Source organism: Odocoileus virginianus, chromosome 6 (assembly GCF_023699985.2).
Source record: "Odocoileus virginianus isolate 20LAN1187 ecotype Illinois chromosome 6, Ovbor_1.2, whole genome shotgun sequence".
NCBI lineage: Eukaryota > Metazoa > Chordata > Mammalia > Artiodactyla > Cervidae > Odocoileus > Odocoileus virginianus.
Window position 1 is genome coordinate 16,121,852 of NC_069679.1, and position 72,089 is coordinate 16,193,940.

The 72,089-nt window shown below is 37.5% G+C and overlaps 2 protein-coding genes and 1 non-coding gene across 12 annotated transcripts; 2 read left to right on the forward strand and 1 right to left on the reverse strand.

Annotated features, from left to right (window-relative positions):
* Nucleotides 1-4,986: 4,986 nt before the first annotated feature.
* Nucleotides 4,987-50,469, forward strand: HNRNPC (heterogeneous nuclear ribonucleoprotein C). 10 transcript variants are annotated; one of them, XM_070468896.1, is made up of 11 exons: nucleotides 4,987-5,136; nucleotides 5,740-5,784; nucleotides 9,191-9,353; nucleotides 9,684-9,709; nucleotides 29,507-29,784; nucleotides 31,988-32,102; nucleotides 32,895-32,942; nucleotides 48,368-48,528; nucleotides 49,097-49,210; nucleotides 49,453-49,619; nucleotides 49,719-50,469. In XM_070468896.1, exons 5-11 carry the CDS (start codon nucleotides 29,544-29,546, stop codon nucleotides 49,800-49,802), a joined length of 930 nt encoding a protein of 309 aa, XP_070324997.1. In that variant the 5' UTR covers nucleotides 4,987-5,136; nucleotides 5,740-5,784; nucleotides 9,191-9,353; nucleotides 9,684-9,709; nucleotides 29,507-29,543; the 3' UTR covers nucleotides 49,803-50,469. The 10 variants fall into 10 exon arrangements, with proteins under 10 accessions (XP_070324997.1, XP_070324995.1, XP_070324996.1 ...); XM_070468894.1 differs by lacking the exon at nucleotides 9,191-9,353; XM_070468895.1 differs by lacking the exon at nucleotides 5,740-5,784.
* On the forward strand, nucleotides 14,446-14,609 carry LOC139035806 (U1 spliceosomal RNA). The gene has a single exon (XR_011488516.1). It is a non-coding gene; the product is annotated as a U1 spliceosomal RNA (small nuclear RNA).
* Nucleotides 50,470-66,920: 16,451 nt separating the features above from the next.
* LOC110137130 (tumor protein D52) lies at nucleotides 66,921-68,021 on the reverse strand (the record flags this gene model as incomplete). Its single annotated transcript, XM_020893360.2, has 1 exon — nucleotides 66,921-68,021. A coding segment is annotated over one exon (534 nt), but the record flags the coding sequence as incomplete, so codon positions are not given.
* Nucleotides 68,022-72,089: the final 4,068 nt, after the last annotated feature.

A 72,089-nucleotide genomic window follows, 5' to 3' on the forward strand; every position in this document is an offset into this window, starting at 1 on the left:
TAGTTACTTCACCTTTAAACTGGGGATAATAAAACTGCCACATGAAAAGTACTTCACACACAGTTATAGAAAAGTTATGTTTTTTTCCTATTATTTTTTTTCCTATTATTAACATAATGGTGGCCAATAATACTTAAAATCAGCCACTACTTGACCTCAAAACCATTAGATGTCATGACTCTGAGTTGCTTTAATCTTTCTAACTTTTTCAAGCTTTATGGATACAGAATTTTTACTTATTTTTAAATTTTTGAGCTCAAGGTTCTGGTTATTAAGAAAAAGATTAAAAAGTTCTCTGATTACAGATATTCAGGTAAAAATAAATCCATATATACATCTTTAAAAACTCTGTAAAAATCTATACCAAATAGTTAAGAATGAATGTTTTTGGAGGACAGAGCACATAGATGCTTTCACTCTTTCTGTATTTTAATGTTTTATAGTAATCACAAATTATTAGGAAAAAACAATAGGATATTTCCATTTGGAAAGCTTTAAAATAAAAATAGAAAAAACCCCTAAAACACTAGAAACCTTGAGGATATATAATCCAATCAAAGTGACCAATAAACCAATAATATTATTAGCAGTGTATGACATCTTTTTTGGAGAATCTATGCCCTGTTGGAGGACAGCAGGGGCTGCCAGATGTAGGGCCTTGTGGAAGGGATAACTGATAGGTAATGAGGGGCCAGTCAGGAAAGAGCTGTGAATGAAACAATGAAAATGTAGGACTGGAACAGAGCGCTATTATAGGATTTTAGTATAGGAGTCACAATAAAAGTGAATGCTTTCAAATGATTATCATGAGAGCAGTTTGCAGGATCAGCTTGAGGGACAGACTCAATATAGTAAAACAGGATGCATTCAAAGTTTAAGGGTCTTGAAAGTGCTGTGTAATATCTTCACCATATCATTTTTCTGGTAGAATATGATTGCCTGTAGAAGATAGATTGTCAACAGTCAGAAAGGTCTCCCAATCAGTGTAAAAAAAGCATAAAGTAGTGTTGGGCGTTCAAAGAAAGCAATGGCACCTCACTCCAGTACTCTTGCCTGGAAATCCCCTGGACAGAGGAAACTGGTAGGCTGCAGTCCATGGGGTCACTAGGAATCGGACATGACTGAGCGACTTAACTTTCACTTTTCACTTTCATGCATTGGAGAAGGAAATAGCAACCCACTCCAGTGTTCTTGTCTGGAGAATCCCAGGGACGGGGGAGCCTGGTGGGTCGCACAGAGTCGGACAGACTGAAGTGATTTAGCAGCAGCAGCAGCAGAGGAAGAGAGGTAATGAGAATTGTATTGGTAGAGTCCTATTTGACTTGTTGAATAGAATAAGGTAGATAACTAGGTACACTGAGGGTATGTAGGGTGACAGATATTGAGGAAAATATTCAGCGAGTAAGTCAATTAAAAATCAAATCAGGCATTTCAAAGCTGTTGCAGCTTTTCCTTTCTTCCTCTTGACAGGTGGCTTAGAACTGGGAGGAAGAAAGGTTGCAGGGGCCACATTATTCTGGTAATACCTCTAAGCCACATAAAGCCTTCTTAAAAGAGAAATTACTTCTTGAATCAAAGACAAAAGTATAGTTTTGTTTTTTCTCTTTAGCCCAAGGTAAGGCATTTCACCCACCACTCTGTAAACCTAGGTTTCAGAGCCTTAAAACCAGATAGTTGTGAATGATTATGATCAACATGGTGCTTTGCATTCTGCCTTGTATTATGCTATTTTGCTCTTGAGAGTCCCTTGGACTGCAAGAAGATCAAACCAGTCCATCCTAAAGGAAATCAGTCCTGAATATTCATTGGAAGGACTGATGCTGAAGCTGAAATTCCAGTACTTTGGTCACCTGATGCAAAGAACTGACTCATTGAAAGGACCATGATGCTGGGAAAGAGTGAAGGCAGGAGAAGGGGATGACAGAGGATGAGATGGTAGGATGGCATCACCAACGTGATGGACATGAGTTTGAGTAAGCTCTGAGAGTTGGTGATGGACAGGGAAGCCTGGCAGTGCTGCAGTCCATAGCGTTGCAAGGAGTCGGACATGACTGAGCGACTGAACTGAACTGAAGGAGTTACTATTTCTGTTTCCTATCTCTTCTCCCACTGCCCCTCCATTACTGAAGTCTGGCTAATGGCCTTCTACAATGTATACAGAGTCACTTAATAAAAGCAGCCAACTTAAGAAGTTTAAGAGTGCTTAAGTAGAAGAGATAAAGGAAACTTCCTACTCTCCAATTCACCTGCCACTCTGTAAGAGTCTTAAAACTAGATAATTGTGAATGATTATGATCAACATGGTGCTTTGCATTCTGCCTTGTATTATGCTATTTTTGCACTTGTTTTTTCACCCTTAGTAAATTCAAGATACTTGATGGAGGGATTGGATGTTAATTCTTCTTGGATCCTCCATATCCACCCCATCAAGCAATGGGGAGAACTTGGAAGAAACATAAATGCTCTCTCTTAAGTACTCCCTTGCACCAAATACAGTGATAGTTAATAAGTGTGTGCATGCATGCTTAGTCTTGTCCAACTCTTTGCAACGCCATGGACTGTAGTCTGCCAGGCTTCTCTGTCCAGGAGATTTTCCAGGCAAGAGTAATGCAGTGGGTTACCATTTTTTCCTCCAGGGGATCTTCCCAACTCAGAGATCAAACCTGCATCTCCCATATCAGCAAGTGGATTCTTTACCACTGAGCCACCTGGGAAGCCCCAGTTAATAAGTAGGTCATGTCAAAGATCATGCAGTAAAATTGATTTCTGGTAAAATGAATTTAAATATTAACACTTTATAAATATTTTTATTATATGAGAACCATGAGCAATAAAACATGCTAGTATTTATTTTTGTTTCCTTAAGAAACACAAATAACATGTCAATCAAGCCTCATACTATCTGGGCTCCTCTGAGTAAGAACTGTATAAAATATTTAATAGAAAAAAGGATAGTCTACCTGTTTGTTAAGGGAAAATAACAATTTCTCCTGATAAATAAAAGCTAATAATTTAACACAAATTTCAGACACTCTCTGTTTAAGGTCCTAGGACATGTAGTAGGCAAAGGGAATACAGGGAGCAATAAGAATCAAACTCTGTAATCAAAAGACATACTATCCACCAGAGGAGAAGAGATGAATATAAAATTAACCACAGTGCAATGAGGTCATTTTAAATAAACTGCAATGTGGCAACTGAGCTGAGGCTTTAAGCACTTGGAGATGTTTCCTCTGTGATTACTTGTCAAACTTAACTAGGAAAATAAAGAAAAGCACAGGGAAGTTTAAGGGGAGGGAAAAAAGCACAAGTTCTCCCACCAGAGGGGAACCACTATTAACATTTTAGTTTATTTTTTCTTACATGCTTTTTGTTTTTGCTGTTTAGATTTGCTTAAAACAATACATGCATATGGCAAAAAGTTCAAATTGTAAAGAAAAGCATACCATTGAAAAATGTAAAAGGTTCGCTCCCCAAAGATATGTCCAAATAAATTTCTAGGCCCGAGATGGAGTAGCTGCAGCTGGGAGTGTCCTGTTAGCAAACTGAAACTTCAAGTTCCTGTAAAAGGTCAGCTTGACCAGAAACGCAGTACACCTAGTCAGTCAATCTTCTCAAACGCCATACTTTTTAGGCCGTATACTTATTTTCTTGTTCCTTAATCTTTCTAAATAAGGTCAGATACACAACCGCAGGCGATCAAACTCTTGATTGCCTTGCTGCTTTTAAGTATGTATTAAGCTCATTCTTGCCCAAACTCCCTGGGGCAGTGCTCCACTGCTTGTGAGTCACCATACTCTTCCAACCATGAATTGTTTACGTTTGAGTAAAGGACATTAAACTCGTTACTAAATTGTCATGATTTTTGCCATGTGACAGTGTTTCCTTGTGACTCTCTCTGAAATTAAGAATTAATTAGAAACTAATGCATAAAACTGTATTCACAAATGCATATATTCCTTAAAATGCATAGAGTATCACATTCTCTAGATAAGTGTTCTGCGTCTCGCTTTCCCCAACTACACAGAGAAATATCCTTTATTCCTATTCCTAGCACAGCTGGCCCTTATTGCATTGCGTGTTCGGCGGCTATAATATAACCAGAGGGACTGCAGTGCAGACGATGCCAGTAGGTGGGAGACAGGATCGTTTCAGGATGCGGAGAATTAAGGGACCCGACTGTGGGTTCGGGCTGGGGAGAGCTGGCCCGTTGAACCAATTTGGTTGGCATATAGGGTATCAGAAAGTGAGATGACTTGGGGCCAGAGGACGAATGCTGTAGTATTCCAGGCCAGTATTTTAGACTTTATTAACCTTTTGCTGTGGAGAGGTGAGTAAGTCAGTTGTTTTGCGTGAGATATGGGTTGTTTGAAGGGCTTGACAAGCTGAGAAATGTCCAGAAAGGAGCTCTAAGGTTGGAAAAACTGCAGGGCTGGTTTGTATTCTAGCTTTTAGTGCTCCCTCCCCAGTCAAAGAAAAAAACAATTTTTTTTTGTTCATACCGCGGGCTACAGCTTTTCCTTTTACCTAGGCCGGGAGCTAGGGCAGATCTTTCGGAAGTCTTCCAAACAAGACCCGGCAATCTTTACCCGCCCCCCGCGCCGCGGGAATTCCGAGATCCGGGTGGGCCTCCTTTTAGGCGCTCTGAAGAGCAGGGATGGGATACTGAGACCGCCAATCATATATCTCGGATACCCGGATGTGAAGCGGTGAGCCTTACAAAGGCAAGTTTCCACCCAGAGCTTCGTCAGGGTACAGTGGCCAATAAGCATGCCTCAGAAGATAAGTGACAGGAATTATGACCAGTTACAAACTAGTTTCTCCCACGCATGTGGAAATTCTCTAGATTAGTCTAACCCACTGCTGATTGTGATTGGATATAATTGTGAAGAGCGGTAGAACTGTCTAATGAGAAGCGGGAGCGAGAAAACTCGCAGCCAATAGGAGGATTCTCAGGAGTGGGGCGGGCCTAGACCTTCGCCTCGGCGGCAGAGGAGACTCGGGGGCCATTTTGTGAAGAGGCGAAGACTGAGCGATTGCGACCGCGTTGCCGACCTCGAGCAGCAATCGGCTTCTCCACGTAGAACCCAGGGGTAGGAGATTCAGAATCGAATCTCTTCTCCCTTCCCCCTCCTGGTAAGTGGAGGGAGCGTAAGGGGAAGCGCTAGGTTCTTTGAGGAGCGCGTGGTGGAATGGGAGAGAGGACGAGGGAACCCTCCCCTCGGTAGAGTAAGCAGGCTCCCATTTATTCTCTGGTTTGCAGGATTAGATCGTACGCGGAGTTTTCTAGGCCTCAGCCCTTGCGTAGATTTTTAACCCAGTGTCCTCTAGGCCACAATCGGCAGGGAAAATGCTGTTTTTCTTTTTCGCTCTCCTGTGTTAACGGCTGTTCTTTCATTTTCTGTGACCATGAGGACTCTGAGATTGTGAAAGGGCTGATCAAAAATGCTCATGAATGTAGTTCAGTTAATGTAGTGCCGATGCTTCCTGTTAAATTTTAAAATTAAGTGGGGGATGGGGAAGGGTTATCAAATTTTTTGACCGCAAGCCTCCAAATTCTGGAGCGTACCGCAGGGTATAGATATGAAAACAATAGGTTTAATATTTTATTGGTTACTTTTTAGTTTACGCCTCTCTGAACAAATGATGGACCTCGAAATATTTTCAATTTTATTTTAAAAAATTGTAATCTGATTTACATATTAACAGTAATAATTAAAGCTGGATTTTTATCTGCAGGTTACAAATCACTTGAAATAAATAAGTTAGTGGAACTTGCTTGAGGTAGGTATTACTATCTTTCTTAGACAGAAACCGAGGCATGAGTTTTGATTGCCTGGGTCATATTAATCAGCCGAACTAGTAAGGAACTTGGTCGCCAGGTTAAGTCAAGTGGCTTCAGGAGGTGAACCCCGGTGGATAGTGGATACTAAAAGTAATTACAGCAAGAACTAGCGGCAACTGGAAATGCCCAAACTGCTCTTGGGGAAAAGATTCTGAGTATTGCGTTTATTACTGTAACGTCCTAAGATTTTGTGCAGTTTAATTTTCGGGATATTCTGGCATTAATTTTCCGGACCATCCCAAAGTTGGCAAAAATGCCTAACTATATGCTTTTTGTTAAGCAGGTATTAACGGTGGTTACTATTTGCAAAAATTACTAAACAATTTTTGCCAAGTTTGTAAAAATTGCATGAGCTTCAAAGTATCACATTCACTTATCCAAGAAACCTCTTTTTTTTTAATCTTTGTGTAAGATTTAGGTGATTTTGTTTTTCATAATGTGTTAAACATTCACAAAAAGTGATGTTAAGCACAGTTTAAGCCCAGATTGGGTATATTTGTCCCTTAGGAACAGAAGCTAAAACTGTTACTCTAGGTAGCTATATAGTGATCCCTTACCATAAAGATTTTGTAATAGGAATCAAAAGCTTTGCCATTGAAAAAAATAAAAGCTTAAGCATTTATATTGTCACATGGACTAAGGAAATCATACACCTAATGTTGGCAAATAAAGAGAAATGTAAGAAATTAGTATTTAAGAATGGTTAAATCCTTAAATGGAAATTAAAATTATTTGAAGGGCACTTTTCTTGCCTTGAGGTGTTAGAAATGGGTTCCTTAGGATCAGCATGTACCAAGGTAACAGTTTAATATCACTCATCTGGAATGATTTGGCCACAAAATTGATATCTGAAATAATTCTAGATTTGATTTCAAATAGATAGGCATTAGTAACATTTTCATGTTGGCTGGAGAAGAGGGATTTAAGAAGGATGGCTTCTTAAACTTGGAGGACCTCTTTGTGTTTCCCATGCTTAATGCCTCCTGCTGTTTTCTTTGGTAGAGGATATAAACACCATATTTTTGATTAGGTCTCTAGAGGGTTTTGCATAGTGTGTGACCTTGTTTTGGATGGAGTTTCTGTTAGAAACAAGCAAGGAATAAGCTCCAAAATAGCTAGTTATTCTAATCTTAAAGATTAATTTATATTAACTGGTGGATGTGTGGGATGTTACATGGGGAGTGTGACAGTTGAAAGAACCCTGGTCTAGGAGTTAAGAGAACTGGACTTTTCCCCTCCTGCTGCTTATTACCTACCTGTTAGGCAAATCAGTTAAACTTTCTGAAATTCAGTTTTATAATTATAAGGGGTCTTAGACTTCTTACCTCTTAATTTCTATTTTCTGTAATTCATTTGTTGCCAGAAGGCTAAATAGTGTACAGAAATAGTTTTATTTGTTGACAGCAGTTTTTGTATGTTAGTAATTACTGTTAACTGTCTTAATAACAATATTTCAATCTTAAGGTCATTTTATTGTCTTTGGGGAGCATTATTTGCTCATACTTAATATATATACTCATTCATTCTCATTGGGATCAGGGAGGCTTAAAATTTTGTACATAATAGATTTACTAGATAGTTGACTATGGTGAAAACCAGAACTTTAAGATGTAGCATAGCTGCATGTGTTCTCTATTGGAAATCTGAGGTTTATAAAGGGAAAAGTGATTTCTGTACGGCTTTATGGTATGGCATTTAGTGTGGTAGGTTATAATCTTCGAGTTACTATGTTTTGATCCTAATTGGGGATAGAGATTCTTTATTAAACTCTATACAGTAGTTTTTAAACATGAGCAGACATTAGGACCAGCAAGAGGGCTAGTTAAAACAGATTGCTGGGCTCTCCATCACCACTTCCTAATAAATTCAGTCTGGGGTAGACCCTATTTGCATTTCTAGTATGTGCTATCTTGGTTGGCAGCCCTCACTTTGAGAATACCCGTTTAGAAGATGCAAATCTCCTAGAGGTTTGACAAAACTACAGGTGTACTATTAATTGCAAAAGTTACAATTAAGTTCAATTTGGTTAATCATTTTTATGAGGGGTAGCTCATCAATTAAACATAGCATCTTGGGAGACATCTTAAGTTCTTGAATTTGAAAGATGTAAATGTTTTCACATTATTTTTTAAGCTTATAACATGTTTGCCGAGGATTTGTTTGTAGATGAACCAGTTATTTAACATCCTGACATTATTGAGTACAAGTTCAGGCTGTGATTCCAAAGAAGAAAACTGAATGTCTCACCATAACTGAACATCCCTTACATTTAACACATTTAGAATGTATATTTGAATGTACATTCAAATAATTGTACCTTTTCTGTAACTTTTTTTTAATAGTTTGTACATTTGTAAAATTTAACACATCAGCTAAAATTTAACACAGTCTAAGCGTAAAAGTAGCTTCTGTGGTCTGCTACTTCTCAAAAATAGTTAATAGTACCTTTTCCATTGCCGTAGTCATTAATTTGTAATTGATTTAAGGAACACTTTTTAAAAGCTCAGCTTAAATTTTTTTAGTTCACTGACATTTGGATAGAATAAAATCTCATGGCTGAATATTAAAACGCAAGTACAGTCATTCTTATTTGTTCAAAGACCTACAATCTAATTGCAAATCTTAGCCAGTCTGTTGTGGTAGGTATCAGATTCTTAGAATTCCTGTCTTGGAATTCACCATGTGTACTATTTGTAAACAGTGGGACCACAAAGAAACATGTACTTTTTGCCTGTTTTTTTTTTTTTAACATTGTATAGTCAGTAGCCATAATAATCTTTTTTCCTTCATCTGACTTTTCATTCTGTTACTGAGTGGATTAATGTGCTCTTTATGTAAACTGTTTCCCTGACAGGTTCTGTCAGGTCTTACAGATTGACCACTCATTTGTTTTGAGACTAGATGTCATCTCTAGTATGTATCTTCAGAGTAGACCCTTCCCCTTCAGTTTGTATGGTAGGAAAAGCTACCTGGGCCTAAAATTTAAAACACGAATCTGCTTTCTGATGTTTGACATTTGCTCACTTCATCTCTGTTTACCTGGTTTTTCTAAGTTTTCTTTTGCCAAACTGATTATCAAGATGAGCATTTGAATGTGGATTTTTTTTGAGACCCTTAAGGGAATATAGGTGCATATGTAATTAAAATAGTCACCTACTGACATTGAAGAATTGTGAATCCAGTCACTGGTAGAGGTGATAATTCTATAGAGGCTCTCCCCATCCAGTGGGATGTTAATGCTTTACCAGAATGTTACATGAAATGGACAGATGTTTCTGTCTTGGGGGTTTAGGGCACAACATTTCTGAGGAACTCTGACTCAATCTGTCCCTTCTCCTTTCACAGGGCAGCAAGGCGAACCCCATCCCTACTCACTGGAGCTCAGCTTTGATTTTTAACCTCCCTTCCCCACCCTTCCAGAACACACACATTCCCATTCCAAAATTGATTTTATAAAGACATTTTAAACATAATGATGCAACTTGGTGTGCACTACGGCAAATTACAGGTGTTTTTTTTTTCAATTGTTTCCAAAAACGGGACTTGGATTTAAGATGTAATTTTTAAATTTCTATTTCTATTTTTTCTGCAGCAATTGGGTTAGAGGAGGAGGAGCCTTTTAGCCTCTCATAAACTGACCTCTCTACTTCCTCGTGTATTTTTAAGATTGATTGATGATGTGGAAAGGGCTTTGCTTGTCTGCTACTGAGAACTTTACCCTTGCGGTTTTTGTGGAAACTGCTTTTGGAAAGAGAAAAGAAATGAACTTTACTGACTTGACATTTTTGCACCTCCCGTTTTTCTAATCTGGGCTATTTTTATTTTTGTTTTTTTACAGTGAGATTTTTTTGATCTTCAGCTACAGTAAGTTATTCCAATTTTTTTTTTACATTTTTCCTGACTTTCCGCTGATTTCCTTTTTATTGTTGTTACTAGTTACTATTATTTATTATTATACTTAATGATGGTGATGATGATGATGATAATGACACTGATGATTTTTAACCGGATTAAAATCGAGTTTTTCTGAATGTTCATTAAGAATTTCTCCGGCCTCCTGATTGACTTTGGAGTTTTACATCTTGGGAGAGAAAGTGAAGGCATTAGCATTTTTAAGTGGATTGATCACATAAACCTTTTCTCTCCCAACCCTCCCCCCTTGCCCTTATCCCCTTCCCCACGCTCGAAAGAATTTTACTGGCTGTTAAGTCTGTGACCTTATTTTTCCTGATCTTTAACTTAACTGTTTTAGAGCATCTCTGGACGTCTGTATTTTTTATTTTTTTATTTTTGTTTTTTTTTATTTTTAATCTTTCATTTGTTAAATTTTTAAACTGTGCTGCAATAAAATGTGTGTGGTATTACTTAACACCTATGACGGTGATGGCATTTTCCCAGAAAGCCATCCCCCTCCTGTTTCCCTTGAAATCCCATCCTGCTTTTCCTGTACACTACCCGTCACAAACCACAAGCTGCAGCAACACGGATGCCCAGCCTGGAGCAGCAGCAGCCAGGATGACCTGGAGCCAGGGGGGCCTTCGGAACAGATGCACACCCTTCCTGGGTGATGGTAAGAGGTGTGAGGTCCACTTGGTTTCATTGGAAAGACTAGGAAATAACACCTGTTTAAGTTGATGTGGTGCAGGTGATAGCTTCTGGAAATGTTTGGATTAGGCTTTTGTGTGTGTATCTCAAGATGTTTCCTAAGGAAGGACCCTTCAGGATTTTGTAAACTAATGGAATTACAAGTGTCAAACTTGGGGTCCTGAGGGTTTTTACTAAATGAAAGAGCAGCTGAAGTTTACATATATTTTAGAGTGAAAATAGCATGTTTTAATTATCAGCAAGACAAAAACATTAGGTATTCTTTTTTTAGATTATTGCAAATTAGTAAAGATTTTCTGTCTTTAGAGTAATCTTCCTTGGGATTGTGACAATAATTTTGAATTGTATTCAGTTTAGACTTTTTTGTCATTAAAATTTAGCGTGAATCAACCCACAAGAAACACGCTTTGATATTGAAATGCTATCTGACTGGAAGGGTTTTTAAAAAGAAAAGGATAAATAGCCTTTTTAACCTCAGAAAGCAGGAAAATCTGTATAATCTCTGTATCCAAACCAGGAAAGATCAAGGATTGACCTCTTTTTCAGTGATTATTTGTGGCCCAGCTACATATTAGGGAATTGACTGTGTTCCAGAGGTTAGTAAGACTGAATATTCACATGAAAAATGCAGAGGTTAATAAGGATGTGGATAGTCAAAGTGATAAAAATAATAGCAACCTGTAGAAATCGCAGAGAGTAGGACACAACTGAGTGACTAACACACAGTAATATTTTACTGACAGCGGTGAAATGTTTTGATAATTCACTTGAGAGTTGCTTTAATGTTGAGCTGAGGTAAGGCCAGGGGAGAAGTGAGTTGTTTTTAAAGGTATACTTACTGCTGTTTGTGCTGGAGTACATCACATACTTGACCCCTCCCCTTACTCCTGTTGAAAGTAAAATCTAGTTAAAGTGAAAACTGAAGGCAGCCTAAAGGAAAACAAAATGGGAGAAAATTAAGTAAAATGTCGTGAGGTTACCTGAAAGAGGAATGGAAAATTTTCTTTTAGGTCCAGGTTTTATTGATATCCTTTTACAAATCCATTATTTTATGGGTCATGTTCTTCTGGTTTGCGGAATGCAAAAAGGTGTAATAGTTCTTCAGGGACTCATAGCCTTGTGAGGGAGACGGATGAGATAATGTCACTGTGGTTAAAGGTAGGCACAGAGCCTATGGAACTGTGCAATAGATGGGTGCCTAATTGACTCTTAAGAGGTCAGGAAAGGCTTTTAGAGAGTTAAGGCCAGATTATAAAAATTTTAATACCACGCCAAGGAATTTGTACTTTATCCAGAAACCGACGACTATTAAAAGATTCTGAACTGAGGAGTGACATCAGATTTTCATTTTTAGAAATGTCATTGTGATAGCCATGTGGAAATGGCGTAGAGGAGAATGAGATTGGAGTAGATGATAAACTGGAATAGAGGGAAGAATAATGAACTGGCTTTACTGGCCTGTTCACTGGGCAAATATCACTGCCAAAAGCCATGGTATTGGAATTAGGAACCAGTAAATTTAGGATTTGGTGGTGGCTGTGATATGAAGAGTGACAGATTTGGGAAGATTCCCAGCTTTCAAGTTAGAAATGTTGTTCATTAAACATTTGAATGCTTATTCTGAAAATCACCATTAGGCTTGGGCGTATACAGGTGAACAAACCATACTGTCTCCTGCCCTCTTGAGTATTATAGCCCATTGAGAGAAGAGAAAAGAACAGCATTTTCACAGTCTAAATCCATGAAGGAAAAGAGATGATAGTTAAGGGAGTGAGATACAGATATGGCAGTGAAAGGGTGCTGCCAGCAGAGACCTTAGGAGCTGATGTTGAAGTCAGAAGTTGGATTATTTTAGAAAGCCCAAATAGGTGGGGGTGGGTGGGAGGGAGTTGGCCTCATTTCAAGAAATCCTTCTAGAAGATAGTCACCAAGAATACACAGAACAAGATGTGAGGTTGGAAAAGTAGGCAAGAACCAAGCATAGTATATGGGCCCATGTTTAATATCTAGGTTACTTTGGACACAATAGGAATTTGTTTGAGGACTTTGGAGATTAGAGAGAGTTGGTTACTTTCTTGGAATTTCCTTTTGGCAGTTGTGTGGGGAATGTTGATGAAGACTAAGTGTAAGTAGGACTAAAGACCAGGTTAGAAGACCTGTTATAATAGGCCATTATATTCATCTCTTGAAGAAGGTAGTAATCCTAGGCCTGAGGGCACTTGGCCCTGGTTTTTCAAATGAGATTTCTTTGTGTGTCTTGATGAACAAGAGTTTGAAGAGGATATTTAGTTAGGCTTTAGGAAGTTAGTTATTTCTCTAACACCCCTGTTGAATCAGACCTGACATAATAGCTTTCCTATTTGAAAGGAAAAATGAAGTACAAAATCTTCAGTTTCTTGAAAGTGGTAAATGGGAAACTTACCGTGTGTTCATTGCTGTTAAAGTTCCTGTGTTAACTTAGTCATCATAACCTTATGTAAATATTACTGTCTTTCACATGTTGGAGATGAGACTATTTGTGTGCAGATTTGCATAATTTGCCATAAGTTAGACATACCCAATAAATGTCACATGAGGCATGGATTCAACGCAGGCAGTTAGCAAGTCTTAATCATACTAGATTGACTGTACTTGATATGTGAAGTATTCTAGAAAAACATCTTTAATTTGATTAAAGTGCCTAAACAAAAAACTGCTCTGGACTTCAGTTTTTAGCAAGTTGTAAGCAAGATATCATTGTTAAACTATTTTGTTCAGTTTTCAACAGTCTAAATAGCATGAAGTATCCAAGGTAATTATTTGGGTAGATACAGGTTTGTAGGATAATTTTGAAGACTCTTTGGTTGTAGCAACATTCTTCAGGGAAATAAGCATAATAAACATTTAAAAGTGAGTTTCACTTGGGAGAAAAGAAGTAATTGTATAATTTATGGTTTTAAAAAATATGTAACCCAGAGGGGTTTACTAAATCCAGTGGTCCTTTTCCAGTCCTTATCAGTCTTGTTGGTATGATTTAACCAGTTGAGCTGCCACTTTTTAAAAATATTTTCTACTTAGCTTCCAGGTTTTATTCTCTTTCTGGCTCTTCCTTCTCCCAAGTGTGTTCTTCTACTTCTCTTTTCTACTCACACTTCCCTGGGTCATTTCATTCAGTCACGTGATTTTCTATACTATCTATAAGCTGATGATGCCCAAACATGTATCACCAGCCTGGACTTCTCTTTATTGTCTCTATCCATTTACCCACCTGACAGCTCCCGTGAGTGTTAAGTATATATCAGTTTAAAAGTCCAAAACTGGACTCCTGCTCTACTCTCAAACCAGTTTCTTCTGCAGTGTTGCCCATTTCAGTTAATGAAACTGGTGTTTTCATGTCAGTTAGGTCAGACTTTGATTAGCTATCCTTGACTTTTTTTCCCTCTCATACCTCATCTTTGGCATTGTAGAAAACACTATCATTTCTGCCTTTAATTATAACAAGGATTCACTTCTGCTGTGACTTGATCCAGTTTCAAGCCATCATTTGTCTTTGGTACATTATTGCAATAGATTATATTTCTTTTATACCTCCACCCCAGTGTGTGGTAGCTAGATTGATCCTATTAAAATAATAATGTTTGAAAAATTATCACCTGGGTTTCCTGTTTGAAACTCACTTAATAACTGCCTATTTCAGCATTAAGTCAAAATTGTATTGTGATTTACAACATGTGCTATATCTGTTGTGTACCTCCTCTCCTTGTTAATTGTATACTACTCTGCTTCAGCCACACTGACCTGCTTAACTGAGATTTGAATACACTACGTATTCCTACCTCAAAAGCCTTTGGTAGGGGGCCGGGGACAGGGGTCTCTTCCCCAGACAGGTTGGATTCCTCAGTTCATTTTTGTTCTTATTCAAAAGCCATCACCTCAGTGTTGTTTTCTCTCACTTAGCCTTCTAATTGCTCTTTAGCACTTCTCATCAGCTCACATATTATAGAAGTTTATTTTCAATACTTACCTGGCAGAGGAGATACCATGATCAAGAAGGTGGTTCTCCCAGGGCGAGGCTCACCCATTGCAATCTGGGTGTGTTGACCTCTGCGATTTCCTCAAATAGGGGAAACTCGACTGTGTAATTTATGGTAGTGGGGGACTGCGTGCGTGCTTTCCCCTGGGGAGGGGGGGGTTATTTTCTACTGTGTAAGATACAGAGAAATATCTGGAAAGATGCACATGAAACACCATTGATGGATTACTTCTGGACGAGCAGGAAAGACTTAGGGTTAGAAGGAAACTTGCTTTGTGTGTTCAGGGACTGTTAATGAGCAACACAACAGTATTTTACTTCGAATTAAACCTAAAACTCCTTATTGTCGATATACTTCAGCTCTTTGATTTTATGTCTGGATATAAATAGCATAACTGTGGCTTATGTGGTAGGAGTTTAGTAAGTTTTAAGAGCAGTCTTAAATTAGGTTTAGTTGTAAGAGCAGCCTTAAATTAGGTTTGCCTGTGATGGAATGAGTCCCATTAGCATTTGAGGATATAGGCTGCTGTATTGCTGGTGATGGAGCATTAATAAAAATTTGGAAGAACTTTGTCATTTTTTTTTATTTTTTATTTTTTTATTTTTTTTGAACTTTGTCATTTTTAAGGATTTATTCTCCACTGAGAATACATAGCTAATTTTAAGCAGAAGCCATAGGGAAGGAAACAGCAACCCACTCCAGTATCCTTGCCTGGAAAATCTCATGGACAGAGGAGCCTGGTGGGCTGCAGTCCATGGGGTAGCTAAGAGTTGGACATGACTGAAGAGACTTAGCAGCAGCAGCAGGTGACTCAGTGGTCAAGAACTTGCCTGCAAATGCAGGAGACACAGGTTCCATCCTTGGGTTGGGGAGATCCCCTGAATTAGGAAATGACAATCCACTCCAGTATTCTTGCTTGGAAAATTCCGTGGACAGAGAAACTTGGTGGGCTTCACCTATGGGGTCACAAAAAGTTGGACATGACCGAGTGCACACATAGTAGATTAAAGGGCATCTGAGTTTTTCTTCCTATCTAATCTGATTCCAGTTTGACCTGTCTGAAATACTCTTCCTGTTTATTGTTTAGATTAACCTATAGCTTTTGAGTTGGTTTCAGAACTAATATAACTCCCTGGAAATTCATTGAACCAGTCTTAGGCTTTTCTAACTTGTCTGGAATAACGTTTAGGAATAGTTGAATACATGTTAAACGAAAAATTTTCCTTAGTGCTCTTACTAAATTCTGAATTCTGAAAATTCGGTAACGATAGTGTGCTATAATTCCTTAAATTTTTAAATATAGTCTTTGACTTAGTAGTTTTGTGATAACTTTTAAAAACTTTATGGCTAAAATTAAGGTAGTAAAGTGTGCTTTCCAAGGAAAAAATTTCCCTTGTTATCCTTGAAAGCTTGTTGGCTTCCTGTGTTGGAATTAATGGTTTGTGTTAAGATGTAGTTTTACTGAATTTAAAAAGGAAGACTAATCAAATGAATTAAGATTGACGTGGATTTTTAAAAGAAGTTACTCCCATCTTTATTTTAGCTTTAATCTGAATTAAGCAACGCATGCACATACAAAATTTAGAGAATGCAATGGAGACCCATCATAAAAGATACACTTTCTTACCCATTCAGAATAAAAGTTTTGATGTGTTCTTTCAGACTTTTTTTTTGGTGTATGTACGCTTTTGAAAAAGTAATATCCTACATATGACTCCTGTCTATGGAATTTCCCAGGCAAGAATACTGGAGTGGGTTGCCAGTTCCGCTTCCATGGGCTCTTCTTGACCCAGGGATTGAACCTGTCTCTCCTGTGTCTCCTGCATTGGCAGGCAGGTTATTTACCACCGAACCACCTGGAAGGCCCCTTACATATGCCACATACATTTAAGTAGACTTTTTTCCCCCAGCATGAACATAACATCAGTATGTTATTAGATACAGCTCTCCTAAAGATTTTAATAACTGCATAGTATTACATTGCATACTTAGACAATGTTTTTACTTAACCAGTACTCTTATTTCCTTTTAAAAGTAATTGAGCAGTCTCACAGCTAAGATTTTGTGAATAACCCTTAGTTATTTGCTTAGAATTAAGCCCTAGAAGTATAACTGTTCAAGAGCATTCATGTTTTAAAAGCTTCAATCTAGGTTGCTTTCTAAAAAAGGTAAAAACAGTTTACTTAATGTAAGTGACCACTAATATTTGACTTCTAATTTTGTTAATTTCTTGGGTCTTTTTCATTATGTTTCAGGATTTGGTCCTGAAATTTAAATGTTCTTCATGTTTGATAAGTCTATTAATTGAAGAGTAAGAATGTTTAAAGAGTTAATACATTTTCTGAGTAAAAGGCTGCTGCCAGGTTAAATGCTACGAACTTGTCCGTCTTTGGCAATTTTGGGCTAATCTTGTTTTTATCTATACCTGCATCCATTCCCTTCCCCTCATGTTATTTTGAAGTAAATAAATAATTGATATTATTTCATCTATAGTTATTTCAGTGTTTCTTTGAAAGATAAGGACTCTGTCACATAAAAACATGTAATAAAATATATTTGAAGACTAAGGTACTACTCTGAGGACTGAATAAGGCATTCTCTAGTTTTTTCTACGGAAATGGTAACTTGAATCACTTTTTTTTGCTTATGTTTTGCTTCTTCCTTCCTAGAATTTGGAAACTTCTGTTAATTCGAGATAAGTGTAAAATTTTGAGTGAGAAACTTGGTAATGATTATCCTCGTGTGTTATAAAATTGAGTTTTCACGCTAGCAAAAGATGGGATTTGCTGTATTTCAAATACATTTTGGCCTTCCCAAGTGGCACTAGTGGTAAAGAACCTGCCTGCCAATGCATGAGATGTAAGAAACTCTGGTTCGATCCCTGTGTTAGGAAGATCCCCTGGAGGAAGAAATGGCAACCCACTCCAGTATTCTTGCTTGGAGAATGCCATGGACAGAGCAGCCTGGCAGGCTGTGGTCCATAGGGTCACAAACAGACATGACTGAAGCAACTTAAGACACATAACATTTTACTACTAAATTCTGGGACTAAGAATAATCCTACGTTTTAGTTGCTTGGGTCTGAGAGATGGAGAATGATGTAGTAACTTTAAGTTGGGTTTCCTTACTAAAAATTATTTTGTTGTACCATCAGATCTTTTGTTCTCAATTCAGAAATCTGTGACAGTTTTTCATCAGTTTGATCACAGAACCTGACTTCAACTGATTCGAGATTATTTATAGTCTTTGTTATATATAGTGGCTATGCATATGTATTGTTGTAGAAATATTAATGTGTTATATCTGGTAGCTGGATGCTTGCCCAGATCCCACTCTGTTACATAGCAAAACTATAGTATTATCTTGGCAAAATCTGAAAAATCTTGATTTTTTTTTTTCCCCTAACATGTGTCTCCTGGTGAGACTTTTTTTCCCCCCATTTTATTTTTATTAGTTGGAGGCTAATTACTTTACAATATTGTAGTGGTTTTTGCCATACATTGACGTGAATCAGCCATGGATTTACATGTATTCCCCATCCCGATCCCCCCTCCCACCTCCTTCACCCGATCCCCTGGTGAGACTTTAAAAAGTTTATTTGGTTACTAAAGGCTCAGTTTGAGTTCACTGATAACATTGATGCTTTCTACAAGATAATAAATATAGTCCTACGTGTAAGTATTGTTGACCCTTGCTATTCAGACTATGATCTGTGCTACGGCAATAGCATATCATTATGATTATCTGGAAGCTAATACGGAATACCGTGTCCTACCCTTTCACTCCTTTTTATTACTTGGGAATTGAACATTTTAATAGATCTTCTGGAGTGCTTTTGCTCTTTGGGGAGCATAGTAGAGGATCATAAAGTAGCCACATTTTATGTAAATTTGAGATGATGCAGTATTAAAGATGACTCATGTACAAATTTTGAATAATGACTCTTCCTAATTACAAATAGAATTAAAAATGAAATAATTTCCATCAGGCAATCTGAATAAAATGGCTGAGCCCCATAAGCTAGTAATCAGATAATACATGCCATCCTGAAATGTGTGTATTTTGAATTATCTGAGCTCTTAGGCAAATCATATATCTTATATAGTGTGACCAATGTGTAATTATTTTTTTGTGATAAATGGTAGCTGAAACATTTGAAAAACAAAACTTTGCAGGTCAGGGTGGCTCTTAAGTTATGACCATTTTTTCTTTTTCCCGGCTTTTGACACATAACAAAACAGAATAATGCATTTCTTTCACCTAGATTGCTATGTTTGCTTTTTCTCAAATGTTTTTTGCTGAAAACAGTCAAGGTTTATTGACCTTACTAAAGTAATTCTTAATTCTTTTGCTATGAAACGCATTCTCTTACATATTGCTAATGCTTATAGATTCAGGAACGTTTTTTCAAATGGTTTAAAATATTCTGAGGAAACTGATGTAGATGGGGAGTTTTCCTATGTAGAAGTTGTTCTAGTTAAGAATTTTTTTCCCCTCCCCCTAAAGTGTGATGTAACACTCATAGAGGTGACTTAACATTTAATGATGGGTGAGGAGGACACATTAGGAGTATGGAATTAACGGATAGAAACTACTAAACATAAAATATAAGCAAGGATTTACTGTTTAGTAAATACAGGTGGTATTGTTGGTGAAGAACCTGCCTGCCAATGCAGGTTAGATGTAAGAGATGCAGGTTCATTCTTTGGGTCAGGAAGATTCCCTGGAGGAGGGCATAGCAACACACTTCAGTATTTTTGCCTGGAGAATCCCATGGACAGAGGAGCCTGGCAGGCTGCATTGCATACTGTTGCATGAATTGGACATGACTGAAGCAACTAAGCACATATACACAGGGAATTACACCCAGTATTTGTGTGTGTTGGGACTGCCAACAGACATAGAATGAGAAACACCAAATTATGGAATGCAACATCTAGTTAAAGTTTTGTTGTCCTAAAGATGCCCCTTTCCTTGATTTTATGTAGTTCTGAATTGCTTTAAGGAGGGGAGGCACTCAACTTTTCCAGCTTCGGTTAAGAAATTTATAGAAAAGCATTGACTATACCAAGCCATATAATTATTAAATTCCAGGGTAGCATGAAGCTATCTTTACAGAACGAAAAAATTAGGAAACTTACAGTATTAAAGAAAGATTGGGAGAAAAGAGTTTTCTAAAACGTCATGATCTTACCACATCCTGAGATGTCTGACACTTTAGTGTGTAATCTTCTAGATAATTTATGTATTGTGTATGCTGCTTAACATCTTGAAAATCTCTTGTTGTCAGGTTATTTTTTTATTATATATATTTTTGGCTGTGCCATGCAGCTTGTAGGGTCTTACTTCCCCACCCAGGGATGAGCTTGTGCCCCCTCCAGGGGAAGTGTGGGTTCTTAACCACTGGACTGACAAAATTCCCAATAAAAGAAATTTTTTTAAAAATAAAAGTTGTTGCTTGTTTCCAGTTAGACTGATGTACTGAAATTCATTTAGTCTCATATTATGTGTTTATTTTCAAATTTCTCACTGTACTATGTCCACATCCTTGATTCCTTCAGATAAGTTCTCAGAGGTAAGATTATTGAGTCACAGACTATGCATGAGGTTTTTTTTTAAAGAACGTGTACAATTTTAAGGCTTTGATAAAAAGTCCACTTCTGAATATACCGTTACCTGTTCATATTGTCAGAAATAATGTGTGAAATTTCAATTTAAAATATTTTTACTTGTTTGGTAGATACAGTGTTTGGTTTAATTTTTAATCATCTTTTGTGTCCTTGTGTCTATGTCCCATCTTATTGGTGTGCACCAATAATAGAAAATGGTGTAGCAGTAGGAGCAGCTGCAGTGGCTGCACTTGCTGCGTGCCAGGCACCACGTTCAGTGTTCTCTTTGTCTTCACTTACACCTCATACCTATCCTGCGAGAAAAGCGCTATCAACAATACTCATTTTATGATTGAAGAGTGGTGTTTGAAGGGATTGGTTTTCCAGAGGGAAGTCCACACCACTTATGTGGTTAAGTTTGAAATTGGAATGTGTTTATTTTTTAATATACAGTATTAAATGTTGTGGACAAATACGTATTGCACACACTGATCAGTTGTTTGCTTTTTAATTATGGTATATTTTAGTATGGGGATTCTCTTTTTGTATTTTCTTTTCAGGAAGTTCTCATGTCAAAGTTAGTACTTTAAATGTAGTTCAGTCACGATGGGCATGGCATGACTGTGGGGATAGATATCTTTGTATCTACCTTTTCAGTTAAGATATTTTTTGAAATAGGCTAGTCTAAACTTTCATAGTTACTAACTTGGGTCTTATTCAGAAATAAACCTGGTTAGAGCTTTTCCATATACAGAACATTCACAGAAAGGTTTTTCAGTTGGGATTGATCTTATTATCATTTCAAAACTAAAATACAGCATAAAGAAAACTTTTGAAAGAAAATTGTGTTAATCTTCGTTGTTCAGTTGCTGAGTCATGTCTGACTCTGCAGCCCCATGGACTTAGCACACCAGGCTTCCCGATCCTTCACTCTCTTCCACAGTGTGCTCAGACTTGTGTCCATTGAGTAGGTGATGCCATCTAGCCTTCTCATCCTCTGTTAGCTGTTCTCCTCCTGGCCTCAATCTTTCCACCATCACAGTCTTTTCCAGTGAGTTAGCTCTTCTTATCAGGTAGCCAGAGTAGTGGAGTCCAATGAATATTCAGGGTTGATTTCCTTTAGGATTGACTGGTTTGATCTCCTTGCACTCCAAGGGACTCTCAAGAGTCTTCTCCAACACCACAGTTCAAAAGCATCAATTTTTTCAGTGCTCAGCCGCCTTTATGGTCCAGTTCTCACATCCATACATGACTATTGAAAAAACCATATCTTTGATTATATGAATCTTTGTCAGCAAAGTGATGTCTCTGCTTTTTAATACGCTGTCTAGGTTTGTCATAGCCTTTCTTCCAACCAGGAGCAAGCGTCTTTAATTTTGTGGCTGCAGTCACCATCCACAGTGATTTTGGAGTCCAAGAAAGTAAAATCTGTCACTGTTTCCACTTTTTCCTCTTCTAGTTGCCTTGAAGTGATGGGACTAGATGCCGTGATCTTCAGTTTTTGAATGTTGAGTTTTAAGCCAGCTTTTTCACTGTCCTCTTCCACCCTCATCAAGAGACTCTTTAGTTCCTCTTCACTTTCTGCCACTAGGGTAGTATCGTCTGTATACCTGAAGTTGTTGATAATTTACCTGGCAATCTTGATTCCAGCTTGTGATGTTCAGCATTTCTCATAATGTACTCTGCACGGAAGTTAAATAAGCAGGGTGTCAGCATACAGCCTTGACATACTCCTTTCCCAATTTTGAATCAGTTTGTTGTTCTTGCCCACTTCTAACTGCTGCTTCTTGACTTACATACGGGTTTCTCAGGAGACAGGTCAGGTGATCTGGTATTCCCATCTCTTTAAGAATTTTCCAGTTGGTTGTGATCCACACAGTAGCTCAGCTGGTAAAGAATCTGCCTACAATGCAGGAGACCACAGTTCAATTCCTGGGTCGGGAAGATCCCCTGGAGAAGGGATAAGCTACCCACCCACTCCAATATTCTTGGGTTTCCCTGGTGGCTCAGATGGTAGAGAACCTACCTGCAATGCAGGAGGCCTGGATTGGGAAGATCCCCTGGAGAGGAAACAGCTACCCAATCTCATATTCTGGCCTGGAGAATTTCATGGACAGAGGAGCCTGATGGGCTACAGTCCATGGGGTTGCAGAATTGGACACGGCTGAGCAACTTTGATTTTCACACAATCAAAGACTTAACATGGTTTAGCTTTAGTGTGTTAATCTTACTAAACTTTAAAATGACAGTTGAGCCCGCTCATATTATGTTGAAAAAAATGTGGAGAATATATACTTGGGAGAGGTTGTTAAAACTTCACACAACAAAATCAAAGTTTGAAATTTTCTTTGGGTTGGAACCAAGGACTGTGAATTACATATAAGAGGATTAAATAGTATATGAAATGCAGAGCCTTGCACTTAACAGTGAATTCTACAGATATTGACAGTGCTAAAGATAGCAAACATGATAGCATCTGGGTAGCGTCTAGAATGTAGTTCAGAGCCTGTTAAGTTTTAGAATTGAGTATCTTTTTCAGGTCCCTTGACTTCAGTGGCAATTCAAGAAGTTTGATGATTAATCATCCTCTGAAGAATTTGGGACACTGATCTATGTGATTTAGTTTTTTTTTTTTTTTGTCATTGAGGTCTGTTGCACTATACTTTGACAGGAATAGTCCTTTTTTATTATTATGAAATACTTATTAAAACTTGGGAACATGCAGAGAAAGAAAATAAATCAGCGCTCGGAGATAACCATTACCAATATTTTGATGTTTTGATCCATTTTCCTGTCTCATTAGCTATAGATGTATCTAACCTGTCTATGTTTTATATTCTTTTAACATCTTTACCAGTATGTAAACTTTCTACAATATGTTTTTGTTAAAAGGCTAATCTTTTTTTTACTTTTTTGTCCAGGAATTTACAAAACATCTTTTGTTTCTCTTTCCATTCCAAAATATGATTACCTGAAATTTATTTAACGTCATCAGTTGCTTAATTAGTACAGATTTATTGACCTCCCCATTGCTTAGCACTTAGCTTTAACTTAGATTTTTCTGTTCTTGTTTTAAAGAGCTTTTTTAAAAATCAGTTTTTGCTGTAATAGCTTTACGAAGGATTTTCAAATGAGCTTACAGAAACGTATACTAGTTTTACGTAGTTACAGCAGTGTAAGCACCAGTTTCCTCCTCTACCCGGCTGGATGACCATTCTGCATATCTGGGAAGAAAAACGATTTTTTGGGTACTTGCTCAAGAGTGTGATGTGGTATATATTTCTTTCCCATTTGCTGTAATAGGTTCTTAAAAAAAAGAAAAAACTTGAACAGATAAGTGTACTTTCATAAAATAAGCCATTCTTGTCTCAGCCTCCTGTTCTTGATCTGGTAACAACTATCTAGATGTACCATGTTTGATCTATGTTTTTTCCCCTCCTGAATGATATTACAGGCGTGATACTTCAGATGGGAACTGCAACATGGCAAACATTAATTCAGTATTATCTCTTACACAATCTACAGTAAATTTCTCTTCTTTTCACAGAAAAGATTTCTTTCCCATGGTGTTGCTTTCTTAATCTAGAAATGTCTTCCTACCCTTGAGTCCTAACAAGTTGTGTTGTATAAAGTCCCCACAGACTTGAAATCTGATTGTTTCCCTGCAGTATCAATTCAGGCCAAATATTTTACTAAGAATATTGCTTAGGTGACATGTTTATTTCGTCAAATCAGGAAGCATATAATGTTAGATCACTTCATATAAGTGGTGACTCATATTTCTATAGTAGTAGAGGTAATTTTTTTTTTTTTTTTTTTTTTTTAGTTAATAGTAAGTCATACTTGGAATCTATGTAAAGCCTGTTTTTCTCTTGACAAGCTTTTCACCCAGGGCTTTTGGCATATATTGACAGTTGTCTGAATCAGTTCTTATATGGGTGTAATCGTCACTGATTTAACAGGTTGTGGTCTGAGTCTTTTTCAATATACTTTTCTTAAAACACTTCTTCATGTTAATGGTTTATTACTTTATTCCCCTTTTTTGTTGCTTATAACTTTTGGGGGGACCATTTTGTCTTCCTATTTTGATAATTATGATACTTCTGGTGTGTAGAGTGAGATTGCTCCCCAATATTTGTTTAGATGGCTGTGGGGTACCATTTTTACTTTTAATCTATTTTTGTTTTTCAGTGTTAATATTTTTATAATTGGTTCTGCAAGTATAGTTGATTTACAGTGTTGTATTAGTTTCAGGTGTACAATGAAGTGATTCAGTTCTATATAGTTTATCTTAAAATGGTCAATTTGGTATTCTTGTGGTCTGAAAATACCAGCATGTGCTGTTTTTTCATGTTAATAGTCTTTACATGATAGTCTACCTTGGGACTATGTCTGTGTTTTGATAAATAATTAGCTTTGGGAATGAGCAAATTACAGTCCCTTGGTATCCTAGGAAGACTGATCGTAGGACCCTGGCAGATAACCAGGCTCTGGGATGCTCAAGTCCATTGTATAAAATGGTGTAGTATTTGCATATAATCTATACATATCCTCTCATATACTTTAAATTGTTTCTAGATTACTTATACCAAATATTATAATTATTAATAATACCTTAATGTAGCATAAATAGTTGTAAAGAAAATACAATGTAAAAAAATGTATGTTAATGCATATATGTGGAATCTAGAAAAATAGTATAAATGATCTTGTCTTCAAAGAGGAAATGGATACACACAGAGAACAAACATGGATACTGTAGGGGAAGGGCAGGTGAATTGGTAGGTTGGGATTAACATACATACACTACTATGTATAAAATAGATAACTAATGAGAATTTACTGTGTAGCACAGGAAACCCTACTTGGTGCTCTGTGGTGACCTAAATGGGAAGGAAATCCAGAAAAGGGGCTCTTTGTACATGTTATAGATGATTGACTTTGCTACACAGCAGTGTAAAGCAACTATATTTCAAACAAAGGAAAATCAGTATGTGTAAGAAGCACCAAATACAGTGCTTAGTGGGGTATTGTACATTACAGTTAATTCATTTAAAGACAGTGGCTGACTGGCTGCTTGCATGAACAAAGCAGTACCTGCTCTGTGCCAATTCATATATTCTACTGTTGAAAATGTTCTGAAAGTAAAACATAGCTGAGTTTAAAAAGTAAATATAGTGTAAATGTTATATAAATGGTGTGCAGCAAATTCAAGTTTGGGGTTTTGGAACTTTACATAGTAAATTTCCTCTGATAGTATTTTTTGATCCATGATTATTTAGATCTACAGATGCAGAATCTGCAGATAGGGAGGGCCAACTGTATGATGGCCAACTTTTTGCAGACATGGACAGTTTGTTGTTGCCTGCCGAAGGAGGCCAAAGGGAAATAGTTGATGAATGCAATGAAGACACATAGGAAGCAGAGAATATGATGGGGATGGGGAAGAATAACAGGAAAGTAGTGTGAAAGGAACTTAAAAGGGGCAAAATAGGAGCTTAAGTGTGTTAAAGGAAAGCAGTTTAGATCAGGTGATGTTGCTGTAAGTAGGCAGAGAAATTTATAGTATCTAAGAGGTACTGAGAAACTCTTGATAAGAAATTGTAAAAGACAGTGTGAGATAGGAAGTCTTTGGATTCAAGAAGATGGCTATCATTTTAAAAATTTGTCAACTCATTGCTGCCATCTAGTGACACTTTGTCTTTAAACTGCTTCAGAGAAAGGAAATGGCATATTAGGCATATGGGAGTTGTACACCATAACTCAAATTTCAAGATGAACAGTTGAAAACAAAATTGACAGGTTAACTTGTATTCTAACTCCATTCCAAATCTACGTGGTGTAAATTTCATGATTTTTGGTTTAGGATATGACTGATGTGGTAGAATTGGTAATAGAAACACATTTCTGTATCGATGAATCTTGGGCAGTTCTTGTCCTTCATACAGCCACTCATTGCTTTTATTGCTTCAACATAAAACAAAATCAAATGGACACATACATCCTTTGGTGTAATAAGTAACTCAACATTGTTGGTTTTGACTTTTACTCACCAATCTTAGTAATTTTTTTATGATAAAAAATTGTGAAAATAACCTGGGATGAAAAGATAGCAAGCACACACATGAGTATGCTTCCATTAAATAGAGGTTTGAGTTCTACCACCCTGTAACCTCTAGGGAAATAATCTTTTTCCGTTTGTACTGTGATGGAATTCTGCTTTTCTGGAAACCATTTGATATCTGCTACTGAGTTAAACAGTTCACAGAGTAACCAGGGAGTCAGTCATTTCAGAAATATTTCCCTCTGTGGTTTTAATCTTTGAAACTAATTTTAGGAAAGAAATTGATTATGTGTGTTTTTTATTCTGTGTTCTTTTATTTACTTACTATTTTTAAAAAGCTAGGAGAAATGGACTTGTCCTATAAGGGTGACTCCAAAGTGTAAACTTCTGTGGCCTGTGAGGCACCCTCAAATACACTCATTTAGATCTATTTCATTTCTATTTGTCTTTAAAACCAAAAAAACCCATCTTAATGAATTATTATAAAGCAAAAACCCTGTAGTGTCTACTTGGGTTGAGAAAACAGAACTTTGCCAGCAAGGTTTATAGTTTGGAATGATTCTGTGGCAGTCCAGAAGTAAATGGAGTATATTTAAGGAAAGAAAATGTGATTAAGTGATTTTATACCCAGCGAAACTGACAGATACAGAGGACACAGGCAAACTAAGTTGCAGGAACTGATAAAACTATTTTCAAGCTCTTTGTAAGTAATAATACTAAGGATAAGCTTGAGTTACTATAATACCTAGAGAGATCTGGTAGAATTTTAGCATTAATAACATTACAAAAATAGTACTGCTTGAATATAACCTTGCAGAAGTGTTACACGTGAGTCTGATCAAGCCATTGGTCACAGCTTCCAATTTCTGAAAATACAAAGGACAGAAGAATATGTGGAATTATGCTGAGGTTATGAAATTTTGAAAAACTGCAGGACAAATAAATGCTCAAGATTAACGTCAGATAAATGTTAAGTTAAAGGGGAACTTATCTAAAAAGAGCACTAAAAGACATCAAATTTGTATCAGTGGGTAAGACTATACTACCCAGGGGTACACTTTAGGTAGTAGAATTATTTTAAAAGGAAGAAAGTGATTTTACTGTGAAGTTAGTTTTAGGAAGAGGAAAGAGATTGAGAACGGAATGCACATGGGGCTTCTGAGTGTTGAGATTCTGTAGAGACTTGAGCTGCTTTAGCACCTACGGACAGGTTTACTGCAGTACCTTGTACTCTCCCACTATTGCCTCAGGCAAGACCCTTCCTGTTGAAACTGCTTTTCCTAACATTTGTTCTTTTCCTTTCCAGTAAATACTGCCTGGATATTTTGATGTTCTTCAGCTTTCTGGCTCTTTTAGGCTCCTAGTTGCTTCTTTTGTTTCTCCCACAGTGATACATAACATGCATGCTAGCTTCTGACTTGCCCTTACCAGTGTGCATTATGGAGTTTTGTTTGGGATGCATTGACATAAAGTTGTATTCTGTATGTTGTCCATAGGTTTTTGCGTTACCCACAGTTAATTTCTTAAGCTCAAGGAGAGGGATTTACCTGGTGGTCCTGCAGTTGAGAATCTGCCTTCCAGTGCAGGGGCCCGAGTTTGTTCCCTGGTCTGGGCACTGGACCCCACATACTGCAACTAAGATTTTACAAACCACAACTAGAGATCCTATATGCTGAGGCAGAGATAGAAGATCCTGCCTACCACAAATAAATAAATACTAAGAAGAAACTCAGGGAACTTTTACCTGCATTTACCATTTATATATATATATATACACACACATATATATATATAGTTCGTGAAAAAAACATTTGCTGAAAACTGGCTTATGCCTCCACTTAAAATAATAGCAAACACACAGAGAACTATTATTATTTGAAACCAGTTAGGCCTTGTTAGTAGGCTTCTGTTTTGATTCCTCTTGGAGTTCTAAGCCTTTTTGGTGCTCCTGCTTAAGTTGAAAAGCTGTTAGTGGTTCTGAGTAGCCACTATTAGGTTAATTTTTACTGCTTAGTGTCAAAAAAAAAATTGTAAAGATACAATTTAGAAACTCAAAGGCAGGCTGTTTCCTGAATTTCAGAAGGATCAGAGCTTTAAAGCTTTAGACTCTGCGTATAAAAAGAACAGGCTATTTGAAGGGTCAAAATGGTAGTGGTCGTGTGTAAATGTTACACCATCTGGTTTTTTAAAATGTATATAAGACCTTTACATAATCCACAAGAACTAGTTTGTCATTATCTTCTTGAGGATTGGAAAGTGAAGAAATACTAGACACTGCCATTCAGTACCTTTCAAGGGGTTAAATGGGAAATAATCTTAAGAATGTTACTCTATATCTAGGGTGGATCCATCTTAAGCCCAGTTTAACTTTGGTGGTTGGAATGAGAAGGAGCAGTAGACAAAAAGCTGATAGAAAAGCTAAAGAATATCAAAACATCTTGTGCTTTAAAAGACCTAAAATGATTTCATGAATCTCCACATAGTTACAGATTATACCTCTGTAACATATATAAAGATAATTTTTGTTTTGAAATGGTCTGAGCAAAGTTGTGTTTTCTTAATGCTTCTGGTTCTTTTTTGATTAAGGCAGAGTTCTACCTTCTAGTTTTATCATCATCACCATCCACATTATTAAATGTCCTAGCTATATTTTGTATTGTTTTCACATAAAGAATCATTAACATTCTATTAAAAAATGGTATTGATATTTAAGGTATCTACTAGATGCTGTAAATCAATCAAAGTATCTGGAAATAGATTATTTCCAGAGTGAATGAGTTGGTTCTATTTGTTGCCTTCATATAATAAAGTTAATTAAACTAGAAGGGCAGAGTGTCTCTTGTCCACATTCATCTAGCTAAAGAATAGTTTGTGGGCAGAAACTGGAGTTCTTTATATCTATGTGTCAATGAGTGAGACTCGGTAAAAGCAACATGAAAAAAGGTGGAGTTATTGATAGATGGCAAGGGATGGTTCAATAAGCATGACTGGGACAGTGAAAAACAGAAATTTATGGTAGAGCGATTGGTGGGGTTTTGATTTGCTTTAGGACTTTTCAAACAGTGAAGTCACTTGGGATTAATAATTTCCAAGAGGATTGTGTCGCCAGTATTATGTGAAGAGGATTTCCCCCCCCCTTGAAGTGATGGTCTAGCAGGAGTATATTACAGAAAAGGAGGTTGAATATAAGGATATATATTCATGGGCTCAAGTCTGAATACTAATAAACTTGCTGCTGTGAGATCCATTTTGTTTAAGTTGACTGATAATTGTAGGTAGAATGGTTCAAGATGAGAGTAGAACAGGTTTTTATCAAGGATTATTTTGTTTTTAGCATCCTTTCACCTGAATGCATTTTTTCCCCTCTCAGTTTTTCAGCTTTGTGAGGCACCGTATCATCAAAGACAATGGCCAGCAATGTTACCAACAAGACGGATCCTCGCTCCATGAACTCTCGTGTATTCATTGGGAATCTCAATACCCTTGTGGTCAAGAAATCTGACGTGGAAGCAATCTTCTCAAAATACGGCAAAATCGTGGGTTGCTCTGTTCATAAGGGCTTTGCCTTCGTTCAGTATGTTAATGAGAGAAATGCCCGGGCTGCGGTGGCAGGAGAGGATGGCAGAATGATTGCTGGCCAGGTTTTAGGTAAGATCTGGGTTGAATTAATTTTTCATTGGTTATGTAATTCAGATCTGGGAATTCTTCTCTGCATGTTTTCTTTTTCTTTCCCTCCCTCTCCATAAAGCTGTTAGTCAGAGAGGTGTTCTGGATGTTATGTCTGACACTAGCCTAATAAAAAATTAAAATATTAGGTTTATAGGTCTAAAGAGAGTTTTACTTAGGCCATTTGGTGTAGTAGAGACTGGATAACCCTTAGCTGGCAGTCTTGAGTAAAGTAGGAGAGAGAGGGACAATATTTCATAAGGTACTTTTGCTGCCTAAAATGGCTGTGTCATTTTGAACACAGTCGACTGGGTGAAGACAACAGAGCTTTGTCATGTGCTCTAGAGTCAGATGTATGTTAGGGCCTCACAGCTATGTGTTGGGCAGCCTACATAGCTTTTCTTTGTTAAAATAACTGTGCGCGCGCGCATGCGCTACCTCGGTTTATTAACTGTTCTTACTGAAGGTAATACTGTGTGGTTGTCAAGAGAATTTAGATAATTTGGGAGGATTAATTGAGGTGATTCATAATAAAAGGTTGTCTTATATTAGTTCCCCAGTAGGGTTCGCCTCTGATGTTTAGATTTTTGAGAAATGAGATCTGAGCTCTATTCAGAAAATTTATATTCTAAACTTTAGATGTCATTACATACGTTTCAGTCATACGTTTCAGTCATATGTTTGCAAACTGTTGTTTGATACTCGAGATATCTTTGGCCAGTGGATCAGTCACCTTTAAGTTGGTTCCTGTGTCCTTGAGACCTTACTCTTATGATACTACATTTCTTCCTTGCTTGCTGCACCACAGGATATTCTGGGTCATCTGGGTATCTTATAAGAGTGTTGGCTCCTTTTAATGGGAGCTATTTAGAAACCCACTCCCTGTATACCAGGAGTGTTTACTGAATTTTAATTGCATCTTGTTAGTTTCAGTGGGCAGAATAGGGGACACTTAGTTTTTTAAGAAAACAAAACGTCAGATTTTTATGTGCACATTGTGCCACAGCCTCAAACAACCATATCTCTGTTTTTACCAAAATTACTCTATTTTGGATATTGACTTAATACAGTTTTCCCTTGATGGAATAATGTTGGAACTGCATGGATTCACTTCTACTTGGATTTTTTTTTTAATATGTATTACAGTACTGCAAGAGCATTGGTAGAATCCCAGTGCAAAACCACAGGTAATGGAGGGCCAACTGTTAATTTATATGCAGATTTTCCACTCTGCAGAGGGTCAGGGCCCCAACCCCCATGTTGTTCAAGTGTCAACTGTTCTATAGTTTAGAATATCATGAAATAATTCTTGTATGAGGTGGTAAAATCAGTTGGATACATTGTGTAGTTAATCCTGTTACTACATTTTTTTAAGCTTCTTTTAAAAAGTCTACCTTTAGTTTTGTAAAATCTTACGATTCCCAAAGTCAAAACTGTAAAAGCAGGGTTGTTATAAACATTAATTATAAAAATTAGAAATGAGTTTAGTGAACTAAGAACTCTGAAGATTATTCATAAATGTAATGGTGTTTAGCAGATAAGGCAGTGTACTTAAAAGTCTTTTTCCACTGGTCACTTGATGAACTGAGTTTTGGAGAGCTGGCTAGCTTTTATTTAATTGTTTTTTGAGAAATTGTCTCATCTGTTAGAATATTTGGGAGAACATGAATTCTTTGATAGGTAGTGGGTGGCATGGTGAGCAACTAGGCACTCTGACATAGGTGTTTTAGAAATTATGTTATATATGAAAACTAGAATTGTTTTCCTTTAATTCTTTCTCTTTTCTTGGAGTATGTGCATGCATATGAAGATTGTTTACTTATAAGCAGTTCAGTGCACAGTGTTTATTTTTTTATGCAACTTTTCAGTTTATCTTATTTGTAAGGAGAATAAAAGTCCCCAGTTTCTCACTGAGGTGTTAAGTCGAGGGTAAAAGATACTAAAGACAAACTTCGTATGTTTTGCATTTCTGTTTTGTTGGTACAGAACAGAGGACAAAGAAATGGAGGATTAAGTCCTAATCTTGTTAAAAAAAAAAATCTTGAGCCTATTTTATATAACAGGGAAAGATGAGATACATCATTTGACTTTTGTTTATTATATGGCCGTGTACACGTTAGAAAGGTGCAGTTTGAGACACCTCCATCCCAACAGAGTTGTCATTGAAGTTTTTTTCCCCCCTCAGATATTAATCTGGCTGCAGAGCCAAAAGTGAACCGAGGAAAAGCTGGTGTGAAACGATCTGCAGCGGAGATGTACGGGTCAGTACCAGAACACCCTTCTCCGTCCCCTCTACTCAGGTCCGGAACTTTATTATTTATAACTGCATTGTGTCCATCAGTGGGCATCTTCTCTATCTGTTTTCTGGATGTGGGGAGGGTTAACTGTACTATGTTTTATGTATGTGAAAGGACTGCTTTATTAATTTTGTGTTAATATACTTCATTTTACCCCATTTCCCAGAGAGTTGTGGGAATTCCTGAGATTTTTTACTATTAAAGAGTAGTTTGTTATTTAAAGTGTTAGTTGCTCAGTCGTGTCTGACTCTCTTGTGACCCCATGGACTGTAGCCTGTCAGGCTCCTTTGTCCGTGGGATTTCTCAGACAAGAATACTGGAGTGTGTTGCCATTGCCTTCTCCAGGGAATCTTCCTTACCCAGGGATCAAACCCGGGTCTCCTGCATTGCCGGCAGATTGCTTACCATCTGAGCCACCAGGGAAGCCCTACTAGTATAAATTAAATTCCTTCAAAAGGACTTACTTAGCTTCTAAGAAGCTGGGGAGGGAGTAAGAAAGGGAAAGAGGATGACATAAGAATGTTTAATCTACTATTGTGTTTTTCCATATTCTTATTTTAGCTCTTATGTGTTGGCGTTTTAGCAATCTTACGGCTAAATTTGCAGTTTGGCCACTGTATGTACAGTGGCCTAAAGTGGTTGGAATTTAGTGATCTGTTGCTTAATGATTGGGCATTAGTCCATAATAATCTGTTGATCTATTTGTTGGGTTGGTTTAGGGTGGGTTTTTTTTTTTTTTCCCATCTGCTGTTGTCGACAGCTCCAAAGTAATCCTCTTTGGTATTTGTTTTTCAGCTCTTCTTTTGACTTGGACTATGACTTTCAACGGGATTATTACGACAGGTATGTTTAAGATGTTTCCTCTTTCAATTAGAGGCTGGCTAGTGAGAGCCATTTATTTTTCTATTTTGTGGTAAATAAATGTTCTATTTTGTAGTAATGAATAACAAACATATTTTCAAATAAAGCCCCCTCTTTCTGTCAGAACATAATGAAAAAAAGTGTGTGTGTTGCTCAGTTGTGTTTGACTCTTTGCAATCCCATGGACTGTAGCCATCCAGGCTCCTCTGTCCATGGAATTCTCAAGTTAAGAATACTGACGAATGGAATGGGTTGCCATTCCCTTCTCCAGGGGAGCTTCCTGATCCAGGCATTGCAGGCTGATTCTTTACCATCTGAGCCACCAAGAAGTCCACTGAAAAAATTCCTTTCTGCTTAGAGACTAGATAAGGGTGATTTTTTTGTTGTTGATTTTATAGAATCAGTTTATATATATTGTCAGGGCATATGGAGACATGTCCAATATTTTCTGGACTAACACTTTCTTGACAAGTCAGTTTTTTAATTTGTGCCACATAAATGTAAGGACTGACTCGCCTAATGATAAATGGAATTTAATTAGCAGTCTCATGTTCTCTATTATTTTTTTTGCATATTAGCTGCTTAGATTTGCATTGTGGGAGATTACAGCAAAATTATAAAAAATGATTCCTTAAAATTTCAGTAGTCTCCTTTGAGCAAACCAACCAGTGCAAAATAGGATACAATAAGCATATGTAATGAATTTACAATGCAAATTGATTTAGGCATCAATGTTGAAGTGTTAAGATTTGTAGATTGGAGATGATGGTACAGTTCTAAAAAGCAGAGGGTTAGAATAATGGTTTCTTATGCTTCCAGAATAGCATTTGTATTTGAAAAATCATGAGAAAGTTGATATAGTTGCATCATCTTATTCTAAGTAAGTTTGGGAAAAGTTGTTTTAAGTGATGAATTTTGAAATTGAGTAAAACAGATAAAGACAGCAAGGAATAATGAAAGCACTGAGATGTTTACAGAAATATCTTCATATATCTTACCACTGCTATTTGGTCTTAAAAATTGGTGACAACACCACTGTTGGCCTCACTCTAGTTTTTCAAGAGCAAGAGAATAACTTTAGTTCTCTGTATTGCTTGATATTATAGAGTGACAGTGAAAAGTAATGTTTTTGACCTTCCATTCTAAACTTGGCCAGTAAAAAAGATTTCCGATGACTGAGTAACCAAACAGTGGCTTAATAAAGAGCTCATTGAATTATGTACTGAGGTCTAGTAGGGAAAGCAGATGTTTAGTTAAGGATGGAAAAACTTCTTAGGAAAATGGTAGTATCAGTTTTCTCAGAAGTCATCCTGAAGATACTTATTCACGAGGTTAAGATAATTATTATCCCTAATAACATCATAAATTAACTTTTAGATTCTTTACTAAAAGAAGATGGGAAATTGACTCTGAGATGTGCTGAAAGGTCTGTGTCCTGCTATGTAAATGGGGGTTAAATCAGTCTGCTTAGTCACACCCTTAAGAATATGAAGTTCACATGAATATTTTAAGACATACATTTGGCATTTCTACAGCCTATTGTTACATTAGGGTGGCAGCTGATAGAGAAATCCAAAGGCTTAGTCACTTAGCAGAAAGGATTATGACCAGAGTCATATATCACTTCAGTTTTCTTATCCCTAAAACGATCATGCCTACTAATAGAGTTGTTATGAAGACTAAGGAAACAAAGGTTGGACAAAGGTTGCATTATATGTAACCCTCAAATACTATTATGCTTTCAGTTAATCAAGAATTCATCTTGGGTTTCCCTGGTAGTTTGGTGGTACCTGCCAATGCAGGAAACACGGGTTCAGTGCCTGGTCTGGGAAGATCCCACATGCCACACTGTTAACACTGACATACATTATTGCTTCTGCATATATTGTTGGCTCCCTTCATATCAAAATGAAGGGAATCATGGACACCCCACCATTCCTCTCCACAAAACTAACTTAATCTCTAGCATGCAGTTCCCTATGTGACAGAAGTCTTCTAAACTAATGCATAGTGAAATGAAGACTGATGTTTATCTTGACATGTTTTTAGTAGTTATTTCAAGTTTTTTGTTTACTAATATAGAACATTTTAATTTATATAAGAAAGTAGTATATCAGTGTAAGATAAAGACTGCTTTTATAAGCATATTGACATTTTGTAAACATAATTATGATGCCACTTAAGATAGGAAGATTCCTTAATCATCCAAGTTTTCCAGACTTGATTTTGCAGGTTGTATTTTATGTTGTTTAGCATGTTAACCTGTCATTTGTATTTCCTCTGAACTAGTGGGGTAGATTTGGAGGCTAGTTCAGATTCAGGTTGTTTTCTTCTTTTTTTGACATGGGAGAGGTCAGAGAGGAGACCAGAGTATTTCATTAAAGATATTATGCAATTTAATCATCATTAGCCTGACTTTTGTCAGAAACTTTAGGAATATAAGCATTAGGTGTTTCTTAAGGAGATACATTTTAGATATCAGGGAGTAGGTGATTAATGATGTTTTGTTAGAGTGATTTTTATTTTTGCTTGGGTTTTCATATGTTTTGATGCACAAGTTCCAAAGATTGTAAATACTTTTCATACTGGAGGATAATCAAACATTAAAATTTGAGCCACTTATATATTAACATCTGCTATCTCTGAGGAGGCAACAGAGGAGTGGATTTTATGGTCTTAATGCAAATTAATTTATAAATTATGTAAATTAGGCCTGTCATTTTATTTGTTCGTAAGGCCATTTCTGATCCAATATGTGTTGGAAGTTCTTAGGTGAATTTAACATAAATTACCAACGTGTGTGAAACTACCATTTTAGAGACTTGTTAATGTTACTCAGGTAACACTGTCATCTCTTTCAGATGTGCTGTAAACTGTCATACATAGTTTATAATTACTCAAAAATTGGTTAACACATTTTTTTCTGGTAGGAAGACAAGCCCCAAAGTAGCTTTCTTATTTAGAGTGACTTTTCATGGTAGGGGCTGGTGGGCATGCTCAGTCCTGTCCAACTTTTTACCCCATAGACTAGCCTGTCAGTCACCTCTCTCCATGGGATTTCCCACTCGAAGAATACTGGAGCGGGTTGCCATTTCTTCCTCCAGGGGATCTTCCCATCCCTCTCCTGCATTGTAGGTAGATTCTTTACCCCCTGAGCCATTGGGGAAGCCCTCATGGTGAAGGAGGATCTCCGCATCAGTTACTCTTGATGTTTAAAGTCTTACAGCCTGTAAGCTGACAGAGATCCATTTCCACTTGTATCCTGTTGAGTCTTGTTGCTTCTAGGGAAATTGTTGCTGGAGTAGTTCCTGTTGGAGGACTTCTTGTGTGAGGCAGTTCCTTTGAGTGATTTTTCTTTCAAATGCTTAAATGAATTTCTCTTAATTTCTCTTTCCATATAGATATTTAGTCACTCACTTTTGATATTAATGACCATTAGAAAGCAGATTGTGCAGTTGTGCCAGAAGTGCTATAATAAAAATAATCGGTACATTGTTGGAAATAGACATTAAAGCTTATTCAGTTTTTGTTGTAGCACAGGGAACTCTACTTAATATAAAAACATGGCCATTTTTAGGAAAAGCTTTCAGATGGACTTTTTGTAATCAGTTGTAGCCCTGCTTTTCTTTCCCTTATAATTACCCAGGAGAATATTCTGAAATTACAGAGTTGTGATGATGCAGAAGTTTGTGAGAATACTAAAAATCACTCAGTTGTATGTATTCAAAGGATTTATGTTGGGTTTGGTATGTGAACTGTGTCAATTTACATAAAAGAAATAGTACTCGGTTATGACAGTGGAGTGGTTCTTTCGCAGTCATTCTTCTGTGAAGAACTTGGAGCATAAGAAAAATCACATGCTCGCTTAGATTTGATAATAGGCTATAGTATGATAGCTGAGACTTGGCAAACACCTGTTAAGCAGGTTCAGAAGGACCCTGATTTTAATTCAGTGGTCTCTGAGGACTTTATAATAAATAACTTGTCAGAAGTTGCATATGTCACATGGATACTAATGTCAATAGTGCATAAGGGACTGAACTGTGAAGTTGTTCCACTAGAGGTTTTTCAGAGTGCTGTCACTGTGGCACATACAAGTACATTAAGTACTGCTAGTATACCATGAAAGGAGGAGGGAAGTAAGTCTACAAGCAGATCAGATGTGGCACATTTAGGATAAGCACTAGGTTATACAGTGAAGAAAGTGCTGTGAAATTAATTGGCTGCTATGTGTTCTGCTTTATACAGGATTGTCCTATAGAAAGATGAATTGTGTGCCCTTGTAGGAGGTGTAAGCTCCCCTGTTAAAATTTAAAGAGCTCCAGGTTGTTTCACAGAGGGCAATATTTGTACCTGCCTTTGATATTAAGCAGGAGGTTTTTAGACAGACAGGGTAAGGATACAGGGTTATGAATATACCTAGCATATTTAGGGAAGCAGTCAGCTTTGATTGGAAAAAACACATTACGTAGTTGTGTCCTATTAGCAGTGATACCTTATTAACAACCCCATGACTAGAAAAGAGAAACTGGAGGGGGCAAGACATTTACCGTTGTAAATGTTGGAATGTGGAGAAATTTCTGAGGTAGACTAGTCTTGACATGATTTATTGGGTCACAGTTACCAGAGCAGGTACTTTGTGGGGATAAACTTAAGTTGAGATGAGATTTTTATTTTTATGACTAGAATTATGCCATTAAAGGTGTAATCTTTTGCTAAGTGACAGGTCTGTGAAAGGTTTGAGTTCTTAGAATTTGGGGAAATAAGCAATTCTGTTGATACTTAACCCTGCAGATCTTTTCCAATAAGATACCCTTACAGAAAGTAGAGAAAATAAATTGAAGTGGGAGAATTGCCATTGAAAATGCAACACAAATGAAAGATGGCAACAACCATCGTAATTGTTAAAACTAATATCTGAGCCCTTACTTTGTTCTAGACAAACAGTATTTTAGGTTTTGAAGTAGTAAGTCAAAATGGATTTGAGGTGCCAAGGCCTTTATTGGTGTTAGAGGTGCTGTCTTCTTGGCTTCCTCTTTTTCTTTCAATTTTCTGATATTCCTGAGCAACACTGGATCAGAGAGAGGTAGGTTTTGGATGTGTGTACAAAAGAAGAGTACATGAAATACTCAGGTTTTGGAGAATTGAGTGAGATCATCTGCTTGGAAAGGCATGTGATTCAGAGAACCAGAGAGTTCTTAGCTACTTGGGAAAGCTGAGAAATGCTTCTTTAATTGACAGTTAAGATGGTCTTCATTTTAGGCAACGGGTGAGAATTTTCATTTGCTAATAGCCCTTCTGTTTGTTTCTTATGGGAAACTAAGCATGTAGTTCTCAGATTTTAGATTAATGCGTAGATTTGTATAATGATGCTGTGAGCATAAATGTGATACTGTTAGACTTGAGTTTGTGTCCTGGACTCTTGTTGAGTAAGTGGGAGATACTTATTTGAAGGGGAAGCTTTTGCATCCATATCAGAGAATCTGTTTTGTGGCTCTGAATTAAGTGGTGTTCTGGGTAAGTTATTACCTAACCCATAGGTGACCTCTGCTGTTTTAGGACTCTCTATTCAGATATGCTTTGTCAAGCTCCTTGATGTTAATTTTTCTTTTAAAACCTAGCTTTGTTAAGATGTAATTAATTTTAAAGTATACAGTTCAATATATATATATATACAGAGTGTGACTACAACCATGATATAATTTTAGAACATTACCCTAAAAATAAACAACTTACTAGCAGTCATTCCCTGTTCTATCCCCAGGCCTAGCAACCACTTTCTATATTGTTCTTTTAGTTACTAAATTGTGACTTTTACAAGCCCCTGGACTATACCCACCAGGCTCTTCTGTCCGTGGGATTTCCCAGGCAAGAATACTGGCGTGGGTTGCAGTTTCCTTCTCCAGGGGATCTTCCTGACCCAGGGATTCTCGTCGCCTGTGTTGGCAGGTGGATTCTTTACCACTGAGCCACCAGGGAGGCTGCCTTTCTATCTATAAGCTTTGCTTATTTTGGACATTACATGTCAGTGGAATCATGTGAGGTATGTCTTTTGTGACCAGTTTCTTCCATGTTTTTTTCCCCAACAGTTAACCTGTGTTACACTCTGTATTAGTACTTCATTCCTTTTATTACTATTGCAGTCTGTTTATCCATTCATCAGTTGGTAGATTTTTGAAATGTTTTCCATATTTTGAATAATGCTTCTCTGAGCACTGGTATACACATCTTTGGCTGGGCATATGTTTTCATTTCTCTTGGGTATGTACCTAGGAGTAGAATTGCTGAGTCTTAGGATAATTCTTTAATTTTGCGGGGAACTGCCATACTGTTTTCTAAAGCAGCTGTACCATTTTATTTTCCCATTAGCCATGTATGGCATGTATTTCTTTGCCAACAAAAGTGCATTTAGTCAAGGCTGTGGTTTTTCCAGTAGTCATGTATAGATGTGAGAGTTGGACTATCAAGCAAGCTGAGCGCTGAAGAATTGATGCTTTTGAACTGTGGTGTTGGAGAAGACTCTTGAGAGTCCCTTGGACTGCAAGGAGATCCAACCAGGCCATCTTAAAGGAAATCAGTCCTGAATATTCATTGGAAGGACTGATGCTGAAGCTGGAACTCCAGTATTTTGGCCACCTGAAGTGAAGAGCTGACTCATTTGAAAAGACCCTGATGCTGGGAAAGAGTGAAGGTGGGGGAGAATGGGACTACAGAGGATGAGATGGTTGGATGGCATTACCGACTCAATGGACATAAGTTTGAGTAAACTCCAGGAGTTGGTGATGGACAGGGAGGCCTGGCGTGCTGCAGTCCATGGGGTTGCAAAGAGACGGACACGACTGAGCGACTGAACTGAACTGAGCCATGTATGAGGTTTTTAATTTCTCCACGTCCTTGCCCACATCTGTTTTGTTGTGTCTTTGTTATTTAAGCTATTCTGTTGTGAGGATTATCTTTTTGTGGTACTTATTTGTATTTTCTTAAAAGCTGATGTTTAGTTTTTATGTGCTAATTGGTTGTTTCTCTTTGGAGAAATGTATTCAGATAGATTCTGTGGCCAGTTTTATATTGGGAAAAGCTTTTTCATATATTTTGGGTATAAGACTGGATACAGTAACTGATACTATCATTCTTGAAGTTTATTACTCTTAGTTTTTTTTTATTTTAAATATCATAGAATTCTAGACTCTTTGGAAATTATATATAGGAAGTAAGTAGACGCCTGGAAGGAACAAACGAGAACAATGCTGTCCAGTAGAACTGTGATGAGGTCAGTATTCTGTATCTGCACTATTGGTGTCATAGACAGCCACATATGGAAAATGTGGCTAATGTAACTGCAGAACTGAATTTTAAATTTGTTTTAAATAGCCACATGTGGCTAGTTACTACTTGATTTGATATTGCAGATCTTAGAGTGCTACAAAGTTAGTCCTAAGTATAAGAAATAAAAGGACCAAGGACTGCTCTTCAGAAGTTAGGGAACCCAGACTAGTTTTTTTTTTAGGACAAGCTGACAATGTTGAAAGAATATCCAGGAAACTAATGTTATTTTTCAAGGAAAAAAAAAGGATATATCCTTTTGATAAATAGGATAAGATTATACTTCGATGCAAGGACTTCCCTGGTGGCTCAGATGTAGAAAGTCTGCCTGCAGTGTAGGACATCTGGGTTCAATCCCTGGGTCAGAAAGATCCCCTGGAGAAGGAAATGGCAACCCACTCCAGTATCCTTGCCTCTAAAATCCCATGGATGTAGAAGCCTGGCAGGCTACAGTCCATGGGATCACAAAGAGTTGGACACGACTGAGCAACCAACACGTACTTTGATACCCTCTTAAACTATAATCAGAGGAACAAGAAATGAAGTCCACCAAATAGAATTTGACTTATTTAGGTGGATAAACTTCTTTTCCAGGACTTATATTTTACAGGGATAAGTATCTTATTACTGTGAGATAGAATAGTTCAGCAAGAGGAACAACAGATTGATAAGAGTACAAAATGTATAATAGCAGGAGCTCATCAATGGAAAATTGTGATGTCCTTACAGAAAACTGTTGTCTTAAATTATATACATTATAGGCACAAGATCTTATTTTTATACTGTAATCAGTAGCTTGAAAAAGGATTTAGTTTTGTGGTTAAATTACTATTCAACTTTTTTCAATAATAAACTAATTTTCTTAGGGGAAAACTCCCAGTAGTTTTTATAAAACTAGAAAAAGGGGAGCTGAATCCTCCTGGCTTTTCAGTTAAATGATGAATTGGTTTGTTATTTGTTGTTGATAATGTCACTTGTGATAACTTCTTTCCTAGAGTCCAGTTTAGGAAAATCTATTTTCTCAATGTATATTTGTTAAGATCTTACTATGAAATACTGTGAGTATCACGGGTACTACTGGAAAATAGATGGCCTCAGAGAAGATGGACAGGTTGAACACATACAGAACATGTTAAGCTACTGTGTATCTTTAGTTTTTACTCTGAATTGGGGGATGGCCATTGGAGATGGTTGAACAGAAAGGATCTTTATTATTATTATTTTAACTAGATTATTCTGAAAGTGGCTGATGGAATTAATGCAGACAAACAGTCATTTGGGGAAGGACCAGGGAGGTGACAGTGGGAGTGGTGAATAGTAGTTGTATTTTGAAGTTAATGCAGACATGTTTTCTTCCCTTTGTGAGGGCTGAGAGGGAAATCACTGATGTCACCAAAGTTTTGGCTAGGAATTTATAGGAACAGTGATGGGGAAAGAAAATAGAAGGAACAAAGGTTTGGGGTGAATATCACAGCTGAGTTGTAGATACGTTAATATAAGCTCCTTATTAGACATCCACTTTGAGAGATGTTTATTAGGCAGTAGCAGGTATGGAGTTCATTGGGGTCAAGGGTAGGTTTTCATAATGGAGGAGGCACAAGACTTTATAAGGCGATTCAAGAAAGAATGGAAAGACAAATTGTGGAGACACCATATTGTTTAGTCGTTAAGTTGTGTCCAACTCTTGGGACTCTATGTAGTCTGCCAGGCTCCTCTGTCCATGGGATTTCCCAGGCAAGAATACTCAAGTGGGTTGCTATTTCTTTCTCTAGGGGATCTTCCTGACCCAGGGATTGTCCTCTGTATTAGCAGGCATATTTGTTCTTTACCACTGAGCCACCAGGGAAGCAGACACGTCATACAAAACTTAAATTTTACTCTGGATGTACAGTTTTTACCTGCATAGCCATGTATTTACCAGTGCAATCGAGATGTAGTTCCATACCTCCCAGGAATTTGCTGTGAAGCTTCTTGTAGTCGACTCCTTCCTCCACCGTGTACCCTGATGATCACAAATCTGTTTTCACAGACAGCTCCTTTAAAGAAATTTTACTGTAAGTGAGAGAGGTATAGTCTGACCTGGCTTGACAATGTGAGAATTTAATAATGAATGGTCTTATGTGTTTCTAACTTACTTACTTCTAACTTACTGTTTATAAACAGTATTTATCATAAATGTTTATTCGCTCAGTCGCTATGACCACATGGACTGAAGCTAGGCTTCCCTGTTCTTCACTGTCTCCCAGAATTTGCTCATACTCAGGTGTATTGAGTCGATGATGCCATCCAACCATCTCATGTCCTCTCATCCTCTTCTGCTCTCAGTCTTTTCCAGCATCAGGGTCTTTTCCAATAAGTTGACTCTTCACATCAGCTGGCCAAAGTATTGGAACTTCAACATCAGTCCTTTGTATGTTCATGATTGGTTTCCTTTATGATTGACTGGTTTGATCTCCTTTTGTAGTTTTAGCCTTTAAAAAAAAATTGGACCACATTGACAGTTTAAGACATTATCTTTTGGAAAGATCCAAAGTAATATTTGGGAGTGTTTATAAAGTCGCTCAGTCGTGTCCAACTCTTTGCGACCCCATGGACTGTAGCCTACCAGGCTCCTCCGCGTCCATGGAATTTTCCAGGCAAGAGTACAGGAGTGGGTTGTCATTTCCTTCTCCAGAGGATCTTCCCAACCCAGGGATCAAACCCGGGTCTCCGGCATTGTAGGCAGATGCTTTACTGCCTGAGCCACAAGGGAAGCCCTGTTGAGTACCTCATGACAATTGAGTAATAGTGTAATTCTTTGAAAATTGAGCAGACTTAAAAAGATTTCCATCCATCACATGGATGGAAAGTTTTAGAAACAGTTATTTTTCCTAATACTGTTTTGGGTCTAGTCCTGTTTAAAGGACTCAAAGCAATCTGTGTTCTATCACCCAGATAATTTTATTTTAGGTGAGTTTTCAAATTGCCCTCCCATGAAACATAGTTTTAAATTAACACAGATTACCAGTGAATCCATCAAGAAAATTCAGTATAGTTGCTTAACTTAAGCAACTTTTCATATTTTAATCAAATGTATCATTAGCAAGAGTACCTCTAAACACTAATATCACCAGTACTTTTCAAACGAAGATTACAGCCAATTATTAATGCTTTCATTGATTCTACAAATATAGAGGTTATTGATTCCTGCTTTTTGTATCAGTGCGTGTGGTGTTCCCCAACTTTGATCACTGTTCTTTGCGCAAGGTTCTTAAACCTTACAGAGGTAATGATAAAACTTTGTTTTTCTGTGGGTTTTTTTTTTTTCCTGTTTATTTTGTTTTCCTTTAGCTGAAAAGAACTTAGTTAAAATTTGATGTTTTGGGTGCCCTTATATATTGAATAAATCCTGCACAGCAGACCTGTTTATCATTAAGTCCCCTAATCATTTAGCTGAGCAGTACTTGCTGTTTTTGATTCTAACTGTCATACAGATGGTCTGTAGCCTTAGTGGACCCAAAGAGCAGTTTAAAGAAAGTTAAGGACCATAAAGTGCAACTGTGTAAATTTACAGAAGTAATTAGCACTCTTCCTGTAAATTATGTTATCAGAACAACTGTTTATAGTCATATCCAGTTTGGTTTCTCCCAGACTAGTCAAGGGAACAGTTGTGGAGGGGTGCCTACAAATAACAATTAGAAATTGTTTCTTAATTTAGAAATAAAACACAAATTATAAGAATTTCACTAGTGGATTTATTTTAAAGGTCAACAGTAAATTTCACGTCATGAAAACGGGGAGTTTGAAGGTGAATATTGATACATCATAGCTTTATTTTAATTGAAACCGGAATTAAACATGTTACAGTCATGAGGGGAAGGCTTCCCCAGTAACTCAGACAGTAAAGAATGTGGGAGGGTTTGATCCCTGGTTTGATTCCTGGAGTAGGAAATGGCAACTTACTCCAGTATTCTTGCCTGGAGAATTCCATGGACAGAGAATCCTGGCAGACTACATATAGTGTGCTACTGCTACTGCTAAGTCACTTCAGTCGTGTTTGACTCTGTGCAACCCCATAGATGGCAGCCCACCAGGCTTCCCCGTCCCTGGGATTCTCCAGGCAAGAATACTGGAGTGGGTTGCCATTTCCTTCTCCAGTGCATGAAAGTGAAAAATGAAAGTGAAGTTGCTCAGTCGTGTCTGTTTCTTAGCGACCCCATGGACTGCAGCCTACCAGGTTCCTCCGTCCATGGAATTTTCCAGGCAAGAGTACTGGAATGGGGTGCCATTGCCTTCTCCGATACATAGTCTATGAGGTTGCAAAGAGTCGGACATGACTGAGTGACTAATGCTTCATAGTCATTTTTAGCACTTTTCCTCTAGGTAATTAAAGGCAACAGTCTACTCATTCATAAAATAAAACTAAGATTTTAAGAAAATACGTACTATTAAAATTTTATTGTGGTAAACTTTAGAATTTTTTGGTTCTTAAATTATGTGTTTAAAAGAATTGTATACCATAGTCTTCAGTAATAAGTTTCTAAAGAGTATAATTTCAAAGATGCCAATTACTGAAGGCCTTGATTTTTTAATAATTTTTACTTATTTATTTTTAACTGTTAGGTCTTAGTTGCAGTGCATGGAATCTTTTCTTGTGGCATGTGGGCTCTGTAGTTGCAGCATGTGGGCTTTTAGTTCCCTGACCAGGGGTTGAGTCCACATCCGCTGCATTGGAAGGCAGATTCTTAACCACCAGGGAAGTCTGGAAGACTTTGATTCTTGAACAGTTTCTTTAATTCTGGTATTCATGAGTATGTTGATAACTCTGCTCATCCAGTGTACTGCTTCATCCACACAAGGCCGGGTAGATAAATGTTGTAAAACTCCTTTTCTTTGTAGAAAATCTGTACAGCATAATGTTACGTAAAGGTTGTGTTGATATATTGGGAAACTTAAAATTGAAGTTGTATAAGTTGCAGATTGTTGTAAATTGAAGCATTCACAGAATTTTAGCAGACAGTTTGAGGGAGTGTCTGACATCCTAAAGCCCCCAAATATAGTAGCCTATAAAATCTGACCCTTTTGTAGGAAAATCAAAGGTAATCAGGAAGAAACTTCATCTTGAGATTTTTCTGTTGCAAATGAAAAATAATATAGTGGGAGAAAAATATTTCCTAACCCTTGAATGAAATTATAATGAGATTGTGTGTTTAAACTGAATTTGATGTCAGTATTGTAAGGGGGGTAGTAATCTTAATAGATTGCCTAAATCTACCCAATTTTTAGGACCAGAAACAGTTATGGTTCATTAAGTAAACCTTCTGGAGAATATAGGTTTTTGCCAATACTTTATTCTAGTTGTTTCTGCTTTGATAGTAGTTAAGATGTATTACTAATCAGGTTTTCTGAGGCCAGAGGTCGCTGTGTTACATTTAGTCATTGAAGAAGCTTGCCTTTGAATGCCTGTACATTAATAAAGGCATTGTAATGCTCATGTTTTAGCTTGGAGATTAGGGTAGAGGGTTTTGTTATGTTTTTGTTTTTTTTTTTTTTTTGTCTTCTCTGTTAGATTATTAGCTAATGTGTGTCCAGAAGTGTTTTGCTTTATTTAAAATGATATTTTAGTTGTCTTTTTATTTTGACTAGATTTTATACCAACACTTAGTGTCCAGGTTCTGAACTCAGTGGAGTCACAATTCTCTTTAAGTGTTCAGTGCTTGTTCTCTAGTAACAATGTAACTTTCATGAAGACTTTTTAATGGCTTGGGCTTTATAATTGGAAAATTCAGCTCTTTGATTACCTCCTGTGATTTACTGTATAAGTTTCTTGTGGGGGAAGTGGTTACTTTGTTTGTACCTGGTTCTTGAAGCTATTAAAGGAAGCTTCCTATTATCTAGTCTCTAACCATAAAGATTATTTCAGTAGGTGTGGTTTTTCTCTTCCTCTTTTCTCTTTCTCATGTTTTCACATTGATGAGCTTTGGCATCTTATAAGGCATGGTCTACTTAAACTTCCTTGGAGGAATCTTTGTGAGTTTTTTGAGAGCCCATTTTTGCTTAAGCAGCAGTTAAGTTCTGTGACCCTAAAAGCCCTTCAGCATAACCAGTTGATCTTTTAAAGTACATTTTTCTTCAGAGAACTAAAGTGTTTGACTTCCTTTGTGTTCATGATGCTATTACATAAATCAAAAATATACACTGTGTTTCTTCATTTTTGTTACAGTGATATATACCCTGGTAAGATGAAGTAGTATGGTTCAAAAAAGAAATTATAGTGCCTTAGAGCGTAGGGAATCTGGAATGGCTAGTTCATTGGTTTGGAGACTGATGCCAGTGAGTGAATGGGTTGGAAGGTAGGTTAGATCTCTAAATCTAACAGGGCTCAGGCATGAGCTGTTTCATGCCTAAAGGTGTGGTAACTCACTTTTTTACTCCCAGAAATTGTACAGAGTATCACAAAGGAAAGTAGCTTCCAAAGACTGGTATTTTATAGTTTCTGGATCATTATGCTTTGGAAAATTTGGGACCAAAAGACAAACAGCTTTATGTAAAAATGGAAGAAAGTGGTTACAATAAAAAGTTACTAAGTAGCTCTTTTGGTAATTCCCATAAATGGATTAAAACTGACACACAGCTCAGTTAGTACTCTTCTACTGAGAAGAAACCTCTGCAGAAGCATGAGCCTATTTCTGAATCAGAATTTTAAACTTTCCTATTTGCTAGGATTCAGACTTCCTTATTGGACTTAAAACAAGGCATGACTGTTTTAAAAACTTAGCAAGGGTTGATTGTTTGGCACACGGGAAATCAGTAACTACTGTGTTTCAAGAGGAAGGGAATAGGGTGGTCAGTACTAAAATCTTTAGGATTAATAGTAAGTTATTCCCTCACTTACTTGGCAGTACACACATACTCTTAAATTAGGAAAATGTTCCTGTCATACGTACTTGCCTTGTTAAAACAGAATAGAAACATTTTTTATATTGTTAAGGTTGAGCAGAAGGAAGAATTGTTTGTGAGACTGCAGAATCAATGTTCTCACTGCCAGGATTGGAGACTGTTACAAATTCAGAGAAAACTAGGCACTGATGAGGTGTATAAGAGGGAGATGCATCACATTATATATGGGTTTTAAAATTTCAACGCTTTGAAGTTAGGCAGGGGAACAGTTGGTGGATTGTTCTTGGCCTTGGAGTCAATAGCTAAAATGGTTCAGAGCTAGAATTACTAGTTTTTTTCCTACTGGTACGTCTTAACTTACGCCCTACAGGCTTTTGTAAAAAGAACAACATGAAAAAGACTTTCTGGAACTACTGTCCTTGTGGGAAGGTTTTTGTTGTATTTTTTTCTCTTTACAAATGTAAGCACCCGTACCATGCCATCACTTTGGTATATCTTTAGCAGTCACGGGAATACTTACTTACTCAGTGGAAGCAGCAATTGAAAAATCTGTAAGTTTGGAGAGCTAAGTGTGTGCTGGGCAATGAATTTAGGCACTAGTGAATAGTGAACAAGATAAGATAGACAATATCCTCTGTTGGAGCTTTGAGTGGAGCTTATGCTAAATGTTGTTAGAATTGATAGTGGTATGTACACCCAGCTAACACATATGAAGTGCCTGTTTATATAGGCCAAAAGCAGTTAATCATGGAAGTTTTATATGGTTCAACCTAATACTACAAACTAGTGATAATTATTTGTATGCTTCTGTGGGTGAAAATGCCAGGGATTTAGCTAATAATAGCTCTGTTTGCAAAGTTGGTTCATTGCAGTCATTTGTGAGTACTTTATTTGCTTATAATATTGTAGTACATATATGAAAGGAATAAGATCAAGGCAAAGGCTATTCACTGTAAAAAGTAAGGTTCTATCAGTAATGCCATTGTACACAGGAACCTTTATGTCCAGAGCTTAAGGCAACCATTGTATGTGTATGTGTGCAGTTTCAGTATTAAAAAGAATAAACCGGCCTTTTGAATGAAATTAACCTAGCAAAAAAGTGATTGCTAGACGATTGACAGTAACATATCATTTTATAAGGAAGCAGTTGTTGGAATCTTCCTGACTTAGTTGTGAAGAAATTCTGTTTTCCTTTTATCCAATAGGATGTACAGTTACCCAGCACGTGTTCCTCCTCCTCCTCCTATTGCTCGGGCTGTAGTGCCCTCAAAACGCCAGCGTGTATCAGGAAACACCTCACGAAGGGGCAAAAGTGGCTTCAATTCTAAAAGTGGACAGCGGGGATCTTCTTCTAAGTCTGGAAAGTGTAAGTATTATTACTGCAGCTTTCTGGTTCTGATATTTCTTATATGTTGAAATTCAGAGATCAGCGCAGTTAATAATATTAAAAATTTTTATAATGTTTGTACAAATAACTTTGTGTAATCGAATAATGGAAGATGAGAAAATGGTGATTAAGGGGCCAGCTCTAGGCAGCCTTCTGTCCTTAAGGCCTTGGTAATTTGAAAAAGTCATTAGATTTTAAGGAGTTGCAACACCTATTCAGTGTATAAAAATAGTGTTGCTAAAACTAGAAAATGCTTTAAAATAGAATTGAGGGTTGTTTTTTTTTTTAAGCAGGCTTAGAAAAGTAATAATGCTGCTGCTAAGGGAATAGATTCATTAGATTCAGTTTTCGCTAATAATCAAAAAGATTAGTGACACCCCGCCCGCCCCACCCCATTACTAGGACAGTCTGGTATAGATAGGCTCCATTTTCTCTCCAAGGATCTCATGCTGACTACTGTTGTATAGTCTAGAAGGGGAATGTGTTTGGTTATCTGGTAGCTTCTGGTACATTTGATTTTAATCTAGGTTTTTGTTTGTTTTAAAAGTGAAAGGAGATGACCTTCAGACCATTAAGAAGGAGTTAACCCAGATAAAACAAAAAGTGGATTCTTTACTGGAAAGCCTGGAAAAAATTGAAAAGGAGCAGAGCAAACAAGGAGGTAAGCGGCCCTGTCGCTTGTTGGGTGTGAAGTAGAGCTAGTTACCTAAGCTAGTTGCAAGTATATGTTGAAATAGTGGGGTATAAAGCAACTGAATATGAAACTTGTGGCATTTGAATTGGGAAGGGCATTTTGTGGGAGGATTTAGATTTGTGCTGCAGTTCTATGATCTGTTAGTGGGGATTGTCTACATCCTGTGGACATTACTTGCCCCTAGACAGACTTGTCCTTCTCATCCCCAGTAGAGATGAAGAATGATAAGTCAGACGAGGAGCAGTGCAGCAACTCCCTTAAGAAAGATGAGACTAATGTGAAGATGGAGTCTGAGGGGGATGCAGAGGGGTCAGACTCTGCTGAGGAGGGGAACCTACTGGATGATGATGATAATGAAGATCGGGGGGATGACCAGGTGAAAACCACGGGAAAGGAAAGAAAGAGGTGGTGGAGGGGGGGTCAGGGACACATGGAGTGCCTCTAACTCCATCCTGTTTGTGTCTGTTTCTCACAGCTGGAGTTGATCAAGGATGATGAAAAAGAGGCTGAGGAAGGAGAGGATGACAGAGACAGCGCCAATGGCGAGGATGACTCTTAAGCACATAGCGGGGTTTAGAAATCTTGTCCCATTATTTCTTTACCTAGGCGCTTGTCTAAGATCAAAATTTTCACCAGATCCTCTCCCCTAGTATCTTCAGCACATGTTCACTGTTCTCCCCATCCTTGTCCTTCCCATGTTCATTAATTCATATTGCCCTGCGCCTAGTCCCATTTTCACTTCCTTTGACCCTCCTAGTAGTTATGTTAAGTCTTACCCTGTAATTTTTGCTTTTAATTTTGATACCTCTTTATGACTTAACAATAAAAAGGATGTATGGTTTTTATCAACTGTCTCCAAAATAATCTCTTGTTATACAGGGAGTACAGTTCTTTCCATTCATACAATAGTTGCTTCCCTAACTACAAAGGCAGTCTCATTAGTTGAGTAGAACCTGAGAGCAGCTTTGAGTTACGGGTATGTGTGTCATACCCCACCTAAGAGTGCTATGTGGGGCTTTTCAACACAAATGTAACAATGTATTTTTGTGAATAAGAGTTGGCATGTTAAATGCATCTTCCACAAAAATAACTAGTGTAATAGTCTTAAGATTTGTTTTCTAAAGTTGATACTGTGGGTTATTTTTGTGAACAGCCTGATGTTTGGGACCTTTTTTTCTCAAAATAAACAAGACCTTATTAAACCAGGAATTTGGAGAAAAAATAAATACCCTGATTTTTTTATTTTTGTATTTTATAATTGTTTACTTCAAATTCTTTGTTTCACAGCAGCCTTCACAAAACCCCTAGAATGTACTCGATATATTTATCTTTGAGTCATAATTATTATGCATACCAACATACACTTCAACTTAGGTTTCATTGGGGTGGGTGTTGAATCACAGAGACAAGTACTCGGATTGAAGTGGAGATTTGTTTGCAAAAATGGCTTTTAAAGCCTAATGAAAAAGTTTGGGAACTTCCTTAAGCCTTTTCGTCAATGTTTTGTGATCCAGTTGGCACCTTTTTTGAGATTTTTGTTGTGTGCTGAATTGTTTCATCCTTAAGTAGAAGAGGTTCAAATATGTCAAGAGTGAAACAGCTGGAGAACGAAACTTGCTTTTCTTCCATTTTGTTTTTTAATTGCTGTTTATAGTCCCAGTTAACCGAATGGATTCCGAGTCTGTGCCTGTCAGTCACAGACACTGACACTGCCCAAGTAGGTGTTTACTGAAAATTGTAGAGCTCTCTTTTCCTGGTCTTCTGTAGTCTGTTCCTTCCTACAAAACTGCGAGGACAGAGTCACACATTTATTTTACTTTCAGTTAATTCAGTCCATTCAAGCTAATTATAGGCATGGTACTAATGAGCACCCAGACTTGGACTTATTAAACCACTTTCAGGTTTGTGATGCTTGCCTTGTCCTGAAAGGCCCTTTTTATTTATGTTTCATGCTTCAGTTTTTCTGGCAAGACAGGACAAAAACATGGTTAGTTTGGGCTGTTAAAACTTATGCAAACCTTGGGTTCCCCAGAAAGTTGCTACTGTTTCAAAGGCATTTATATACAACTTGGTAGGGACAGAAGTCATGTCCTATTTATAAAGGTTCCATAAATCATTTTATATAACAGGTGACAAAGTAGAATAGAAGGGAAAGGCTGAACTGTGGTCTGCCCTTGTATCTCATATCACTGTATACAAGTAGGTTTTGTTAGATACCTTGGTCAAAAATACTTCTAACTACCTTGTTTTATATGTTCTCATATGTTACACAAACTCAGAATTTAGCACATAACTGATGACAAGAAAATAAACTAGATCCTTAAAAGAAGGGTCAGATTTCTAGGTCAAAGTTCTAAGATGCTAATAAAAGCTGTTTTGAGATTGCTAGCCATCAGTATTTTAAAATACTGGACCACTTAGCCCAGGCATGGAAGTGTCTGTTTTTCATTCCATATGAAACCAAATATTGAAAACCTATGGAAAGCTCAATACAAAGTAAAATACAGTGTTGCATTTGCTTGGATATAAAATTTAGAATAATGGGTTTTTCCAGTATACCATGAAATCTAATACCCTTGAAGCTTTAGGGTACTTTGATTTAGAAATCAATTTTTTAAATGTACTTTTTCTGAGAACACATAGCTGGCCTGTGACCACACTGACTGACCATTGTTTAATCGATAAGTTGTGTCCACTTCTTGGTGACCCCATGGACTGATCACTGATGAACTAATTTTATTTTCAGGAGAGAACCAAGACGCATCATTACTGACTATAACCTGGGAGAATGAAGGACTTAGCCACATTAAAAAGTTCTGTACAGTTGACCTTTTTATTTAATAGGAGGAAAATTCAGCTGCACCAGTATAAAGTGGGGTTTGAATTTTGGGACCCTAGTTAAGATCACCTTGACCAAGAAAATGCATTTCAGTTGAATTCAGAGGGGTCAAAGAAAAAGTAGTACCCTGATTACTTGTAGAAACTAGTTAACAGGAGTAAGCATGTGTGACATAGAAATGAGGGTGATGAGTAAATCTTATATATAATAATGCAGAATGGGGATACTAAGTAACTTTAAAGAGTCTCACTTGCTTTATCAGTGCTGTAACTCAGAAAACAGGTATTTCTACTGTGATGTTTGAATAATAAGGGACATTATGTTGGAGGATATTTAGTGTTTGGAGAAACATTAAGGATAAAGTAAAAATCGGGTTAGTTAAACTGTAGAGAAAAGGCTGGGTATAGATGGCTACCTGACTGGAATGGCAGAATTCTAGATGCTTAGAGAAGAGATTAAATTAGGGGTTTCGAAGTGTCCAAGTTATTCTAATTTTTTATTAATCAAATTAATCAAGGAGAAAGCCTCAAAACAGTAGCTGGTTGTGTCAGTAACTTTCAAGTTTATTAAAAAAAATTGTAGAACCCCAGTTATGAAAAGCGGGACCTATTTAGAGAGTGTTAAAGAATTAAAAGTCCTATTGTGAGCTAGAGTGGGACTCTTTCCCCCACCACTTGAATTAAAACTACAAGGCAGGTTAGGAAGAGAGAAGGGATAATGTAATGAGGAATATGCCAAAAAGACAAAACAAGTTAATGGGAAGGAGTTGTAACCTAAGACATACAGGGACTAAGAAGCTGCTGCCAAAAAAAAAAAGCACAGTCCACTGGAATTTTCTGAGATGATGGAAATGTTTCATCATGCATTGACCAATATGGTAGCCTTGTGAGTGAGCCTTTGAAATGTGAGTAATGTGGGGGATTCCCTGGCAGTCCAGTGGTTAGGATTCTGGGCTTTTACTGCCACGGACCTGGGTTCGATCCCTAGTTTGAGAACTAAGGTCCCACAAGCTGTGCAGCCTCATCCCCCCAAAATGTGAGGAGTTGGATTTTCATTTTAACTTGAGTAGTCACATGTAGCATGTGACTGCCTTCTTGGGTAGTATCAGAGAATATTGAGCAGTGTTTAAACAAGTAATAGATAACTTATTACTAACTCAAATTTACATGAACAAATGCAACTGTTTCCAAGATGTTCCATGTCTGGAGTTGAAAATATTTAGTTACTGAGCCCCAGGCACTAACATTGAAGACTTCCCTAGAACACTGAACATTACCTAGAACATCCCTTGACCTTAAATTGAATATTTCCCTGGCATAAGGACATCTGCAACCGCAAGCCTACTCTATTGTGTAATCCACTCTTTTGGAAAAAATCCACCATTTTTCTTTCCATCTGTCCACCGTGTACTGGAGTGGTTCATAGACCTAATCATTGGGAAAGCGCATTGTTGAAAAATGCTAGGTTAAGAGCTGAATAATTTGTAAAAATTATTCTTTGTTAGGATAGAACAGTGACTGCATTCTTTGACCCTGTGCCTTGAGGCTATGTGTGTGATTCATGAGAAGCACCTGGCTGTACCATTGCAGGAATGTCCAAAGAAAAGTCTCTCCCAAAAGGACTTACTAATGTGGAGGGAGTTGACACAGATTGACCCAGACAAGCCCCAATAATGAATTGATGGTGTGACTATGAGACTTGTTGAGGGTAGGAGGAAAGTGAACCTGTTGATTTCCAGCTTGGTCCCTGGTTAACAGCTTTACTAGTTTCCATCCAGACTTAGAAGTCTTATATTGGACTTTGATGTATGGACATTTTTTGGGTTTAGGGGTTTTTTTGGCCTGTTTTGTCCCTGCCTTGAAGGATACTTGCTCCTTCAAGCAGAGTTAACAAGGTCATACTTCAAACACCCTGTTGGTCTTTCTGGGAGAAATCAGCCTAACCAGAGAGCTTGTAGTGGACCAGGTAGTCTGCTGAATAGCAGGCTAGAGCCAGCTGCCAGCCCAGCCTCACCCACAAAATTTCTCTCCCTGCTTGGAACCTGTGTTTTACTTTTTGTTAGTTTCCTGATCCAGCCAAACCTGACCTTTCCTCAAAGTTTTATAGGCACTCTTCACAGAAGTTGTTGGGTAGCAGCAACTAGGTCATTCTCAGAAGTTGCTGGGGTTTAGTTGCCAGGAAGTTGTCTGCATAACTGCAGAAAATCCTGTGGTGGCCTGTACTGTCCTTCCCAGGTGCCCCATGTGGGACTGACCTTCCAACTACAGGTGTTTCAGCCCTGCCTTGGGCAGAGTAACAGCCTTTGACAGCATCCTCACTTTGTTTTCTCATGACGCTTTGGGAGATGGATGACCTCAGTGTTTGCATTCCGTCTTAACCTGGGCATACAAACTTGGTCCATTCTGGTGGGGCCCTGCACCTACCTGGGTACATAACCAGGGCTCTGCTGTCTCCCCCCTCCACCTGGGATCAGGCACATGGCAGCACACCCCTGCAGTTGTGCTTTCTTGTCCTGTGTCCACCTGAGTGTAAGTATGGACATCTTCCTTCAAAATACTAACACCCCCAGCAGAGTTCCGCACTTAAGGATTCTGCAGTCTTCACACAAGGGACTCGAAGGTTTGTTTTCCATAAATCTCTGCAGAACTTGGAAAGCTCTGTCTTAGCTTTGGTGTATCTGGAGTCATTTTTCAACTTTTCCCACCAAGATGGCAGCCTCCTGCCTGTCTTCTGTACACTTGGTTTTCATTTTGCCTCCCTTGGAATGCCCTTTGGGTGTTTTTTCATCATTGGTTCCCTAGCCATGTTCTCCCCCTGCTCTCTTTTTTGGCAGTTTTGTGGCAATCTTCAGTTTTCCTTAAGCAGTATTGACACCTATCAGTTTCAGAATATTCTGGCACAATTCAGTTGCAACATGGGCACACCTTTGTAAGAAATGTGCTAGTGAAACATCAACCAAGGTTAACCACACATGTACATTTGCATCTAGATCATGTAAAACACATAATTATTTGCTCTGTTTAGAAATAAAGATGATACGCCATATATTAATAGCTGGTGTTAAAGCCCATGTGCCTTCTAAACAACTGTTGTTTTTTTCTCGCAATCTTGACTGCCGTCATCCCAGGCCAGGCTACCGTCACCTTTCTCCTGGCTTGCTCAGTACCCTTGTGTATAACCATACCCACTGTGATCCTTTTCTAGTCCACTTAACTACACACCAATCACAGTAGTGTTTTCAAAATAAAATGATGGCACTTTTCAGCTTAAAACCCCCCTGGCCTTAACTTGCCCTTAGGATAATGACAAAACTTCTTAACAAAGTTCAGTTTAGTTACTTAGTCATGTCCTGCTCTTTGTGACCCCATGGACTGCAGCATGCCAGGCTTCCCTGCCCATCATCAACTCCCAGAGCTTGCTCAAACTCATACTGAGTCAGCGATGCCATCCAACCGTCTCATCATCTGTCATCCCCTTCTGTCTTCAGTCTTTCCCAGTGAGCCAGTTCTTCACATCAGGTGGCCAGAGTATTGAAGCTTCAGCATCAGTCCTTCCACTGAATATTCTGGACTGATTTCCTTTAGGATTGACTGGTTTGATCACCTTGCTGTCCAAGGGACTCTCAAGAGTCTTCTCCAGCACCACAGTTCAAAAGCATCAATGGTCTAACCTTGCCTGTCTGTCCAGCTACCATATGCTTCTGGTCTTGTCTTTTTCAACCATATGGAACTTCTCTTTGTCCCCCCGACTCCCCATGCTCTTCTCCCTCCACCTTTACTCGTTTGTCCAGTTACCTTCTGTTCATCCTTTGAATTTAGCTCAGGTGTCACTCCAGGAATCCTCCCTACCTTTCCTAAGTAGACCAGTAGGCTCTCAGAACCAGGAATCTGTAGCACTGATTATACAATTTGTATGATTATTTGATTAATAAGTTTTAGAGTTGAAACAATAAAAGCAGGAACCACATCTATTAATGCTCACCAATATATCCCAAGTGCTTAACAGTATCTGACACAAAAAGACATGTTTGATGTATGAATGAAGAAAGGAAGAAGTGAAGGAGTTAGCCTAGTGTAAGGCAGTCTTAGAAACAGGTAGCAGGAATGCCAAGCAAGGCTGAAGAACTGACTTCACAGCACACCTGGAAGAATGTTGTAATGCCTGTCTCAAGGAGGTGCTTTCCTAACAGGTGAACTTCAGTGCTTTTGCTTCCACCATTTCACAGTCCTCTTCCAATATTAGGCACTAAAAAGTCCCTTAATCGTCTGATGCTGAGAAAGAGAGAAAGGACATTATCCAGAAAGATGGATGTACCCATTGCAATTAACCTGTCTTTCAATAAAGTCCAGTTTTTCTTACATGGCCCACTCTCACCTTAGTAAGCAGCTCTCCTATTCTTCAACACCTGCATTCTTTAATTTTTAAAATTAAAGTGTATATATATACACACACACACTATAAGGTGCATACATTTTAAGCATATAGCTTGACTGTTGGTAAAGTGAACATGCCTGTTTAAATACCACCCTGATCAGGATATGGAATGATACCAGTACCCCAGAAACCTTCATGCCCACTCCAATCATCACACCACTATTCTGACTTCTGGCACCATTAGACAGGTTTTGTCTGTTTTTGAAGAATGTGTGGATGGAGTAGTATTGTGGAAGTTTGGGCTTCCCCAAGAAAACACTTGGATGCAGTAGTTTATTGAGGGAGTGATCCTGGGAGACAGGAGTAATGAAGTGGGGAGAGTTATTTAAGGAAAAGCCAATATAAAGGTGTGTTATTGAGACAACATTGTAATGCTTTCCAGAATTGTCTGAGAAGTGGGAAAATAGAGGCTGGAATATGCTGGCTGCCGTTCCCCATTAACTTATACGATTCTGGGCTATAATCAATCTCAATAGGCTCCAGCAGCACTGAAGGACATTTGAATTATTTTCAGCTTGAGATGGTACTGTTATGAACATTCCTAAGCCTGTCTTTGGAGAACACATATGTACACATTTCTGTAGGCTATATAATTGGGTGGAATTTGGGGGTCATATAATATGTGTCTATTTAGCTTTAGTAGATACTGCAAAACACTTTTCCCAAAGTTATACTAATATGTATTCTTACTGACTGTAAATGAAATTTTCAATTGTCCACATCCTTGCCAACACTTGATATTGTTAGTCCTCTTAATTTTAGGTTTTTTAATGAGTATGTAGTGGTATCTCACTTTGCGTTTCCTTTTGGTAAACTTTTTATTGTATAATTAACATAGAAAAGTGCACAAATCATGTGTAGCTGTTAACTTTTCTCACACTGAATACACACAATAGCTAGAAGTCAAGAACTGTAAAATCACCAGCATTATAGCCCCATGCATGCATGCCCTCTTCTCATCACCATACCACCATCCCAGGAACATACTATCCTGACACCATAGATTGTTTCTGCCTGATTGAACTGCAAACAAATGATATAATATGTAGTTTTTTGTGTCTGGCTTTTTGATTCAACATCATGTGCAATTCATCTCTATTGTTGCATGTTCATACTGTTGTAGACTATTATGCTGTAAAAATATACTGCAATTTATTCATTCTGTGAATAGGTATTTGTACTGTTTTTGATTTTGGATGTTATGAATAAAGCTGCTATGAACATTCTAGAGCATGTCTTCTTGAACACATGTATCTGTTTCTTCTGGCTATGAAACTAAGAATGAAGTTACTGGGATAAAGAGTATTCTCCACACCCTTGCCTACCTGCTATATTCTCTCTAATTTTAAAGATGCCTAGTGGCATCACATTAGGTTTTTCTTTTATAAAAAATAAGACTTTAATGTTAGATTTACTGGAAAGTTGCAAAGATGTACAGAGAACTCCTTGTGTATCTCTCATCCCTAATTAAGTTTTTCTTAATGTTAACATCTTAACACTACCATGGCACATTTGTCAAAAATAAGAAGCCAATACTGGCATATTATTGTTAAACTCCAGACCTTATTCAGATTTTACCAGTTCTTCCCTGTATATGTGTGTGTTTCTGCACAGTTTTGTCACATGCATAAGTTCACGTAACCACCACCACAATCAGTATTATGAAGAGCTGTCCCATTGCCACAAAGGAACACCTGTACTATTTATTACTTCAGTGTGTGCTCCTCCGTCCTCCCACTACCATCCCTAACCTGTGGAAACCACTAACCTGTTCATCACCATAATTTAAAAATTTCAAGAAGTTAATATAAATAGCATCAGACAGTATGTAGATTTTTGAGTATGGCTCCTCTCCACCCCAACAGCAAGATGCCCTTGAATTTCATCTGAGTTGGTACATGCATTGATAGTTTGTTCCTTTTTATTGCTGTGGGTATTCAAGATTGTTAATTGTTCATCTGGCCAAGGACACCTGGGATGTTTCCAGTTTGGAGCTATTACAAACAGAGCTGCTATGAATAACTGTGTATCAGTTTTTGTGGACATTTTGTTGTGATTGGTGAGTAGTAAGTGCATGTTTATTTTTATTAAAAACTGCCAAACTATTTACCAGAGATGCTGTATTATTTTACATTCCCATGGGCAATGTGTGAGACATCCAGTTTCTCCACATTCTTGCCAGGATTTGGGATTGTCACTTAATTTTATTTTCACTTTTCTAATAGGTTTGTAGTGGTTTTCTGGTTTTGTTTGCTTGTTTGTATTTCCCTAGTAGCTAATGGTGTTGACCATCTTTTCATGTGCTTATCTGTTATCCATACATCCCTCTTTGGCAAAATAGCCACTCATGTTTTTATCAACTTTATCATTGGGTTTTTTAAACTGCTAAGTTTTGAGAGTTCTTTATGTTTTCTAGCTACATGTCCTTCATTTAGATGGCTTGCAAATGTTTTCCCCCAGTCTGTATCTTGGCTTTTCATCTTCTTAACAGAGACTTCGTGTAACAAAAGTTTCAAGTTTTGGGGAAGTCCGGTAATCAGTTCTTTTTCATTTATAATCATGCTTTTAGTGTCATTTCTATGAATTCTTTACCAGGACTTGGGCCCTGCCAATTTCTCTTGTTTTTCTCTTAAAATTTTTAGAGTTTTAGCTTTTATGTTAAATCTATGATTCACTTAAGGTTATTTTTTGTATAAGATGAGAGATTTAAACTGAAGGATGTTCTTTTCTTTTCTTTCTTTTTTTTTTACAACTATGGCTATTCAATTATTCCAACACCGTTTGTTGAAAAGAATACCTTCCTCCACTGAAATGCTCCTGCACTTTTGGCAAAAATGAATTGAGCATAGTTGTATGGGTCTATTTCTAGGTTCTCTCTTTTGTTCTATTGTTCAATGTATTAATCCATTTGTCCATATCATACTTTTTTAAAAACTGCAGCTATATAGCAAGTTTTAAAATTGGGTAGAATGTTTCTTTCCACTTTACTATTTTATGTTTTCAAACTTGTTTTAGTTATTTCCTTTGCATTTCCATATGCATTTTAGAATACGTTTGTATGTTAAAAATCTTACTTGGATTATGATAGGAAATGTACTAAATCTGTAGATCAATTTAGGTATGACTTTCCCTTTGTTTAGGTCTTTTCTTTTCATCAGGGTTTTGTAGTGTTCTCTTGATCTTGCATCATCTTGTAACCTTATTGAACTCTTATTCTAGTAGTTTCAGGTTTTTAATAGGTTCATTGGGAAATGAATTTTTTCAGTGCATTGAGAATTTTGTACATTCATCTCTAAGATAGTCATGCCATCTGCAAATATGAATTTTCTTCCTTTCCAATACATATGATTTTTGTTTTCTTTCATTCTTGTACTGGCTAGGATTTCTAGTACTATGATGCATAAGGGTGGTAAGACCAGACATCCTTGCTTTGTTCCCAGTTTTGGGGGGAAAATACTCACTCTTTTACCATAAGTATGATGTTAGCTGTAGATTTTTCACACATACTCTTTATCTGGTTGAGATAACTTCTGTTTATTCCTAACTTAGAATATTTTTTCATGAATGAGCATTGAATTTTGTCTGTAGGTTTTCTTGGGTAGTATGGTCTTTTTTTTTTTTTTTTTTTGGCTGTGCCACACAACTTTATTTAGTTTCCTGGCCAAGGATCAACTTGTGCCCCATGGAGTGGAAGCATGAAGTCCCAACCACTGGGTCACCAGAGAATTCCTGGTAATATGGTCATTTAAAAAAATATTGATCCTTCCAATCCAAGAACATGGTCTATCTTTCCATCTGTTTTTGTCATCTTTATTTTCCTTCATCACCATTTTACAGTTTTCAGAGTACAGGTCTCCTGCCTCCTTATGTAGACTTATTCCTGTGTATAATGGATAAACTTTTGTTTATCCATCTACTTAATGGACACTGATTTGCTTCTACCTATTGACTGTTGTGAATATTGCTGCTATGAACACAATGTACAAATATCTATTCAAGTTTCTGCTTTCACTTTTTGGCTATGTACTTTGAAGTAGAATTTCTGGATCATACGCAAATTCTATTTAATTTTCTGAGGTGTTTGTCACACCATTTTCTACAGTGGTCACACCATTAATTTTCTGGTCACACCACATGGCTTGTGGGATCTTAGTTCCCCAACCAGAGATCAAACCCAGGCCCCTGGCAGTGAGAGCACCGAATTCTAACCACTTAACTGCCAGGGAATTACCTTGGCTGCACCATTTTAAAGTCCTACCAGCAATGCCAAATGTTCAAATTTCTCCACATCCTCCCCAATACTTGTAATTTTTTTCTTTCTTTTTTTGATAATAGCCATCTTAGTAAATGTGAAGTGGTATCTCAATGTGGTTTGATTTGCATTTCCCTAATGATTAATGATGGTAAACATTTTGGCTGTGTTTATTGACCCAATTTTATATGTTCCTTGGAGTAATGTCTATTCAAATCCATTATTATTTATGGCTGTGCTGGGTCTTCACTTGTGGCGAGTGGGGGCTACTCTTTGATGTGGTATGTGGGCTTCTCATTGTGGTGGCTTCTCCTGTTGCAGGGCACAGGCTTTAGATGTGCAGGCTTCAGTAGCTGACTTGGGCTCAGAAGTTGTGGTGCATGAGCTTAGTTGCCTCATGGCATGTGGGATCTTCCTGGACCAGGGATTGAACTCATGTCCCCTGCACTGGCAGGCAGATTCTTTACTACTGGACCACCAGGGAAGTCCCTTTTGCCCATTTTTTAATCCAGTTGTTTCATTTTTGTTGGGTTAAAGAAGTCTTTTATGAATTCTGGATATCAGTTCCTCACGAGTTACATGATATTCAAATATTTCCTTTCATTCTGTGGGCTGTGTTTTCATTCTGTTAGTTTTCTATGAAAGTGAAAGTTGCTCAGCCGTGTCTGACTTTTTGCAACCCCATGGACGATACAATCCATGGCATTCTCTAGGCCAGAATACTGGGGTGGGTAGTCTTTCCCTTTTCCAGGGGATCTTCCCAACCCAGGGATCAAACCTGGTCTCCCACATTGCAGGGGGATTCTTTACCAGCTGAGCTACAAGGGAAGTCCTAATTTTCTAGAGTGTCTTTTTTAAAAATTGATTTATTGTTCAGTTGAAGGATAATTGCTTTACAAAATTTTGTTGTTTTCTGTCAAACATCAACCTGAATCAGCCATAGGTATACATATGTCCCCTCCCTCTTGAAACTCCCTCCCATCTCCCTCCCCACCCAACTCTTCTAGGTTGATACAGGGCCCCTGTTTGAGTTTCTTGAGTCATATAGCAAATTCCCGTTGGCTATCTATTTTACACATTGTAGTGTAAGTTTCCATGTTACTCTCTCCATACATCCCACCCTCTCCTCCCCTCTCCCCCATGTCCACAAGTTTGTTCTCTATGTCTGTTTCTCCATTGCTGCCTGGCAAATAAATTCATTGATACCATTCTTCTAGATTCCACATATATGCATTAGTATATGATATTTATCTTTCTCTTTCTGACTTAAACTTCACTCTATAATAGGCTCTAGGTTCATCCACCTCATCAGAACTGACTCAAATGCATTCCTTTTTATGGCTGAGTAATATTCCATTGTGTATATGTGCCACAACTTCTTTATCCATTCATCTGTTGATGGACATCTAGGTTGCTTCCATGTTCTAGCTATTGTAAATAGTGCTACACTGAACAATGGGTTACATGTATCTTTTTCAATTTTGGTTTCCTCAGGATATATTCCTAGGAGTGGGATTTCTGGGTCATATGGTGGTTTTATTCCTAGTTTTTCAAGGACTCTCTATACAGTCTTCTATAGTGACTGTATCAATTTACATTCCCATCAACAGTGCAAGATAGTTCCCTTTCTCCTCACCCTCTCCAGCATTTATTGTTTGTAGATTTTTTGATGGCTATTCTGACTGGTGTGAGGTGATATCTCATTGCAGCTTTGATTTGTATTTCTCTAATAATGAGCAATGTTGAGCATCTTTTCATGTGTTTGTTAGCCATTGTATGTCTTCTTTGGAGAAATGTCTGTTTAGGTCTTTTCCCCACTTTTTGACTGGGTTGTTTGTTTTTCTGGTATTAACTTGCATGAGTTGCTTGTATATTTTAGAGATTAATCCTTTGTCAGTTGTTTCATTTGCTATTTTCTCCCATTCTGAGGGTTGTATTCTCACCTTGCTTATAGTTTCCTTTGCTGTGCAAAAGCTCTTAGGTTTAATTAGGTCCCACTTATTTATTTTTGTTTTTATTTCCATTACTCTAGGAGGTGAGTCATAGAGGATCCTGCTTTGATTTATGTCATCAAGTGTTCTGCCTATGTTTTCCTCTAAGTGTAGTGTTTTAGATATTGCTTAGATATTACATTATACATAAAAGACTGATCACAGTGTACTATTTTTACTTTACCATTTTGAGCAAAATTTTGAAAACTTCCTTATTTAGATCCCTTTACCATGCACCTTCATCATGCAGTTGTCTTAAATATTTCCTTTACCTACATAGAGGACCACAACAGACAATTTCGTTTTTTGCTTCAACCATCAAACAATTTTTTTTTAATTCAAGAGGAGGATAGTGTATTATGTTTAGTCATATTTTTCTTTTTTCATTGTCTTTTTCTTCATTACAAATGTTCCAAGATCAAGATCCTTTTTCAAAGATCTTGCTTTGTGCTTAGGTTGGTTGACAAAAATTCTTAGTTTTCCTTCATTTGAAAATGTCTATTTAATTTTCCTTCTTGAAGGGTATTTTCTCTGGATAAAGAATTCAAGTTTCATCATTCTTCCAGCACTTGAAGTGTACCACTTCTTTCTGGCCTCCGTGATTTCTCATGAGAAATCTAACATTTGAATTCTTATTCCCCTGTAGGTAATGCATTTTTTCTCTCTAGGTGCTCTCAGGATGTTTTCTTCTTTCTTGGTTTACAGAAGTTTGATTATGATGTTCTGGGTGTGATTTTTCTTTGGGTTCATCTGTTTAGGAATTATATGCTAGGCTTTTTGAATCTGTAGGTTTATGCCTGTCACCTAATTTGGGGGAAATGTAGCCTTTTTTTTTTTTTTTTAATTAAGACATTATCATTCTCTTTCTGTTCTTCTGGGACTGTGATCATACAAATGCTAGATCTCTTGTTATTGTCCCACAAGTACCGAGAGTTTTTTTGTTTGTTTTGTTTTGTCTCTTTTCTCCCTGTTTGTTGTTTAGATAGGGTAGCTTCTATTGTTGTCTTCACATTCACATATTCTTTCCTCTGTCATCTCCATTTGTACCATTTTAGCCCATTCAGTTAATTTTAAATTTCAGTTATTTTATTTTTAAGTTCTAAGTTGGAAATTTAGATTGCCAATGGAAATACAATTTTGTTCTAATTTGTATTTTCTATTTCTTTGTTGAAATTTTCTGTTCTTTCACTTGTTTTAAGCTTATTTATAATTTCTCATTGAAGCATTTTTATGATAGTTGCTTTAAAATCTTTTTCAGATAATTCCAACATCAGTGTTATTTTGGTGTTCATCTGGTGTTATTTTGGTATTCATTTGGTTCTTGGTATGACAAGTGGTTTTTTGTTGTACTCTGGACTGACTAGGTATTATTTTATGATTTTCTAAATCTTATTTACATCTTGTATTTTAGCAGGCCTCCAATGACACCTTCCTGGTTGGGAGTAAGGAAGGACACCTCTTTTTTTCACTGGGTGGGAGTGAAAATTCATGCTCTCCACTCAGCCTCTGCTGACATGGGGAGAAATGCTTTATTACTGCTGGGTAGGGGTAGAAATTTAGACTTTTGATTAAGCCGCTACTGACATCATGAGTCTTCAGAGGGGCACTTTGTTACTGTCAGGCAGGAATGGAGGTCTAGACCCTCCATTCAGCTTCTGCAGAGAGAATGGTGCCTCACTACTACTGAATGAGGTGGAATTCTACGCTCCTTATTCAGAATTGCTGACTGCATTTTTTGCTTTGGTGACTGGAGTAGTGTGAATATTGCAAAAAAGATTTTCTGTTCTCCTAGGCCACCCCTTTACCAGTCCTTTGGCTAAAGATAGGATTTGAGGAGGGCCTTTTTATTTATTTATTTTTCCATTTATTTTTATTAGTTGGAGGCTAATTACTTTACAATATTGTAGTGGTTTTTGCCATACATTGACATGAATCAGCCATGGATTTACATGTGTTTTCCATCCTGAACCCCTCTCCCACCTCCCTCCCATCCCATCCCTCTGGGTCATCCCAGTGCACCAGCCCCGAGCACTTGTCTCATGCATCCAACCTGGACTGGCGATCTGTTTCACACTTGATAATATACATGTTTCGATGTTATTCTCTCAGATCATCCCACCCTAGCCTTCTCCCATAGAGTCCAAAAGTCTGTTCGATACATCTGTGTCTCTTTTTCTGTCTTTCATATAGGGTTATCGTTACCATCTTTCTAAATTCCATATATATACGTTAGTATACTGTATTGGTGTTTATCTTTCTGGCTTACTTCACTCTGTATAATGGGCTCCAGTTTTATCCATCCCATTAGAACTGATTCAAATGTATTCTTTTTAATGGCTGAGTAGTATTCCATTGTGTATATATGTACCATAGCTTTCTTATTCATTTGTCTGCTGATCGGCATCTAGGTTGCTTCCATGTCCTGGCTATTATAAACAGTGCTGTGATGAACATTGGGGTACACGTGTCTCTTTCAGTTCTGGTTTCCTCGGTGTGTGTGCCCAGGAGTGGGATTGCTGGGTCATATGGCAGTTCTATTTCTGATTTTTTAAGGAATTGAGGAAGGCCTTTTTAAAAACCTGTAATAATTTTAAAATCAGCTTGCAATTTCTAAAGACGAACTGTTGGGATTTTGAATGGGGCTGAATGTAATCTATAGATCAAATGGAATGAATTTTTATAATTTTGAGTCTTCTTTAGTTGTTTTAGTATTATTTAGTAGCTTTCATGAACTTCATTATTTCAGTTCAGTTCAGTCGCTCAGTTGTGTCTGACTCTTTACGACCCCATGGACTGCAACACACTAGGCTTCCCTGTTCATTACCAACTCCCAGAGTTTACCCAAACTCAAGTCCATTGAGTCAGTGATGCCATCCAACCATCTCATCCACTGTCATCCCCATCCAACCATCTCATCCTCTGTCATCCCCTTCTCCTCCCGCCTTCAATCTTTCCCAGCACCAGGGTCTTTTCAAATGAGTCAGTTCTTTGCATCAGGTGGCCAAAGTATTGGAGTTTCAGCTTCTGCATCAGTCCTTCCATGAGTATTCAGGACTGATTTCCTTTAGGATGGACTGGTTGGATCTCCTTGCAGTCCAAGGGACTCTCAAGAGTCTTCTCCAACACCACAGTTAAAAAGCATCAATTCTTTGTCACTCAGTTTTCTTTATAGTCCAACTCTCACTTCCATACATGACTACTGGAAAAACCATAGCTTTGACTAGATGGACCTTTGTTAGTAAAGTAATGTCTCTGCTTTTTAATATGCTGTCTAGGTTGATTATAACTTTTTTCCCAAGGAATAAGCATCTTTTAATTTCATGGCTGCAGTCACCATCTGCAGAGATTTTGGAGCCCAAAAAAAGTCTGTCACTGTTTCCCCATCTACTTGCACTTTCACTAGAATTAATTTTGGATACCAAGGTAAATACTATCATTTAAGATGTTTTATTTTATAACAACTTTTTCCAATAATTTATTTTTATAACTTTGGATTCAGGTTTTTGCTAGATTAACTTCTGAATTCTGTAGATTCATTTTGGACTTTCTATGTATTCAATCATGCTGTCTGTGAATAATAAAAATTTTGTTTTTTCTTTTCCAATATTTATTTCTTGCTCTTGCCTATTACACACTATTAATAGAGATTGTCCAGTTCATTGTTTTTTTGTTGTTGTTTGTTTGTTTTTTGATGAGTTAATTTTTATTAATGCATGAAATCCTCAGGAGTTATCACCAACCCCTTAGTATAAAATTTTTTCAAGTTATATTAGTCATATAACTTGGTGTGCTTATTTTAAATGCTGCTAAGTGAATTAAATGAAGACAGAGTTTCCCCTAATGTGATTGATTTTAGCACTTTTCAGCTACCTAGATCTAAAAAAAACTTTCAGGCTTTGGAACTGAATGTTTGAGGACAGTGTTCAAATTTCAACCTATTGATAATACAATATGCTTGATTTAGAATGTTACCTTATAATTTCCTCCAAAACTAAAATTTTAATCTGGTGAAAAGTAAGTAGCTATAAGTGGCATAAAAACCATGGCACTCAAATGGTTACTGTCACAGATGGTGATAAACAAAGGGCTCCACTCTCAGGTCACCTAGGATTTGGAATTACTGTACATAATGTCACTTACAAAACTATAAGAAACTGAATACAGAGAGGATTTCTTTAGTCTGGTGTCTTCAGGCACCCAAGATATAAGATACTTTATCCCCAAACGATATTCAAAAATATTTTGTGTAGCTGATAGTTCTTCCCTTGGAGGTAAAGAACATTTCACCAAAACTTTTTAAATAACCAGGATGCAGATCATTTTAAAGAACAGTCTAATCTAGAAATCAAATATACAAAGAGGAAAAACAGAAACCTGTATAGAAGACAAAGATCAAACTGGTAGCCCACACCCAGAGCAATTGTGTAAGTAATTATGATAACCCACAGCTTCTTAGATCATTCTAGTGAGGATCCCCAGGTACTAGATGTGTTTTCATCATGATATTTCCTAAATAAAGGGCCTGAAATGCACATTAAAGGGTGTTTCCCAGGAATAGGAGTGAAGATGCTTTTACATTGTTCAATCCACAAGCTATTTGGTCAAAGGAATATGTAAAGCTCAACGAAAGCACATCTGGTGGAAGTTCATGGCAATGAATGTTGACAAGATGTGCTTGGATCTCGCTTGCAGCATCTGGCAGTGAGTAGCAGAACAAAGGTGGGCGGCTCACAGGCTCTCCTGTGTCTGCTCTGGAAGAGGCTCCGTGCTGGTGGCACTAGCACTTGCAGTCGAATTCAAGACTTCTCTGAAATTACCACCAGCAGGCTTGTTTCCCCCAACTTTAGACTTTAAGTTTTCGACCTTTTCTTCAAATGATTTGAAAGTTGGAGAGTTTTTCACATCTTCCAGCTTTTTGGTGATGACAGAGCCAACAGACGAAAAAGCAGCTGAAGCCTTCTGTCCGGCCTGAGATAAGGTTTCAGAGGTCTTCTTGTACGCAGATGTAGCTGTCACATCTTGCCACCCTTTGGCAATGTTCTGTTTTAGTTCCTGTAGTGAATTGATCCCAAGTTTCCGCCTGATCTCCGCTAGGTGCTTCTCTTTTGCTGCTAACACTTGAGACAGAGTCTGGATTTCTTCTTCCACCTTTGCAAGTTCTCTCCTCAGCTCCTCTCGCTCCTCCTCTGTCAGGGTCTCGGCAGCACCGATCGTGGCGGCAACATCTTCTCCCTCCTCAGGTACTGGGTCTGTTCTCAGCAGACATCATACACGAGGTTATCCTTTATAGCACTGTTGATTATGAAGAAGGGAGGAAAATAGTGTCCATTAGGATACTGCGATGCAACCGACTAGTCTGACTCCATTTTTAAAGTGAGATTGCTTGCTCGCTGCGGTCCATTTCTGCCTCCCACCCAGTTCATTGCTGAATCAAAATTGTGATAGAGGATCTCAGGGAGAAAGTTTTTACTATTTATTAGATTTTAATAAAACCAATAAACATGATGCTTCCTGTAAAGTTTTTGTATTTATGTTTTGTTAGATTAAGGATACTCTTTTTTATCACTAGTTTGCAAAGATTTTTAAAAATCATGAGTATGAAGTTTTATCAAATGCTTACTCTCCATTAATTGTGACAATTATGTATTTTAGCCTTTATTTTAAATGTTTTCTTAAAATTTTTATTGGAGTATAGTTGATTTACAATGTTGTATTAGTTTCAGGTATACAGAAAAGTGAATCAGTTTTACATACACATATATCTATTCTTCTTAAAGATTATATTCCCATTTAGGCCATCAGAGTGTTGAGTAGATTTCCCTGTGCATTAAGTCCCTGTGCCATAGGTTCTTACTGTAGGTCTCAGTATCAAGTTTATATATAGTAATGTGTATATGTCAATACCAATCTCCCAATTTATCCCTTCCCCCTGTTACACTCTGATAACCATAAGTTTGTTTTCTACATCTGTGACTCTACTTCTGTTTTGTAAATGAGTTCATTTGTACCCCTTGTTTAGATTTTATTTTAAATGTTAAATCAACTTTGCAATCCTAGGATAAAATCAGTTTGATGTAATATGTACCCTTTTTATATATTACTATATTTGTTTTGCTAACATTTTATTTAGGGCTTCCCAGGTGGCACTAGTGGTAAAGAATCCACTTGCCAGTGCAGGAGATGTGAGAGACGCAGGTTTGATTCCTGGGTCGGGAAGATCCCCTGGAGGAGGAAATGGCAACTCACTTCAGATGTCTTGCCTGGAAAATTCCATGGACAAAGGAGCCTGGTGTGCTGCAGTCCATGGGGCCACAGACAGAAAGACATGACTGAGCATACACACACAAATATTTTATTTAGGGTTTTTGTCCCTATGTTCATGAGAGAAATTGACCTGGGGTTCCTTTCTTACAGTGTTGTTTCCAGGTGTTGGTTGTCAAGGTTATATGGGTCTCTTATAATAAATTAAACAGAATTTCCTCTTTTCCTATCCCCTGGAATTTTCTGTGTAATATAGATGTTATTTATTCTTTAAATGTTTGGGAAATTTTACTGATAAAGCCATCTGTGCCTAGAGTTTTCTTTGTAGGGAATTTTTAATAATGGATTAAAATTTGTATTAGCTTTAGGGCTATTCTGATTATTTCCTCTTTGTTTTGATAAGTTATGTTCTTTAAGGATTTTTTTTTCTATTTTATTTAAATTTAAATTTAGTGGGATGATTACTCATAATATTCTTATATCTTTTAAATCTTTGTTGTATCTCATTAACAGTGTGATTTCTCTTTTAACTCTGGTTATGTAGAAGTCAGTCTATTGCTTAACTTCTTAAGTCTATTATTTAATTTCTCAGCAGGATTTTGTAGCTGTATTTTTTATTTATAGTTTAATTCCACTGCATTCAGAGAACATACTCTTTATAATTTCATTCCTTTGAAATGTGTTAAGAGTTACTGTATTGCCAGGTGTATGTTCCATTTTGGTAAATATCCAAAGCATATATTGCTTTAGAAGAATGTGCATTCTGTGATTTGTAGGTGCACTGTTTTATGTATATCAATTTCATTAGTTGTTCATTCATATCTTTTATATCCTTTGTGATTTTCTGTCAGCTTGTCCCATCATTTAGTGAGAGAGATGTGTTAAAATCTCCAACTATGATTGTAATTTAATCTGCTTCACCCTATGTTCTATCAGTTTGCTTTATATATGTTTGAGGTTGTGTTATTAAATGCATATTAATTTAGGACTATTACATCTTCCTGCTGGATTGGCCCTTTCGTTATTATGAAACGCCCTTAGTCTCTCCTAACGCTCTTTCCTTTAATGTCTACTTTAACTTACATCAGCATAGTTAAACTAGATTTCTTTTTGTTAAAATATGCATGGTATATATACTTTTCAGCTTTTTATTTTTGAGTTTTCTTTGTCTTTATATTTTAGATGCGGTAGTTCCCATAGGAAATGCAGAATAAATGTTTGATTCTTTCCCTTTAAATCCTAGTTTTCAAGACATTGAATTGATTCCCTCTTAGTTTCCAAATATGATAGCCAGCCCTCTTGGCCCTTACCAGTCCTTAGTAGGGCTGACCTGAGTAACCATCAGGATATTGTGAAAGTAATAGTGTGTGCTTTCTGAGGCTTCCAAGGTCTTATAACACACTGTGGCTTTCTCCTTGCACTCTCTTTGTTCACCTCCTCTGCAGGGAGGCAGCCATCATGTCAGGAGGACACACACAGTCTTGTGTGTAGAAGAACTGAGGTCTCCTGCTAACAGCACCAACACAGTCAAGTGAGTGAATTATCTTGTAAGCAGATCCTCCAGTGATTCAGCTGACAACAGCTCCAGTTGACATCTTAACTGCAACTCCGTGAGAAAGAAGAGGTCTCTCAAATTTTTGACCCATAGAAATCATGTGAAATACTAAGTGTTTATTGTTTTTGTTTAAGCTGCTAAATTTTGGGACAGTTTATTACAAAGCAATAGATAATAAAACAGACTTTGGTAAATGGAAATGAGATGTGGATTTAACAAAACCATAAAAAATTATAAGCATCTTTGACAGTACAGTGGGAGGAAGCTGAAAGAACTTTGAGGAGAGGATCACTGAAAGTCTAAAATGCCTTGAAGAGACTGTTAGCAAAATTCTGATAATCTTTGAGGAGGCTGCCAATAAAGATAAACATGTGACTTAGATGACTATGAGGAAAATGTTATTGGAAACTGAGAGGGGAAAAAAATCTCTGTTATGCAGTTGCAGAGAGTTTAGCAACACTGGTGCCTTCAGTAATGTAGATGGTAGAAAATATGAACTGCCTAATGAAATTGGCAATCTGGGAATTCCCTGGCTGTCCAGTGGTTAGGACTGCATGCTCTCACTGCTGGGGGCCCAGGTTCAATCGCTGGTCAGGAAACTAAGATCCCTCAAGCGGCTCATGGCCAAATAAATAACAAAGATGAAACTGAGGGTCGGAAACAGACCACCAGCCCAGGCTGGATGCATGAGACAAGTGCTCAGGGCTAGTGCACTGGGAAGACCCAGAGGGATGGGATGGGGAGGGAGTGGAAGGGGGGATCGGGATGGGGAACACATGTAAATCCATGGCTGATTCATGTAAAGAAAAGAAAAAAAATTGAAGTATAACAACAACCAAAAAGACTTTAGAAAGATCTACTGTAGTGCCTCAGAGAATGGTTCCGTTAAATGATAGGACTTCCAAAAAGTTTCAGAGCACAAGCCCTCAACAGTCTCAGCAGAGGTTCAAGGCAGAGGGCTGTGTCAAGAGAGATTTGTTAATAAGAGTCACAGAAGACCCCCAAGTTTTTAAGAATGTCACGATGACAGAACCACCACCAGACTGAACTGTAAGAAAAAAATGAAGAGAAGCCTTTCAATCCACAAACTCCTTCAGTGAGGAAGCAAGCTAAGAAAACTACTCAGCTTACAAACACAGGCTAGCTTTCATATAAAGTGAAGGATAATTTAGTGAGGACAACTATAATCTCCGAGTGGAGCCAAGAGCCACAGAGAATTATTCTTAGGATTGAGTCCTAATCAAGGACTTGCCAACAAGTGTCTCACTGGATTTTAGAATTTTTGTGACTCAGTGACTCTTGTGTGCCCACCTTTCCCCACCCCCCATTTTTTCCTACAGACGTTATCCCATACCTGTCCTGCCAATATATGTTTTATATGTATAGAAGCCAGATGTAACTTCTGTGTTTAGCTCACCAGTCTTAAGACTGAGAGGAACTGTAGCCAAGATACTCCTACAGAGGGACCATACTTCAGTCATACCTGATTTAGATGATGTGACTGTGGACTTTGA

What these genes read in the sequence shown, in the direction of transcription:
- HNRNPC (XM_070468896.1), top strand. Translation starts at nt 29,544, where the DNA reads ATGGCCAGCAATGTTACCAACAAGACGGATCCTCGCTCCATGAACTCT. An exon ending in GGAGCAGAGCAAACAAGGAG is followed by an intron (nt 49,211 to 49,452) that starts GTAAGCGGCCCT and finishes TCTCATCCCCAG; the next exon opens with TAGAGATGAAGAATGATAAG. An exon ending in AAGATCGGGGGGATGACCAG is followed by an intron (nt 49,620 to 49,718) that starts GTGAAAACCACG and finishes TGTTTCTCACAG; the next exon opens with CTGGAGTTGATCAAGGATGA.